Here is a 72,089-nt window from a genome sequence, read left to right on the forward strand (position 1 = left end):
CACCTGTTGTCTTCAATTGGCATTACAGTGTGAAATTTATTTTGCCTGGAAGTAACTAAAACTTTCAACACAATATAGTGGTTATGTATGCTTGATTCTGGAATATTTGACTTCAGAACGTCATTTTTAAAAGCCCAATACTTACCTCAAAGCCAAAAGCCCCTATTAGTTTGTAGGATATAGCAGTCATTAAAACCTAACACCTCATTTAATGATAGCTAGATGTTACATGGGCCACAAGATTTGATAAACTTCAATGACTTGTTTTGAATGTAACAGAAGAGCTTTTAAAAGGCTCTAGAATGAATATCATGAGAACTTCTATGTCCCAAATAAGCTGGATTAATTTGAATGAAAGTAAAGTTTCACCTTCTTTTGCAAATCATCTTTACTAGAATGGAATAAATTTAAAGCTTATGTTCATTTATTTTTTCATGTACTTTCTTAAATTTCTTTGGGTTTTTTTTTCTGATGAAAGTTAATCACTTACTAAAGGAGTAACTTGATCTATCAGAAAGACTGTCTGAAACTTCACTTCCTTTAAAGTTCATTACAAAAACTTCAGTGAAAGAAGCATTTACCTCAGTAGGTCCATAAACCACTTCTAAACTTATAACTTCAAGCAGGGAAGAAGTCTGGATTTTTAAGTGTGTAACAGGTAGAAGACAAAATCTTGTTCTTTTGAAAAACTTCATTGTCTGTCAGCTGTGAAATTTCACTTATTATATACTAAGTGAATAACAGGTGAAAAAAACCCAACCCACCACAAATCCCAACATACCCCCCAAAAATAATATGAGAATTGTTAGTGTTTAAACTTTATCAGGTGATGGGTTGGTAGGTCTTTACCAGGATAGGAGATAAAGGAGCATTATATTCCTTTTAGTCAGTCTTCCTCAAGTATAGACCAAAGCAACAGGGAACTGACCACCCTTTCCTGTAGCAGGATAAGGAAATAAATGACTGTTTATCAGGATCAATTAGGAAACTGCATTTAGCATCCATGAAGAAGGAGAGACAAGACAGAATAGGTTCAGGAGTTTTTTGAGCACTTGTGTGTTTTGTTTGTAACCAATGTCAGCTGGCAACGGAAAAGAACGACCAAGCTCAGGGCCCTGCTCTGTCGAAATACTCCTCACGCTTAGAACAGGCAAGAGTTTTAGATTCCTGCAGGACTACCGGCTTGTGCCTCGTAACCCTTTCACTCCTGGCAACGTGCATTTCAACACAGGAACGGCCGCGGGCGCGGCTGGCGGCAAGCACAGGAGAGGCCCGCCACATCCCGATACGAGAGGACAGCAGTGCGGTGTACCTGTGCCGCGCCCATGGACGCAGAACACCTTCCCGCCCCTACTCCCCTGGGCGGGCCCGGCGGTGCCTCCCGCGGCCTGGCCGCTGCGGCCGGGCTGATTGGTGGAGGGCGGCCCCAGTCCCACCCGCCAGAGGCGGGCACAGGGGACCTGCCCCACCGAGTGTTCCCCGCTGTCCTGGGAGCAGGGCCAGTGTCGGGGGTGGGAGAGCTGTCTAGGGTTCCGACGGCAGCTCTTCGCGCTCTTAGAGGGGGACGGGCTGAGGTGAGCCTTCCCTCATCTAGCTGGGAGACCCTGTGGCAGCACCCCCGCGGCGGAGGTCGACGGCACCGGCGGTGTATGCATCCGGCGGGCCGTGGGGTGCTGGGGCGGCAGCGCGGATCGGGGGCGGAGGAAAGTGATGAGAAGTTGAGGGAGGACGGAGCGAGGGTGCCCTCTCTTCTTCTCGGCCCGCGCCGCAGCGGTTGCCTAGCCCTGAAGCAGGTGCAGCAGAGCCTGAACAGAGGATACAGGCGGGCCCGGCGCCACAGCGGAGGGGCTCCGGCGGGAGCAGGGCCTCAGGCCGGGCCGGACGGAGCCGCGCAGCCTCCGCGCCCGCTCAACTGAAGGAAAAGAGCGGCGAGGGGAAGCTCCGAGCAACGGCGGGCAGCTCGTTCCGGTCTTCAGCTTGTTACCAGAGGCAGCGGCGCGAAGAAACGGCCTTGAAGAGAGAGCGGTGAGGGACCTTGGGGAATAAAGCCCGGGATCAGCGGGAGGGGGTCGGGCAGGAGGGCGAGGCGGTCCTGGCTCCTGCACCCTTCTCTGAGGCGGCGACGCGGATGGGGGCCGGTGGGGAGATGGATATGGAGAAGGGAGGCTCTCATTTCACCTTGTTGTTTTTGGTGTGTCCCTCCTCAACCCCCCTTTCAGTTCTCCCCTCTTTCTCCTGTCTTTTTTTTTCTTCCTCTTTTCCTCCCTCCCGTAACGCATGAGGAAGCGCTGGGCACTTTGCATCACCTCGCAACGGAGGGACTGGAGGAGGGGGTGCGGTGGGGCGAGAGGTGGGAGAGTCATTGTGAGGGAGAGCCGTGGACCGATTGGAAAGAAGCCGCAGGGGAACGGGTGTCTGTGGCGATGCGGTGTCCCTGAGCAAGGGGAACGGCGCGGAAGGGACAGTGTGACCTGAGGCGGGGGAAGGAGGGAGAGCGCCTTATCCTTGCCGGGGTGCTGGGGGGCGTCACTTCTGGGCGAAAAAAGGACACTTCCCTACCCGCCCTTACCCTAAGGTGAGCTTGAGCTGCTGGTGTAGGATTTGGAGGTGGCATGGAGGGCGGCCGTCGCTCGGAGAGGGATTTCTGCGCACACCTGTGTGGCACCGTGTCGGGCGTGCCGGAGCCGGGCGGTCGCCCTGGCCACTCTCCTTCCCTCAGGCGCCGCAGCGGGGAGAGGCACCGGGCGGGCGGGAGCGACTCGCGCCAGCGCCCGAGGCCCGGCAGGTGCCCGCGCGGCGCCTTGAGGAAGTTGAGCACCGTGAGTAGTGCGAGGAGGGGGGGAAAGCGGACGGGGTCGCGTCGTGCACTTTAGAGGAGTTAAAGGGGTGAAGCGAGCGCGCACAGTTCGTGCCAGGAGAAGAGTGCCTGTGTTACCTGGTGATCGGCAGCCGGGGCAAGAGGGTGTGGGGTGCTCGGGCAGGCACTGCCGCAGGCCTGGGCGGGGGGTGGGGCGCTGCGTTTCAGACACCGACTTGGGCTTAGTACAGCTTTGCATTGCGCTTTGCGCCTTCTATGCTCGCTAACCCGAGCGGTCATTCGGCCCCTAGTACCACCGGTACCACCAGCCCTACCAAAGTTATGCAAGTCGGGTAGCCACGTTTACTGAGGGATGCCCAGTCAGTACGTTATTACCTGTCTGCAAACTTGAAGATGTAATGTGAGGTACTTCTGCCCGAGTTTGTAGCCTGGGACGCATCTCGAGTATGCTATGCTTTCAGTGAATGTTAATGGAGTTTAGATCAAAACTGCCTTGCCTTTGGAGGAAAAGCATTGCATAATTGCTGCTGCACTTCCCCTGTGGACCTAAAAAGAAGGAAGATGGTTAAGCATAAACTTTTAAGGGAATATATCAATAAAGTTGCAGTGTTGAAATAGATATTAAATGATATTTTGTATTTTATGATGTATTAACTCATTTTAGTACTGAATGTGGAACACTAGGAAATTGTTAAAAAATACGCATCTCGTTTTGCATGCTTATCAAAGTTTCCTGTAGAGAAACAATAATGGATAACTTCAATAGTAGAGATCCTTGCAGGTCTTCTCAAAGTAAACACCTTGAAAGTAGTATTTTTATCTTTTATGCTAATGACTAGATGACTTATTTTTGGGAATACGCCATCTAATATCATTGGTTTCTGAACATTTATTCTAAAAATTGTCTTAGTTACATTTCCTATCTGAAGCTGCCTGCCTGCTTTTCCAGGCAATTGTCACACAAGGTCGCTTACATATTTATGCTGAGCTAGTTTTATAGCACCAACAGAACAGATTATGCAGTTCACCTTTACTTTGCATTTCCTTGTTTTTGTTCTTTGTTTTGGTCATTGATCCAGGCTGAACGCTGGATTCCACAGAGGCTATTTATTTCAAAGCTACTAACCAATTTCTGTTAGGATCTTAGATTTTCAGGAAGCAACAAAAGAAAATAACTTCAATTGCCATCTGTGTCTATTAAATACATAGACTCTAAAGCGAGAATCACATTAGAGTACTTTGTAAATGCCCCTTATAGTTTATATTCTCAGAGTGTTCTAAAGCAGGATCTAGATGGAGAAACCTATGGGGCTAACCAGGGCTTGAGGAGAAGGTGTCTGAGACAATCCCCACATCCCCATTCAGTGCAGGGTGGCAGAGTTCTGTGGGAATCTTCTTGTCTGAAAGGTGGGAGGGAAGGGCAGCTCATTCAGTAAGAAAGTGGTAATGAAGGAGTAGATTGGTTTTATACACTGGTGATCACTTCAACTTAGTGAATGGCTACTAGCTGTTGTAGTTCGTTGGCAGGCCAGTGCAGCTTAGGGTTTGGGCTTGGCCTGTGGACAGGACAGGTCTCTGTTGTAACTCCAGATTGATACCTTGTGATAAACAAGTATTTTAGTTATTGTTTTGAGAAATTGAAAGTAGTCAGATCTACTATGTTTGTGGAATTTTAATGCCATGTTTATCACATCTAAAACACTTCAGAGGTTGTTACTGAAATCACCTGTTTGGAATGATAACTGTTAGTTGGCTCACTTGGAAGGAACAGTGTTGGGTTAGTAAATGAATGCCAGTCCCATGGATTGTGACAACATAGGCTTCTTAGTTTGTACAGAAAAAGTAAGAGAACCTGTCATAAATCTCTGACCTATGTAATTTGCTACAGATTTCCTTGATTGATTTCTAGCAATATGTTTGATTTCCAGGAATGGAGAAAAAACAAATGTATCCAAGTCTTCTCCATGTGATAGGTGTGGTGTGTTAGTGCGTACGCAGATGCTTCATCATCTGCAAAACAATACCACTGAGCATAGCTTTGTGTATGGCCTTTCTCTACCTGTTGAGACTTGTATGGAGTGATGTGTTTTCTTGGAACACTGCTCCAAACCACTTCAAAAGTGTTCTGCAATCAATTATACTAATAACTGTAACACTGATGCTTAGCGACTTGATTATTTCTTATTTGACCTTCCAGAGTGTGAACTACATTATTTCTGACTTTAACTGCCACGTATTTTATTACCCACACCTACTTTCCTTTGCAAGTGCTTCTTTCACCATCACTGGTTTAGGTTGCTTCCTTTAGAATAGTACCAATAATTCATTTCTGTTCACTCCATCTTGAGTCCTTTGTCAATTACGTCCGAGAATAATCAAACTACAGTATCAGAAGCTATTGAGATGTTTACTTTAAGATTGTATTAAAGAGATGCCTAATAAATGAAATACTTTTTCTCTTCAGATTCTAACTTGTAACAGAAAGGCTTTTATTTGTTTCAATATTATAGAGTGATATTTAAGAAAAGGATTGTGTTTAAGACATGCTGATACATTTGACATGTTTGAAATAATTTACCTCTTGTTGTTTTTTTTAGTGTTTGAAAAATCAACTTCGATTTATCTTTTGTGCTGATGTTGTTTCAGAAAGTATCTTTGGGTTGAAAACTGATGTTCTGATACAGCTTAAAGTGTGTGTGAATAAGCACTGTAGAGGGCTCTTCTTCCTGTTTTCCAGGAAGTAAACCACAATAGAACCATTTAATAAAATTCTCTGTCCTCATATGTGTGGTGATTTTTCTTTTCTTTTTTTTTTTTTTTCTCTCCAGGACAACTGTACTTGGAGCGAATTTCCAAGACTTGATATTTTATGATCCAATAGGAGAAATGTTTTCAGCTCTCCCTTTTGCTGTTATGTAATCACACCATGCTAGTTTTGTAAGTTTTGGTGCTTCACTTCTTGACTTGGAGCCAATGTATTGGAGTAGTAGGGACTTATGTCTTTCAGAAACTTTTGAAATTTTTGTTTTTTAACACAGAATTATGTGTGTGTTCTTAATCCTTAAATATGATAAGAGTTGGTGATGCTATCTCCTGTTTTATGGAATAACTTAATTCTTTAGCTGTTAGAAATATTTTACCTAATCAGCTATACCTGGGGCCAAGGGACATATTAAATCCTTACAAGTCTTGAACTTTTTGATCAGTAGATCCTTTTTAGAAAAGGATAGCTACTAGCCCAGTTCAAGAAGGTGTTTTTTTTTTTTATATATATATATATATATAGAAAGAAGTTATGGAAAATGTAAAAAATACCACTAAATTGTGCTTTTACAAACTATAAGTGTAACAGGTATGACTTAAGGAGTTTGAAAGACACTGTAGATAAGTGTTTGGTTCTACATTACTCAGTTCAGAGCTGCAGAAAGTAGTTATAACCTGATTTATTATGACAGTTTCTTTTAAGTAGCATAGTTGCCATGCACATAATTTGTGTAGGAGAACAAGTATAGCTTTTTTCTTTGCTCTGTGCTGTTCTTTCATCCTATGAATGGATAAGACATAAGTGACCTAAGAGTATTTTCTCTTCCTATTCAGTGACTAAAGGGAGAATTAATGGGAAATCTTGGGACAGCCTCAGATTCTGAATTGAGCTGGAAATAAGCCTTGATGAAACATTGTGCTTTTGAAAAATCAAACAGAAAATTATGAAGGTTGCTTTCAAGTGTACTTAAGGGAAGGTAGTAGTGTGAACATAAAAAGTGGAGGACTGTATTCAATTAGAGAAATTGTTTAATTGTTTTCACTGATACATCAACACCAGTCTTTAAAAGCTTATTTCATATGTTTGTTACACATGAGGATTGAGTGCATAGCTGTACCATGACTTTCAGACATTAAATTCTGAAATTCAAGTTGTGAAGATTTTGATTAAAATGCTGTTATATGTGTGGAATTAGACATATTTTTTTCACTTTGCTCCAACATGGAAGTTGGAAATAATTTGACTTCAGTCAAGCAAATAAGGCATTTTAATTTAATGACAAGAATACCAATTCATAAAATAAAGATATTTTAAAAATTAATTGTAAAAAATGTCAACAAAAATACCAATGTTAATAAAACCAAAAACCATGGCCAATACTTATGCATTGTTACTTACTTGCCCTCAACTTTTTTTTCAGGATTTTTTTTCCTCCCAGTTTAAAATGAGAAATTCTTCAGTTCAGGGTGAAGTCAGGAATTTCCTAGCTTACAATATGAATGGCATCAAAGTAGCATGTTTTCCTGAATGAAATCTGGGTTAGGAAAAGGAATTTTAACCAGAACACGGCTTTACACATTAGAATACTTTAAATGACATGTAGATCAGAGCTTGCTTTTGAGGTGAAGTGATATGTGTGGCTGACGAGCCCACTGTAGCTGCCAAACCCTGCAGCATAGTTGGATGTGCTTTGTGCCTGGAGAGGGAATCTACTCTTCTGAATGCAGTTGTATGTCTCTCCTCTTGGCTACGTCTGTCCTTGAACTGATTGAGAATGCAGATGTAGTTACTAACTTGAATCTCTTTTTTTTCATGGAAAATAATGTTTTTCCCTCCCCACCACCACAGTTTGAGTAAATATTTTTGTCTAAGCTGAAACAGTGGAAATAGACATAGGAGTAAGAATACAAACATAAGAGAGGTTGTGCCAAATAAATAAATACTAGATACTGCTGGAAATTCCATAATGAAATAGTCTTTCAGGTGTGCACTTAATTTGAATCCTCCCTTCTCACTTGAAAAGCAGTTACTGCTGTGGTAGTAGTTTATGTTGTATCTTTCAGGTTAATAAAACTTACTGCTTTTTTAAAAAATGGGACAGTTGGAGAATGTAGATGCTGTATGCAAGTAGTTCAGTATTTATTTTGTAAGTTTGCTTGAGAAACCAGTTTTGCCAATTTACTATAATGCAAACAGGGGCTGAAAACTACTTTTTTATAGCATATGTGTTCTGAAACTATAAACTTAGACATTAGTAGCAGTATCTTTCTCAAGAGCATTCTGGACTAGAAAGTTTTTGCCAGTGAGGAGATTGCTGATGAGGTTTGATGTTGGTAGTACTCTGGATAGTTTGTATGCTGCTGGCAGCACTGTGTCTGCAGGAATTACCCTTTGGGAAGTGAAAGAGTTAACCAGCTCTGATGCCTACAGCATCGGTAGATCAGAAATGTTGGCCAGAAGGGTATCCAGAAGGTCTTGTACAAATTTGTACTCAACATGTAGAATTGTTGGCAATATAAGATCAGATTGTCCATGACTGTCTTTTGTCCAAGTCCTGAATAGCTGCAAGGGTGGAGGTTCCCCACCACCTCTGGTAGCCTTTTCTTAGTGCCACATCACTACTCCAAAGGGGAAAAAAAAAAAAATCTAGTGCCAGTCTGAACCGTTTATCTGTGGTTATTGTTCCCTTCCATGACGGCAAACTGGTAGTCAAGGAATTTGGTGATGAAGCTAAATGGGAAGATTTGCCAACGTGGATTGTCTAGGCTGGGAACAAATGCATGCTCTGATTGCTCCCGGTTCTTTTGGAAGACCGTTGTTTCTGTCAAGTTGCTGCCTGACTGCCAAGTCAGGCTTGTCTTTGTGATGATCCACGGGGCACCAGCTGAAATTTTGTTTACAGCTTGTAGGCGGTAGGTAGTGCTGGCTGCAAATGTTTTTGTGATGCCAGAGGTGGATAGCTTTTCCATACAGGAGGCCTGGTGTGTTGTTAGGCTGTGAAGTGAGCTACAGGCTGTGGGGAACCTTGTTGCTGCTCCATACCTTGCTGGCAAAAAAGCTCTCAATCTTTTCTACTTTCTTCTAGGACTCTCTTACACTAAACCTCTTATGCCTGAGTGAACTTGAAAGAGACTGTCATGGTAGTCTAAATAAAACGTGTACACCAGTGTACTGTAAGTACTGAGTAGGATTTGTTTGAGAATTATACCCTGCATCAAGTCTTGTTGGTCCTTGGAAGAATGTTAGTTCCCATCACTGGATTCAAAGAAACAGAACTTTGAGAGGTCTATGTTTTATCTGTATAGGATTTTGTCCCTGTGTACAGAAATCTCTTTCAAGAATCAAGTATAAAGTGCTTGTGGGAGGTTTTATTTACACACATTTTTATTCCCAGCACTCTAAAGTGGAAAATGTGTGGTGGTTTTTACTAATATGACTAGATATGCCAATTTACTGTTTGGGATATCCATTATGTGTGGGGCCTGAGTGTGTAAAATATGAGGTATTGGTGTATACTTTGTGAGGACTTGTATGGAAACTTGCCTGAGGACAGTTGATGACGACCCAAATTTTTATATCAAAGCAGAGACTTTTGTGAAATGGGTGAATCTGAGTCTGGTGCACAGTGTCAAATTTAAGAGTGTAACCTAAAGCTACTGTCTTTATCTTGGCCCTCTGCAACCTTTGGATCTAGGTCTCTCTTTATTTCATGACTATTTAAAAAATAACAGATTGTACTTAAATTTCAGATTGTCTTTGAAAATCCACAGACCTCAGTTTTGACCCTTTTCTGTTTTGAAGTTTATAATCCAGTCCCAGTCAACTACTGGCACTAGAAATTGCTAGGAAGTTTCAATGTGTTCTAAAAAAAAATCTTTATACAGCTACTGCAATAGACCACCAAGACTTTTCTTATCCCTTGCTGGAGTATAATCTGTATCTTTTGGAAGGTTCCAGAGTGATTTTCTGCCCCCTTTTGCTTCAATAAGTAATCTTGTTTTGCTCTTAAAGTCAGATTCTGGGAATGAAATCACATAGAGATAAAAGTTGTTCCATGCAGTGTTTTTATCCGTACTGTAACAAGTGAGTACTGGTAGAAGATAGTTCAAAGGAGATACTACAAAAGGCAAACCTGAAAGTAAAAGACAATTTGCTTTAAAAAGATCTACCTTTAGATTTCAAAGCAAAGTCTAATAATGAAAAAACCGAAGAAGCTGAATGTTGTTGGAGTGTATGTGTTGCTGCATACAGTCATGAGCCATTTGGATGTTTTAATTGAAATGAATAAGAGCAAAACATTATTAAAACAAGTATTTCAACTTTATTCAGAATTGTCTTTCCCATTGCAGAAACAAACCTGCTATAGTTTTGTTTGTGATTTTGTTTGTGTGGTTTGTGGAAATGTAGTTATTTGCTATAGGATGAAGTCAGAAACCAAACAAAGAAATTCATTCAGTGTGTCTAGGTGTCATGTGATGGCGTGATCAGGGAGTGGTTGTACCAAGCTGAAGCTAATGGTAGTAAAAAGTGAAAGCTCCCCATTAATAAAGTTAAAATAAAATCCCAGTAAAAGGTGTTCAAGTTTAAGTTGGTTCAGATCCTGAGGTCTGTTCACGAGGCAAATGGCATGCTTGCATGATGGTACAGTATAACAATAAGTTGCATTTGTTGCATGGTGAAATTAAGCTTACTACAAAGTTGTGTTCTGCAATTTCTGCCAGTATCTTCTTCAGAAATTTGTTTTATCAGAGGAAAATCTATCACTGATGAAAGTGTTTAAAATCAGGGTTATTTTTTCTTTCTGATACTTCATTCAGCCAGTATCTCAACCTGTCTTTTGATGCTGATGTGAAAGAAAAGGCTTCCTGTGTAGCTTTGACCCCCTCAGTTAAGGCATCTTTGTCTGTATCAACTGCTGTGGCACTCATGCCCCATGCTCTCTGCAGGTAGAAGATTTTATTCTTGTGACATGTAACCCCTTACTGTGCAGTATGAAACACATTGTGATAAATTATTCTGTTCCTAGACACTTCTTCACAGCAGGAGCAAGGCCAGCAGCTTGTGAGCCAGTAAATAACATCTTAAACAGCACTAGTGTCTCTAGGAAATGTGGAATAGGCTGTTGACTTCTCTGTCTTAATACCCCTCACCCCTTGATGTCACATTATTTCCTGGTTGCTTGCTTTCTAGTGCAAAATGGCAGCAGCAGGTTGAGAAATTCCATTCCAATGTCAGTGCTTGGAAGAAAGGTAGCAAGAAGTTGAGGAGACTCTGTCAAGGGACTTCTGTTTTGGTGCTAATATACTGTATCTTCTGTGAATTCACAGTAGCTGTGAGGAAAGATGCATAATTTGTCAGGAAAGAGTATCAGTTATTTTGAATGAAGTAGACAAATGTCTTCAGCAGGAATATACGTGTCTCACTTTCAAATAGAAGGTATTTTTGCTATACATACTTGGCATTTATCTTTTCAAGGTGGAGTAACCATGGACAGCAAGGAAAAAGCCTGCATAATAGAGAGTGTCAATGCAGAGAAATCTGAGTTGCTTGCACACAGTCTCAGGTTGCATTCAGTTGAAGGTGCATAGGTTTTGGAGCAGGCTTTTTGATTCTCGGGTTTCTGCACAGTGCTTCCTTTGCGTGCTGAGGTCTAGGGTGGCACATAAGCTCAGTTGCCACACTGCACGTGGACATGGTTGGCTGTGCTCTGGCACAGGGCCCAAGGTAATAAGAACAACTCAACCTGAGCTCTCATACTGAGGTGTCTAATGCACCATCTTTCCCCTCTGCTCCCAATTCACTGCTGCTCCTGGAGTCAGGAGTCTGTTCTGGTCATGCTTTACAGCTTTGGACCTAGACCAAGTGCAGAAAGGGAAGGGTTTTTCTTCTAGCAGCACTTCTAGGCCTGGCGAAGCCTTAAGGGAGAATTTCCAATAGCACTCCGGTTTAACAAAACACTGATGGTTAGGCTGGTATTTGCAAATGTTAATCCCCATCATTTCAGACTTGGAGACTACAAGTTCTTAAAAAAAAAAAACAAACCAAAAAACCAAAACGACAAACCAAAACTGGTTTGATTTGCCTTGTGCACAGCAGGGCAAAGAGTTCTTGCTTTGCTTGCTCTTTTTACATTCATTCGGGTTATTAAAAGTAATTCTTCAGGTGTATTGAATTGCTTTAGCTTTTCTGGTATGGATGTGAACATTTAGTGTTTCAGAAAGTATAAAATCTTCATGAAAGTAACTTTCATGTGGCTAGTTGCACTGTATCTTGAAAATGGGTACTACTACAACAATCCAATAAAATGGATATTTTTTAACTGAATACTGTTTGCTCAGTTCCAGTGCATAGAACATAGTGTTAAGAAATGTAGGTCGTGTGAAGGGGAATATGCCTTTGCCCTGTTGTAACATACTTCATGTTACGAAAACATTTAATTAGTGTTTAATCCTTTATTCTCAGGTAAATTGCTTCTCGACTGATGATATCAGTACTGCAGTATTATAATCTCCAAATGTACAGGCCTCACTATGGTTTATAAGTGACTTGGTTTAAAAGATTCAGTATCTTAACTTTAGAAATCTTTTATAAGTTCAGAATCTACTCATAGAATAATAAAAATTATCTGTGTAGTTGTTTAGTCTTTCTGGATACGATTAATGTTTTCAAAAGTTTAGGATTTTTTTCATAACCATGAAGACTCATTTAAAGCTGTTCTTTCAGAAAGCCAGTGGCAAAGTTCTGCTAAGAATGTTATACCTTGGTCACTTGCTCAATTCATCTTAACAGGACATTATGCTTTGCATTAGAGTTTTTTTCCCGTGTAGCTTCTCAGTGATCTGTCTTCTGGCTTGTATACTGGAAATGCGTTGTGTACTAACTGTGAACCTCTGTTTTGAAAGAGAAGTACCACTTCTGCTTTACTGCCTTTTAAGAAAAGGATTTTAAAAGTAATTTTTCCACAACTCTCAAGTACGAAAGCTTAAGTTGAGGTCCTTCAGTATTTGATAAAACCTGTTGCACAAATAAGAAATTGTTGCTAAAAAGAGATTTGTAAGTTGCATATCCTTTTGACTCCCTTGTAACAACTCTTTTGCTGTTTGCATAACTGACACAGTAAGTTTCTGTCAGATGATTACAGCAACATCACACTGTCTATAAATCTTTCCCTTATTTATCTGTAGGTGTGACATTGTCATAGTCATTGAAATGCTTCAGTCATGGACTAGGAGAATGTAGGTGTTCAAGAAACAGTTCAAAGTAAAAGCAAAAGCCTGTCCTTGTTTGTGTGCACATGATTTCTTGCTATTAATTTCCACTAATTTCTCCATTTGGTTGAAGTAGGAGTCTGTAGTTACAAGCCAAATCTTACCACTTTTCTAAAATATTGCAACACAAAATAACAGTCACAGCATGTGCTACCACAGCAATTAATAACAAGATGGGTGATATGAGAAACGTAAGAATATAAATCCAAATGTTGTGCAATGCTTGTTATCAAAATCTCTTCCCATAAAGTACAATGGTTTGCTACTCCCTGGCTTTGTGCAATCACACATTTCTGATGATTTTATCTTTTTTACAACACCCGAGTAGCTTAGTAGTAACCACTTGCTAATCTTAAACTATGCTGCCTGAAGTCAGCTTCTGGGTCTGATTTAATGCTCCTGAAGGATTATGGAGTAGTATTTCCTATTACAGAATATGTGCAGTACAGTAAGCAGTATTATGGGTTAAGAACAAATTTTACAATTTCAAGTTTAAAGGATTTAGGAGTCAGGTTGTACTTCTAGCCTGAAGAACGTGGTCTTTCTTACTGTTGTCTGTTATGCCACTAATTAAAATCTTCGGTGTCTGATAATTTGATTGTCTTCTGAGATTTGCAGTTATACATCTTTAGGTCGGTGCATTTCCTCACATAGGTAGGATTTCCTCTGGTGCATAGTAAAAAATACCGATGTGGACTGGTATTAAATATTAAAGAAAATATTTTGAAGAGGATGTGAAAAATTACTTGTGTTGTTTCAAGAGATGTCACAAATAAAAAGAAAGGTTTCTCTGTTCATTCTTTCCAAATTTTGAATCAATGCACTATGTTCATGTTTGCATATGTATGTATTTTTGTCTTTAATAGCTTCTTGCACATAGCTGATACATGCCCACAAACCAAATCTTAGCTGGATTTTTGTCACTGAATCATCTTGTAAACTGTGTTAGAAAACCTTTTATTTGTTTTGGAATATTTTCTTCCTTGTTCTGCTTTGTACTTAACCGTAAGTGCTTTTTGTTAGCTGTTCCTAACTGTGGTAGACTTGATAAAGTGCTCTGCTTGCAGGGCCTTTTGTCATGCAACTAGCATTGTGGGGTTTGGTTCTGCGTTTGTTTAACTGAAATGTTTACAAGCCTGTGAAGGTTGGATACCATGCTTTATCTGTAAAACTGTATTTAATAACAGCTAAAGCAAACAGATTTGCACATAAGTTAATGCTAGTAGAATTATGAGTAGGCAGGGCAGAGCCAGAGCTTTAGTAAATCAAGTAACACAGGTAACAAATGCATTGGGTAACAATCTGAAATCTGTGGTCATTTTGTTCTCCTCCTTTAATGCTTCCTTTTTATTAATAACAGTAGTAAATCAGAGCCAGTAGCTGCTTACGTGACTTTCAGAGGGAGTCTGTAGTGCTTTTGGTAACCAGTTGTCTTCAGTCATAGCTTATAGATCAGCATTTTTCTTACTATGCATTTGACCATGTCTCTTTTTACAGCTACAATACATACCTAAAAGAAATGAATGCATATATATATATATATGTTTACTCGTGGTAGGTGCTTCTGTTAGGCATGTTAAGATGTTATTGGCTGCTGAGGTGACACTGCTGCTTATGGTTCTAATTTTTCACCTTGGATAGAGATATAAGCAGATGAGATAACTGATGTCAAGTTTGACATGGTGAGAGAAGAGCAACTGACTCTGCAGCAGCCTGGCCTGGAGCACACTGTGGTTCCACTCTCCCTGTGTGGAAACTACTTGAGATTTGCAACTTTTATTAAAATTTTAGTTGCTAATAAAATACGCCTCTCTTTTTTTCAACGTCCAAAGAAGTTTTCTGCTTTTCTGTCTTTTCCATTTGACCCAGATGTGAAATTTTGGAGAGTTTGCATCTTTAAAAGCGGGGTTTATATTTTCCCTTCTAAAATACTGAGTTTTGTTTAATGAACTGATAGTAAGACGAGAAGACAATACTTGTGAGCAAGAATAAAAAAATGCACATGTTGCTAGAACTGTGGTGTCAGTTTGCAGTGTACAGTTTGAAGTGCATGCATATAATTTTTTCCTCCATCTTGATAACTATACTCCTGTGATGCACATCATTAGCTTTTCCAATAGGCATAATAATTTCAGAGCTAATTAACATCTGCAGTTGGGTTTGCAGAGGTGCAGGTCCTGTTGGTATGCCTGCTCTTTTGAATATGTACTGGTGTCTGTTTGATTGTAAGGAGTAATTGGAGCTCTTTAGGTAAGGTGAGAGTCATCAAACGATTGATTGCTCCTTTACTGTCAGTGCACTGCAGAGGTCCCAATCTTCTGACCAGACAGCCCAGGTAAACTTACCAAAATGTTAGCAAATCTAAAGAAAGGCAAGAACTTGGAAAAGGTAATAGGATTACTGAAGTCAGTCTCTGTAAAACCTCATTTACAGCTTTAGAAGTCAGGAGTGTTACATGTTACTAGTTAAGAAAAAGGACTCTGTATCGTTACAGTATGTGTAAGTGGATAAGAACAGTTTACTTTTTTGAGTAGTGATAAATATTAGTGCAGTTTGTATTCAAGCTGTGCTGCATACTGTTTTGCTTCTACATCTCACAACAGTGGAGGAAAACACTGACAATGGATTGAAAGTTGGTATTTCTGTGAGATTCAGAAATAGTAGGTAGGCAGCCAGTGGTATAAAGCAGAAAAAACCCCAAAGGAGCGTGTAAGTTTTAACTAGAGTGATTAGCATGTTATTAAGAATATACAGTAAATCTAACCTTGGGTATGTATTCCAGTACTGTAAATGACTGTTACATAAATTATTAATTGGTATAATTTAAAAATAATTTTTAAGATTGAAAAATAACAGTAGTATTAGTTCAGTTTTATCACATTCGTTTAAACATTAAGAGTTTTTAATATAATTTATATAAACACAAATGTAATTCAGTTTCTTTCCATGTGTCCTTGTTTTCAGTTATCAGGCCTTTGTGAACAATGGGGAAGGAAGGATCTTCCTCATTATTTTCTCCTCTGAAAGTCGCCACTTGTTTTCGATTGATTTTTCTGTGTGAATGCAAAAAAATACTTTAACAAAAATTAAAAAAAATCAGAATTTGTAACTATTTTGGTCAGCAGAAAACATCCCTCCAGCAGTCTTCTGTGGATGTGCTTGGTTTTCTGTAACACTTCAAAAATCATACATTCTATTTCATTTGAAAAAAACACTCACATGTAGGTCACTAATTTTATGTGAAGCTGTTGAGATAGGTTTAATGTTTAACATCTTGGTATTTCTTTAACCTTTTCCTACTGCATTCCAGTAGGTAAACACTTTAGAGTTGGAAGTTGATTTTAGTTATATGAAGGTACTCTGCATCTTTTTTTTCCCCCCCTTGTATCTTTGTTTTTAGGGCTTTTTGACTCAAAAAAGTAAGGACACCAATTCAGTGACAATTTTGTGGAGTATTTTTTGTTTGGTTTGTGATTGTTTTTTAGAAATTTTAGAAAATATTCACTCTGTTATAAGAGTATGTTATGTACCAGTTCAGATGGTACCATCTTGCTTAAGCAGAGGACTTTAGAATAGAGGTAGAAAATGTTTTTATATTATTAACCATCTTTGAGAAAGTCATCACTGTCTGGCTTTGTGTTTTCTTTCTTTTTTTTCTGCCAGGACATTTGACAGTTCTTTTTCATGCTCCTGGTACTCAGAAATAGGAAGCAGTTGCCTTAGGTGTTGATACTTCTTATTTATTTTGGCAAGTAATTTATTCTGGACATCATTGATGAAATATTACTGGATTAATGGGAAGAGTCATTGTGCTCTGGATTTGATGAGCTGACTTCCATCTTCCCTTGTAACTTTTCTCACCCATGTAAAGCCCTCTCTGTCTAGGTGATTCTCACTGTATTTGGAGATGAGCTGAATCAGAAGTTCCATTGGAATAGGCAGTCCTCTGCAGCTCTCCCTGTCTTTGTGGAGATGCTTGACATGCTGGAGTAGTTCATTGCTGAGAGTGGTTGGATTGAAGAGGATCTGGGTCTGAGTCTGTAGATGAGCTTGTGTAGTCCTGTGTTGTTGCACTGCTGATGACTCCACATACATACCTCTTACCTCCTCCGAGTCTGCCACATGGGAATTACGCTTATGATTAATGGACTTAGAAAGCGCTGTTAGATATTGCCTACCTTCCTGCTGAATACAAACCTCCAAGCTTCCTGCTTCTGTCAGGTCAGGGAATTGAATGGTGAAGCTTCATCTTGCAGGTTCCTGCCAAAAGTTCAGTATAAGATCAATGCCATTTTTCCCAGTAAAAATGTCACTTAATTGGCATTTCTCTAACACAGCATCATGTGTTTAGTATCTCTATGGCTTGGCAGGTGCTATAGATATATTTTTCCTGTCCCCATGGAAGATGCCTGCATTGAAAAGGGGAGTTGCATAATATGTTTTTGAGAAGTGACTTTTTTTTTTTTACTCAGTTCTGAAGGCACTGTGAGCTCCAGACTGCTGGGGAAGTGTGTTATGTTCTCTCTTGATGTTGATACACCTCAAGGAGAAAAACTACCGTTTGGTAAATTGCTTGTAGTTATATTCATGAGAAGTATAAGTAGTGCTTTATAATACCTTCATAAAGAGTAATGTATCCAACTTGATTACCATTTATAACCTTGCTGCTCACTGAGGGTGAGGATAGGAAGCGGTATGGTGGTACTTTCATCGTCTCATGCAAGCACAGCTATAGTTCCCATGGCTTTTGGTGGCATGTGCATAACTGGCTGTAGAAAATACATCTCAGGGGTAAGGATTGTATCTTCCTGTGCTACGCTCCAGGCCTGCACTGGGTCAGGAGATCAAAGCACAGCTGGCATGCGCATGCATGTGGCAACCTGTATGATCATGACTAGCCTTTAGGCACCTGGGACTGTTGATTTGTACTGCTGATAGAAATGTTAACTGTTTCTGAATTTCTCAATCCTACATCTCCATTGATGGTTTTGTAATATTGCTGTTAGTGATGGGAGCAGTAACTTAATATCGTGGGAATGCTTACAGCACGGTGAGATGTAATCGATAATGGTTTCTTTCCAAGTTTGAGTAATACTTTTTCTTGGATATTTCACTGACAAATCATTATTTATGTGGTTTTTCTTTTTAAAACCACATTTACCCGTTGAGTGTTATACTCCAGCAGGGCCCCGTTTAAAATAGCTGAGCATGGCTTGTTGGTACCAATATTGAATGCCACATCAAGCCTATGTAGTTCTACACTTGTGCAGTCTTCTGCTGCAGCTTGAAACCTGTGAGTTTTATGGGCAGGAGCAAAGTGGAATGGTGAATGGGGCTTGGTGCTGGCATGCCCTTTGAATGGGAGCTTCTAGGAGAGCGCTGTGGGGTACTATGGTTTTCCAGGAAGCCTCCCCTGAAACTAAAGGCCTAAAATAAAAAGACAGGTCTTCATACTAGGAGATAGGCGATGTTAGGAGTAAAAATATTTTTTTCAGCTTTATTGGAGAGTGAGTAGCATTGCTGATTTAACTATTTTTTTTTTTTTGGATTGTTGAAGTTATGTTTTAGGGTAATTTCCAACACCCTAATTGAAGCAGCTTAAAAAGTAAATCTCTCTCTTTTGATGTCAATGGTAATGATTCAGTATTGTCAAGATCTTACATGCTACTGGTAATATTTGCAGCAAGTAATTTCCTCCCTCTCCCCCCATGTGTTATGTCTACAAAACTGAACTTTGTGTGTACAAATAGGGAAGCCTCTGAATACTGCCCAGAAACCTGTCAGCCTGTGAATGTGATGTGGAGACTTCAGTAATTTCTCTGTTTCAAGTCCTTGCTACTTGCCCATCTGTACTATAACGTTTTGCTCTGATCTTTGTGCTGTGGACTTTTTTTTTTTTAGTTTTTTGTGCGTCCGTGTGTGCACACACTACTGCTGATAATGACTTTAAAATTGGTGGAGTTCTCAAAGTGATGGTTGGTAATTTCTTAGGCAGTGGCTAGCACTGTCTGAAAACAAGTGTAGAGAATGCTTAAAATCCAGTAAGAAAACTTTTTGTGTGAGAAATTTGATGTAGTCAATCTACCTTGTGATTTTTCAGCTTTACTGTGGACTAGGTGCTTATAAATGTTTCAGTATGAAGTCACTTGCAGAGTGTAGGAGTAAGTGAAAATTTGGGCATCTTTCACAAAGCTCAGTATTATATAGTAACAATACAAATATGAGACAATTTGTTGGTGAGCTGGTAACCCATGTAACATTAAAAAACCCAAAATAACAGAGTACTGAGTCATCTGTTATAGGAAGGTTGTGAGACTATGCTCTAGGGAGATAAAAAGGACTGTGAGTAGCAGCATTATCTTTTTGCTGTGCTTGCTTATAACGGACACTGCAGCAGACTTGGATTTCTGTGTGGATTGGTTTGGCACAAGAAAAGAGCAGATTGATAGGTTGGTTTGCACTTGTTTCTCTGCCCTAGGAGGGTTAAAGGGACTGAGGAGCTTTCTGACATGCCCTCTCCGTGCTTCTAGTGCACTTTGCTTTCATATGGTGTATGCATACAGCGTTTTATAGGCTTTACTCGCCAGAACATGGAGGGGAGGAACTATTTTTTGCTTTCACCAGCAGCCTTCAGGAGCTGTGTGTTTAGGATAGCAGTTGGCTTTTCAGCATAGGTTAGAGTTTGTGCTTGAGTGCATTATCAAGTGCTGATTTAAATGGGTTCAGAATCAAGTACTTCTAGAAATACCCCACTGGAAATTGTAATATTTATGTGTGTAATACTAACTGCCATTATTTCACTTGTTCTCATACACAGAATGTAATTTTGGAAGCTCAAATTGGGTAAGCTGGTTCATACTCAATGGTTACATCTTCCTGCTAGATTTTCTTTCCACCCTGATGTGTCTGATAATTGTTTATACTAAAGAAAATCAATGCATGAATTTGCATCTCCTTTTAGGTTTAAAAAAAACCTTAAGTCTTTATCATCTCTATTCCCATTGGCTTAAATAAAACCAAAACAGCTAAAAATGTTGTATCAGGAGAGAGTTGAAACTTGGAGGACAGCTTGAAAGCCATGGATGACTATCGGACAAGACCTTGCAGTAGAAATGCTCATAACCATGTTAACAGTATTGTGATGCATGGCTTACTCAAACTCCCAAATGGAAATGGACATTAGAAGTTCCATTTGAGGGAGTGAAACTGAATTGTTTTTTTTTTTTTTACAAGAAAGTCATCTTATAGTCTATGCACTGAAAAACAACCAATGCATTCTCTGGGTCTTGTGTGAATAAATACAGGATTTTAGCTTTTAGGTCTTTGAACTTAGCATCTTTCTTATTCACTGAAGGTATTATAAAGACAATAATGCAGTTGTGCTTTTAGATATAGTCCCACGTGTAGCAGGATCTAGCTTTCAGAGCTGACCTCAAGATCTTACAGCTGTTGGATGCCATATGGAAATTGAAAGTGGTGCACCAGTGAAGGATACCAACTTCACTGTGTCAGTTTTATTGCCATTTGTTGTAGGTGCCACACTGGTATATGTATTAGTAGAATTTTCTTGTCTACCAACAATCCCAGGTGGAAGAGAGGGAAAAGACAGATCTTGCTGGAAACAGAGCACTGCCAAATGCACTCTTAAGCTGAGTGGTGCTCTTGTTCTCCATGACCACTGCAAAGACGTCTTTGAAATACGGGGATGCGTTCATGGGACAGCCACCTAATAACTTTTTTTAAATTCCCAGGTAGCATACAAACCTGTTTTCTGTTGATGTAATGCTTTTATTTCTCGTTTCAGCTATGAAGCCGTACACTCCAGCTTTCATTCTCCTGTGGAGTGCTGTTGGGATAGCGAGGGCTGCCAAAATTGTTGTTGTGCCGCCAATTATGTTTGAAAGCCATCTTTATATTTTCAAGACTCTGGCCTCAGCCTTGCATGAACAAGGTCACCAGACAGTGTTTCTCCTTTCTGAGGGCAGAGAGATTCCTCCATCTAATCACTATAGACTTCAGCGCTACCCAGGGATCTTTAACAGCAGCACCTCAGATGATTTTCTCCAGTCCAAGATGAGGAGTATCTTTTCTGGGAGACTGACAGCCCTCGAACTGTTTGATATCCTGGACCACTATTCCAAGAACTGTGACATGATCGTTGGCAACCAAAACCTCATGCGTGCTCTGAAACAGGAAAAATTTGACCTGCTCCTGGTAGATCCCAATGAGATGTGTGGATTTGTTATAGCTCATCTTTTAGGTGTTAAGTACGCCGTGTTCTCCACTGGCCTCTGGTATCCAGCAGAAGTAGGTGCTCCAGCTCCCCTGTCTTACGTTCCAGAATTTAACTCGCTGCTCACAGATCACATGAACCTATTCGAGAGGATTAAAAATACTGTTGTTTATCTTATTTCAAGATTTGGAGTCAGTTTTTTGGTTCTGCCAAAATATGAAAGGATAATGCAGAAATACAAGGTTCTGCCAGAACGGTCCATGTATGACTTGGTTCATGGATCCAGCCTGTGGATGCTTTGTACTGACATAGCACTGGAGTTTCCAAGACCTACGCTACCCAACGTCGTTTATGTAGGAGGAATCCTAACCAAACCAGCCAGCCCTTTGCCAGAAGTAAGGTTTGCTGAACTTGACAGTAATTTCCGTGGTATCTGATTGATATGGATAACTCATATGATGAATGGCAGTTTTTAGTCATAGAATTTGTGATCTAGCATCTTTTATTGCTTGGTGAAATATACCCTTGAAGTCACAGGAAGTAGCTTGGGGTGGTGTTGTGGGAAAGTGTCAGACACAAAATCATTCTTGTGTGGTTGCAGGAAGTATTTTATTTTTGAGGAAGGTACTTAATAGTACAGTAGAGGAAAAATGGTGCATACTATCTTGGAAATCACATCTGCAGCTTCTAACCAAGTGTGGGTTCAGATGGGAAGGAGGGAGAATGGATGAACGCTTCTTACAGTTAAAGAAGCCTGCTGATAGGTTTTGCTATCTAATTTCATCAATTTAGTGTTTTTATGGAGAATTTGCTTTTCTTGGATTAGTAGGTAAAAATCTTTAAAACTAGGTGTATATAAGCATGAAGGAACCGTGTATAGGTGAGGAAATGGAGATGATATGAGTTGATCTAAATGACACAGTACTGTACTCGGATATGAAATTTTACTGTGCACTTACTGACCATCAGGTACTGAACTTCAGACTGAAATAGTGGCTGGACTTAGAAATCTTGGCTGCACAGATTAATAGTTAAGTTTGATTACTTCAGAGTACCATGCGCTCTTTGATACCTGATATCAAAGAATGCCTCTGTCCAGCAATACAATGGTGAGTGACAGACTGGACAAATTTCAGGGAAAACCATATAATTTACAGTCTATTTGTGTTTACATAAGCACATAGATCTTGGAAATGATTATTAGTGGACTCTTTGGGTGATGAATAGGTAGGTGGACTTTAAGTGCTCAACAATTTGCTTCTGAAAAATGTGTTTTTCAGCCTTTGTTTCTTATATGAAGACTGCAAGGCCCACTTTTCCCACTGTTTTACCCTGAAAATTGATTGTGGGAGTCTAGGTTCTGTGTATTCAGGGTGGGGTTTTTAAATTATTTCGTTTATTCTTTGTACTACTAGTAGTGTCTTGACTTATCAGTACCTTTTTTCACGAACTCAAAAACCATCAGACAATTCTCTGATTTGGGCTGCAGAATGTGGAGTGCTGAGCCAATTCCCTCATCTTTTTTTTTTTTTTCCTCTCCTTTTCAACTTCAAATGTATCAGTGCTGAATGAGAGCAAACATTTATGCTTCCCAAGTGGTTTTATCCCAACATGTGCTACTATCTGTTCTCCATGGTGTCGTCACAGATGTGCTGCTTCTAACTGGTTCTTCCTGGCCGTACATTAATGTGTATGTGTAGAGATACATGCTTGTATACACATATGTAAATATATAAATGGACCATTTTGAGAATATGTTTGTGTACTTTTCTAAACCATGGAAAGTGGAATAGTAAGTAAAAAGTTTAATATAACTAGACTGACAGTGACTTTGAAATAGACCTGTAGGTAGAATACATGTTGGCAAATATTTATTCCAATGGGGAGACAAAACCCTGTAATTATTTGTCAACTGAGACATTATTTACCGTTGCTTCAATTTTATTGGGCGATTCATTCTCACAGTATTCTAAGCACTGGATTTGATTGAACACAAGAGACACAAAGTGAATGTGTTCACATTTTATCATATAATTTGTCTGTGTCTAAGCTGTTACATGTAATCTACTGTGATATGTATTATAGGTAAATTATTGGGAAATTGCTTTGGTTTTACTGAATAGTTAGATCCATAATTATCACGTTGTTCTGGAAGTTTAAAGTTGAAGAGCTAGTGCAGTGACTGTTTTCAGCTGTTGCTGCATCTTTAAGGCAAGAGCCTTGGCTAATTTATTTTCTTCAGCTTTTAGCCTGGTGCATTAAGGTAAGCCAGAGGCAGAGCTGGTTTATATTTCTGTACTGGCTAAAAGTGGCAATGCTTCAGGAGCTATCTCATAAACAAAAGCTGTGTTCCTGCCCAGAGATTTTAATCAGAAAAGAAGGGTATGTGGCTGCAGATAACAATTCTAGCAGGAAAATTTAAGCTACAATTACAAGCCATTCAGGTCTCTTATGTTCTCTAAAACTGCTTATAAGTAACTTAGTCCACTTTTTATGGTAGACAAGTAGTAGGAAAAAAAGTGTTGTTTTTTTCAAGTCTAAAAACCTGCGCAACACAAATCACCTAGGCACTTCAGCAGTGATGAGGCTGTCTTCTCAACAGGAGGGAGAGTTTGGTTATTTCAGAGAAGGGGGATGTGTGGTAAGGTGGAAAAGGAGAAAAGTACTTTATTAAATCAGAATTCCTAGATGTAACTGAAAAGCTCTAGTTTTCTCCTACTAAGTAACATCTTAAAGAGAAAAGGCAAAGAGTAATTATTAAACAATCGGGAGACAAAGGTCAAGGCTTCTTTAACTGTTATGATATGGCTGTTGTTTAGTTCTAGGGGATGTGGTAGCTCTGTTTTATGGTTACTCAATCTGCACCTGTGTTTTTCTTAAGCTTTCTTTAAAAAGAAGTTACTAAAACATAGCTTCAAAGGTAGCATGCAGTAAGGAATGCTGAATATCCATGTGATATAACAGAGTGTGCGTTAGGAAGCAAACCTGACTTGCTTTCTTCTGTCCTAATCAGACCAACATTAATCTGAAGGGTTTTGTGAATCCCCCCAGTCATCCTAACTTAGTGCATATGAATTATCTTTGTAGAGTATTTTTGTTGCAGGTAAACTAGACATATTTTGGAGGATAGAAGCTTTCATTTCACCTGCAAACCAAATGCTTCTTGGTGTCTGATAGGAGCCTTAAGGGTCTGTAGCAGTCTTTGGCCTTTTGGATGGCTTTAAGTGCTGTTCTTTATGGAAGAATGCTCAAACTAGGGATCACAGTACAGGTAGCCAAAGTCAAGCTGCTGGAGCATGCAGAGCCTCTCCTGTGTTGGCATGGTGTTCAGGTAAGGGCAGGCTGCAGTCCCTGCAGGGACCTTATGTTAGCTGTGAATCTCACATGTCACCTGTGGAGGGATCCAGCCTTATTGGAATTATCTTTACCACTTTGTACAGGCTATCATGCAGTTAGCTTGCATAGCAGGCATGATTTTTAGCTGCTGCTGAGCTTTATAGCATTGATAGCTGCAGTGCGCGGCACCTGCTGTGATATGCAAACTGTAAACGTGTCCTCGAATTGCAGCCTGCCCAGACACCTTGGGAAGCCTTCTCCAGGCTTTCATCCTCCTTTTTGCTCTCCCTCTTAAGGCAAGCACCCTGAAGTCAGCCTGCGCTTGGCGCAGTGTCCCTCGGCACAGTGGCAGTGATCAGCATGCTGAGAAGTGGAAGCCAAGAGCCAGTGAGGAGAGCAACGGCTCCTTTGGAGGTCATGGCTCTGCCTGGCTCCCTGCAGCACCTTGCAGCATGGCACTGTGCAGGTAATGAGAGTGTTTGTTTTCCTTGGCATTATTCTTGCCTTTTACTCAGAAAGGCAGTATGTCAGTCAGTGACCAAAATTCACAATGATGGCACTTTTCTCCTGTTCTTGCCTGATCTGTGCTGCAACTGGATGAAGCTGAGCAGATTCTGTGTCAGTCTGTTTCATTGTGGTGGGAGGGCTGATCGTTACTTCACAAATTTCACTGAAAGACAGATGTGACACAGTCATCTTCTGTAGTAGTTAGTGACATATTCACTGCTTAAAGTGTGTGAATTTACAAGATGTTTCTTGCATGAGTAGTGTGCTTCATAAAAGACGAGGAGATGGTTAACGTTGCTGTGCTTATTACAAAATTTTTACATGCACATGGAAAAGATTCCAGGAAGTCTGTAGTTGACCTGAAGAGTGTATTTTGAATTGCAGGAGAAAAGCCTTAAAAAGAGACAGACTGAATGTCAAGCGTCTAAGATCATTGCTGACTTAAACTATTAATTGCATGGTGTTACCTAGTAGTATTTTCCAGATAACTGGCAGAGGTCATTAGGAAAGTAAAAGACTCTGCTGCATCTTTCTTATTACAGTTATTACTTGAAAAAGCCACTCTGATTCAGCTTTGCAAGGTCTCTTTAGATAAATTAAATGAAACTGGCTTTTTGAAGTAACACATTGTTTGAGAAACAATGGGAAGCCTCTCCGATGGTGTTTTTGACCTAGTCACAAGATATAATGTGGTTAGGTGTTAATCAGCCTGGTAAGGTACATCTTTGAATTTGGGTAGAAACCTAAGGGGTGGTACAAACAACTGCCTTGGGGAAATACCTGGTCCCTGGTGAGGAGGAGGGGACAGAAGGCATTGGAAATGAGCAGGCATTTTCACTGCAATGAAAGTAGTGTTTTAGAAGGTCTTCTCACCATCAACTAGTTGATAAAGGTGTATTTGGACCTAGATTGGATTCTGCAGTTTGGATACAGTTGTGCTTGAGGCAATCCATGTCAGTGGTTAAAAAAAACAGTTGGTAAATTTGGGTGTTTCTTTTTCACATCTGCACATGCGAGTTTTTGGTTTTTTTAAGTTTTGTAACTGCCTCTGTATAACACTGCTTTTTTTTTTTCAATGCTGACCTTGAAGTGGTACTTTGGACTGAATGCCATTTGTTATTGATAGGAAAAGAGAAAAAAATGACAGTTCTTTCTTTTTTTTAAAAAAAAGTCTTCCATACCTGTGTAAGCTAAATATATGCTGCAAAAGAGTGTTCATGATTCAGAATTAGAAGCTGTTCTGCTGTTTTCAGTAGTAGCTGTCAACAAATAGTAATTATAGTAACTTATTCGCTCCTCCCTGTAGATCTCTTATCTGATCTTGTTATTACATAGATCTAGATATATGTAGCAAATTGGTGGCTTTGAAATATCTTCATTAAAAAGTTTTTCTGTTTTTTTTTTCTTACTGACAGTTGTATGTATACTGGCCATGTGTTAGCTGTTACTGTTATTAATCTTTAAATTAGGTGGCAGAATAAAGAAGTATTTACTCCTTAGATCAGACTTGTCTTCAAATTCAAGGAGAGCGTCTAAAAGATATTGCAGACATGCACCATCAAATATTTTTATAAATTCTGGACAATAGTTCTAAAGAGCTACTTTTGACAGTAAATTTCCAGTGATGTAAATCAGTTCTAGAACTGTTTTAAAATGCATGTAAATGACAGCTGAGGAAGTAAAAAGTCTTTTAAGGATGATAGAGATTATGAGGCACTGTGTAAATTCTGTGGTGAACCATATGATCATGTATTTTGACTCTGAAATGTGTTTCCTTGTAAAGCTGCTTTCCCCTCCAACAATTGACCTTTTCCTCCACAAGTAAATGTTGCCTGAGCTTTTCAGGTACCCACAGTCAGAAAACTGCCATAGTCTCCAGCCTAGTATTGCCAAGTTGGTTAAGCATGCCCATTCTTGATATCCTGATAGATTTTAAATTGGGGAAGGTTTGTGACTGGGCATCTACCTGTACAGTGTAAGGTACAGGGAAAATGATGCAGGGCTGATTTCGGAAGGCAGATAAGTATCTTGAGTAAAACTTAGTCAGGAAGGCAGTTCTTCCAAGTACATATGCCAAATATAAGCTGACATCCAGTGATCTGATGAGTGAACAGCAAAGCTCATCAGCAAGCCTATGTTGTCTGTCAAAAAGCAAGGTTCCCTGATTCATTGATAGTAGTATGAGATGATTATTTCTCCAACTCAAAAAATGGGGTGTATTGGAAATGGAAAATGCAAGGTTCAGACCTTAGATGTTGCATAAGTCAAATTCTGAAAATTAAAAGCAACAGAAGTTATTTTACCATGTTTATTTACAAGAAATCAAATGGATCAGTATAACCTATTATTTCAAACAGATTTTCCGGTTTTAAATATTCTAATTAATCATTTTTGTATTGGAATGCACAAATCAACAAGATATATTCACTTTTGTAATGTGCGAGTGTCACATGCAAGTTAAGAATGACCTGTGTATAGGACAAATAATGTATGTATATGTATTTATAAATATTTTTAAAATGAGGAAGCAACCTCCAGGGAGAAAGAAAAGCTGTTTAATTTGAAACAGAAATGAAGAACAACTTGCCATTATTAAATCAAAGCTACAGGTTAGAATTACGTCTCCTACCATCCATAGAGCACAAGTGTCAACTCGGAACAATGAAAGGTAAAATTGCCCACCTAAATTAGTTTATAATGTGGATTTATGGATGGGACTGTACGTCCGCATGTCATGCAGAGGTCTGGATTGGAAAGAGGTTGTAAAGAAGCTGAATTTCGGGCAGAGAGGAATCTCATGAGGTTCAACAAGGACAAGTGCAGAGTCCTGCATCTGGGAAGGAACAACCCCATACACCAGTACAAGCCGGGGGTCAAACTGCTGAAGAGCAGCCCTGCAGAGTGAAACCTGGGAGTGCTGGTTGGTAATAAACTAACCACGAGCCAGCAATGTGCCCTTGTGGCTAAGAAGGCCAATGGCATCCTGGGATGCATCAAGAAGAGTGTGGCCAGCAGGTCAAGGGAGGTGATTGTCCCCCTCTACTCTGCCCTGATGAGGCCTCATCTGGAGTCCTGTGTCCAGTTCTGGGCTCCTCAGCTCAAGAGGGACAGAGAAGTTCTGGAGAGAGTCCAGTGCAGGGCCACCAAGATGATCAGGGCACTGGAACATCTTTCATTTGAGGAAAGACTGTGGGAGCTGGGGCTGTTTAGTATGGAGAAGAGGAGATTGAGGGGAGATCTTATTAACATTTATATTAACATTCATCTCTTAAGGGTGGATGTTGGGAGATTGGGACATCCCTTTTTCTATAGTAGCTAGCAACAGGACAAGGGGTGATGGGATGAAGCTGGAACACAAAAAGTTCCACTTAAATATAAGAAAAAACTATTTCACTGTTCAGGTGAGGGAGCCCTGGCACAGGCTGCCCAGAGGGGTTGTGGAGTCTCCTTCCTTGGAGGTCTTTAAGACCTGCCTGGACATGTTCCTATGTGACCTGATCTAGGTTGACCTGCCTTCTGCAGGGTGGTTGGACTAGATGATCTCTAAAGGTCCCTTCCAACCCCTACCATTCTATGATTCTATGAATTTTAAATTTCTTCTTACTGTATTTACTGTGATTTAGTTAGACCTGATATTCTGTAGACAGGGTGAAAACAGTCTCTGTACTTGAAACAGTCTTTTAACTTGTGCAGCTTTTCTATTATGTGTGCAGCTACTTCAACTGTAGGAAGATTGGCAAAATTTGTGTTTAATAGTCACAAATTTTTCTCTGTATGTTTTGAAGTTATACGTTGTGGCTTCGTACTCAGGCAAAAAAAAAAATCTTTTTTCAGTAATTTTAAGTGGAATATTGCTTTGTGGTTATATCAAGGTTTTTAGTTTGAGTCCTTAATTTGAGGAGACCTCCGCTACACCTGCTACTCTATGCAGTGATTTTAATAACCTCTCTTGAAGGGCAAGCTACTTATTTTTGACTACCTTCCATTCACCTGGAAGACAAGATTGCTTTCTGAGGGTGCTTGCCAAAGGTCTAGTGAGTAATGGATTTTTGACAGAGTGTTGCATGAGGGAAGCACTTGCGTGGCAGTTTTCTGGTTGACCTCTAGTTTTAGGTAGCCCGTGTTCCCAGAGGCTTCATTGATATGGCTGTAACTCTAGAGAAGGCTGAGATACGGGAGAAAAGACAAAGGCTTGCGGTACTGTGGTGCTTGCCTGTGTGTTTTGAGTCTGAATTTAATTCTTCTTTAGAGTTAAGTGGATTTAAACGCTCTGTCAGTATTGGATGTTAAATGGAAAGAGGTAGTAGAGGTCAGGACAAGAAAATGCAACTTTTAGACACTGAAAAGCTTAATAAGGGTTTAAAGATGTCTTTTTTTTCCCCCCAGTGCACCCTGATAAGCAAAATATGCAGTACGTGTATATGTTAAAAAAGGCGGAGGGAGCCTTGGCACATAGAAACACATCGAGGCAGGAGGGTGGACTAGATATCTCTAAAGGTCCCTTCCAACCCCTACCATTCTGAGATTCTAAGTAGTAACATTTATAGAAATATATAAAAATAGTGACAAATGTAAAAGAAAATAGTCTATCTTTCAACATCTGTGTCTAATATTATTGAGGAAGCACTTCTATCAACAGCTTTGGTAGATTAGTATGTAATGACAGTGCACTGTGTAGTGCTTGGGTTCCTTACAGAAAACAGTTTAGATCTTACAGTTCATTCCCCAGCAGCGTAGCTTTAACCAGAAATAAAATAGGGGTGTTTAGTCTAATGCCATAATTTGAGTATTCTGCTTTTAATGACTACAAGATATTGGTTTGGGAATTCTATTCCATCCTAATATAAACTACAAAATATGAAAAATTACAGTGGAAAACTGTTTGATTTAGTTAGTGGAAAAATAACCTTGAGAGTGCAACACGCGCAGTAGCCAATGCGGAGATGTTCAGCTGAGCCAGCACAAGGCAGCTGGATGCGTTGAGTCAGAGAGGTACGGGCCATCCGCTGCTTGGTGCAGTCGGATGTTTGCTGTGCTATCCCATGTCCTTTGCTCCTTATATGAAATAAAAACCTCCTGTTTTTGGTGGTAAAGCAATTTTATGAAATCATGGCAAGTAAATACAAATAGCATACTTTACCTGAAGTGGTGGCTTTTCTCTGGGTTTGCTGTAGGCTGATGTGTTATAAATAACTTTCAGATTGTGTGATAGGGCTCTAGTTGTTCAGTGATAGTAAGAGTCATATAATGTTATCTATATGACCTTTAACCACGTGCTGAAACATCGTTTTTGGTGAAATTTGAAAGGCGGTTAAAAATGTAACATTTAAGTATTTCACATGAGAGAAGTACTATTTAGAAGATGCCAAGAAAGTTAGGATATTAATAAAAATGGTCTGTGTACCTTTCTGTTTATTTATCAGGGAGTATCTTCTTTCTAAAGATAGCTTCATATGGCTTCTTATTTATTTATTTTGAAATAGATCTGATTTTGTCAACTCTAAGCAGCATTTTGTAGTAGAAATTGCATAGTATGCCTGTGGCTTCCATTGGGGAATGGTGGTTTGCAACCATATTCAAAGAACAGGCATTTGTGCTATTACACATTTGAATCGAGCAGCTGAACAGGGAAAGCTTCAGATATTAAACCCGGTTATGTTTGTATTTGTGTACTTTGTTTATCGGAAACAAAGCTCAGTATTAGGCACCACTGGTTACTGCCAGCTGGGTCCTCACTCTATAGTCACAGATGTGCATTTAGCATCTAAGCCTGCTAAGAATAGCTAATTAGAAAATCAAACTGAACAAAGCTCACATAGTAGGGTTGGCACAATAGCATTCCTATCTGAGAATGGTAAAAAGATTTATTTTATTTTATTTTTTATCCTTCCCCTCCTCGCACCTATAGTACAGCATAGCTCAATAAGTGCTTATTCTCTCTATGCAAGCACAGGGAGAATCTAATAAAAGACCAGTACATACTCAAACCCCTTCACTCTTCAGTAGCATAGTGTCACACAAATCATTGCACATAACACAACCAAACTAGGAGAAGGGAAAGAGAAGTCATAGTGTCTGTTCCCGTGTGAAGCTCTGACTGCAATAAATATTACCCACGTTGAAAAAGGAGAAACCACTTAAGCAGCCTATGAACAGCAAATATGTCAAACTGAACATAGTATTTTAAAAGCTAGCATACAAGTTCTGAGAGGCAAGATAGCCACAAGGCCAGTCTGCTACCATGTTAAAGCTCCCTGCCTAGGGAAGGAAGGGAATAGTAGCTGTCTGACTGCCTTTGCCTGGTCTATGCAAGTGCCGTGCCTCTGTGAGACCTGTAAGTGTGTTTGAGTATCACTTATTAAAGAGGCTTAGAAAGCACATCTGATGTAGAATATGGTTGAAGGTGAGTCTGTACCTCCTTCGGGACTCGGTGTGCCAGGATCAGTCACTCAACATAATTGAAACTAGATACTTGAATGAATGGCTAGGGATCTGTAAAAGAAAGTTTATCATTTCAATCTCTTCTACTGTTTTGCTCAAAGAACACTGAAGTTAACATGAAAACAGAGACCTGTCAGGATCTGGCAGTATTGTAATCAGGACTCCCTTAAGCATTTGATAACTTATCATGCATTGAGTTTGGTTTTTTTTAAAACCACTTAACTCAAGTGAAATGGTAATTAATTCATGTATGTATTAGATGATATTTTGTTGGGAATGTATATAAAGCTCTAACTGGATGAGAAAAAGCAAAATTAAATTCAGTTCAGAAATGGAACACGTCCTATAATGAAACTGACAGATTTTTTCTTTCTCTTGGGATAACATCATCTGAGATCATACTCTGCCTAATGACGGTGTGGTAGTGGGCAAGAAGAGATGTGATGTATATAGCTGTAGGTGTTCACGTTTATTCTTTGGGTGAGTCTCTCCACTGACTGTTGAGATAAACATCACTGGGATTGGAGAGGCTTGAGTGAGGGAGGCTAAGTGCCTTAAAATTTCTGGAAAATCCCAGTAGGCATCTATGTATTCAACTTCATTCATGTCCACTTGTTTCCAATGTGAACATACAAAGAAGAATAATTACACTTTGAATGCTTTTTCAGCTACGAGTTGTGAGTGCCTGATCTTTTTTTTTTTTTTTTTTTTTTTAGAATTTCTGTGAAAATTTTGCTTTCAAGTTGATCAAGGTTTGGGGTTTGTAGTGGTTGGAGGTGTTTGATTCCTGGTTTGGAAGGGGAAAGCCAGCTCTCTGTTTGAAAGCTACTGGTCAGTTTGTTAGCTTTGCAGGGTGGCCTCAGCAAAGCAGTGTTGCCTGCTGGCTATGCTAGGACCTCGAGTAATTGAGGTAAGAGTGTTTCCTCTTCAAATACACACACAAAACCCCACCTTATTTGTAAAAAGAAATTACCAGGTGCTGTGTTATAGTCACTGAAAGAGGGAACCATTTAATGAAGTACTTGTCTTTATGATGTAAAGTTTAAATTAACTGCAGAAGTAAAAGATGTTTCCTTCTCACTTCTGTGTTTGGTTGAAGTTTGAGGAAGACTCAATATTGCACCTTGTCATGTAATAACCCCCCTCCCTAGACATCTTCTGTAGATTTAGACCTCAAAAGTTGTAATTTCAAATATTAAGTGTCCTTTCCTTACATAAAAAAAAAAGTGCACTGATTTTACATTAACCCAAACATCATGTAAACTGGGCAAAAGAAGGTCACTTTAGTGTTGCAAGAAAGGAGCTGTAAAATGCTGCCCAAGCAAGGAATGCCACTTTTAATGAAAGCAGCTCTAATGACTCATCCTGACTGTGTTTTCATACTGTGTGTAATTAGATCGGGAAGACAGAATGTGCTGGAGGTCAGAAGTGTAAGTGGATTTCAGAAAAAAGGGTGAATTCATAAGGGATAAGCCTAGATATCTGTGAAACTTGCTAGTATACAGTGTTGGAGTGATGGTTTCATTATGGTGTTAGGGCTAATAAGACCTTAATGAATAGTGAAGTAGGAAGATGAGTAAAAGCTCTAGTAGCTAGATATGCTGAAATGTTTGTAGCAAACAAAATTGTCCTATGGCATCAGTGTGTTCTCTTCCGTGATTCAGGTTTTGTGACAATCGCTCAAAGCTTGTGTTTTGGACTGCTCGTCCTGCCTTACAGTCACTGCAGTGTGCTTTCTAAAGTAAATGTTAGGAGTGTATATATGTAACATACATAGCTGTAGTAATAATGCTGATGAAGTATATAGTCTCTTTCATGTGCCAAGATGCTTTTTATCTACTGTATCACTTTTATACCTTATATGCCCCATAAAGAACAGGGAAAGTTCAGGAAAATAGTGAGCCTTTTTGCCACGGCCTAGCTAATTTTACCAGGACATTCAGATCTGTCCTGCAGCTGAAGACCTATGAATGCCACTCACTTGGGTTCAGTTTCACTCAATATTCAGTTTAGGAAGTCTGTAGTGGACTGAAAAGCTGACAGGAGAAAAAAAAAAATCTTAGAAGTTACCTGAGAATAATGGACTCCTCCAGGTCATGAACCTGAGGAGCTCTACAAGGAGGCAGTGTAAAGCTTAAGTAAAATTAGGACAAATTTGAGTTGTTGTCAAAATATGTCAATTTGAGTTGAAACTCTTCTGGATCTTCTCAAGGCTGTTGGGACAGTTTTGACCCTGACTCTGAGGAATCAAAGTCTTACTCTTTCCTAGTTTAGCATCTTGAAAAGAGCCCAAAGGTCAAGTTCAAGTTTCTTTGCTTCTCATTTTGGCTAACCATATGTGATCCAGCTCTGGTCTGGTAGCCTGTGGTAGCTGTGTAGGCTGTTCTGACTTTGCCAAGTCCCACTTGTGTTAATTGTTATGTACCTGTTTGATCAGAGTTGATTTGCACTTGACCAACATGGAACATGGCAAACCTCATTTAACTTCTCTTCCTCATGTGAACCTGTCTCTAGGACAAGCATACCTGATTTCTGAAGGTAATGAAAATCTTTCCCTGCAAACTTATGTGGTTTGGGTCCCAGTTTGGTAGCTTGAGTGTGTATTTGTGTGTTGTTACACTTAGGAAATGGGTCAGGAGAGGAAACACAAGGATAATAAGCTTCAATTTATACAAAATAAACCAATTTGTATTCCATTATTTTGTTAGTGGGTTTTTTTTTATGTAATCCTGTTTAATATGTCAAGGAAATTCTGTCTTTTAAAACTGATTATAAGATCTTGTCTTGCCTGTCAAGATTTTAAGTTCCTCTTTGTACATGTGATATTCCACTGCAGCAGTGGGATTACCTTCAAAGGGAAGGATTACCCAGCTTTGGCTATGAAATCAGTCATAATAACATGAAGGAGGTTGCTTTGCTATTGCACAACAATAAAATGCAAAACCTTATTTGTAGGATGACTCTAATCCTATAGTATAATGTCAAGTTCTTTTCTCTTTTTACTGTATACATATAATTTGAATTACTTAATAGCCACTTGTAATGATTCATTAGGATATTTGAATGCTATTTTAGAAATTCCATTGTATGGAAACATTTTATACTTCCTCTGTTTACATAATTATATACAATTCTTATTATGTGAATACATCAGAGTTATGAGGTGTCACGGAATTTCTAATTAAGCACAGAGGAGCAGTAGCCTTGGGAGCTGTTCCTCACCTCGAACAGACTGATTTCTACCAACAGAAATCACGTGTCTGACTAAAGCATAAGTGGTCACATGTAGGACTTCCCAATGCTGGATGAGAAAGATTTGAGCGGTAGTGCCATCTAACCAGTTTTCATCCTTATTAAAAAGCAAACATTCCCTCAGCTGGACTTTGTGCCACTGATCACAACCATTTGGGTCTATAGTTTAATCAGTGTTCAATCTCACTTCGCAATGCATTTGTGTAGTGATACCTTGTCAGTTTGTGAAGCTGTAGTGGGAGGCAGGGCTGAAAGCCTTACTTGGGTCAGGGTAAATAAGTCCTTCATTCACTAAGCCAGTTTGTTCACTGTAGAAGGCTACTGGGTTGATCAAGCTGATTTTTTTCCCCTCTATAAATCCGTGCTGACTGCTCCGTTCATCTTATCCTTAATAATGTTTGGATGTGACCTCCCAGATGATTTGCTCCATTACCTTCCAGGGATCAAGGTAAGGCTGAGTATCCCATTCCCTGGCTCCTCCTTAATGAAAATGCAAGTGACAGGAGGAGGTGATGATTGAATATCAGCCAGCTCTCCTGAAGCTCTCTTTTCTCCAAGGCTGTACCCCATAGGATTCTTCCAAGCATGCACCTCTGAAGAGGCTGGAGTTGGTTCTCTGGAAGTGCAGGAAATGCTGCTGTTGCTCTCTCGGTATCCTGAGCACGTCCATCTCATGGTTGCTGCAGTCAAAGCTTCCCTGACCTTTGCATCCCAGACAAAGTCTTTCTTGTTTGTATGAAATCTGGCAGAGTGTGTCCTCTTGCTGAAATCTCGAACACTTGTGTCATCAAGAAGACACTCCAGAAACCTCCAGATTTCTGCCCCTCCAGCAGGTATCAGAATGGATGGATGCCCTGTGAAGACCAGAGTCTGTGAAGACCAGAGTCTGTGAAGACCAGAGTCTGTGAAGACCAGAGTCTGTGAAGACCAGAGTCTGTGAAGACCAGAGTCTGTGAAGACCAGAGTCTGTGAAGACCAGAGTCTGTGAAGACCAGAGTCTGTGAATGTCAGCCTTCTTCCAGTTGTCAGAATAAAACCACCTTGAAGTCACCTTGAAAGTGACTTCATCTCTCAGAATGTAACTTGATCAAATGGCACAAATGAGCAGGGAGCTTTATTTTACGGCATGGTACTTGATTTCAGAGTGGCTTGTCCTAGAGCCCACAGAAGTTTATTTTATATTTAGCTTTAAACAACAGACAGGAAATAGTTCAAGATGCAAGTAGCTGAACCCGGGTTGTTCTTATATTGGAGGGCCCAGAGCTGGATGCAGTACTCTGTGGGGAGGTTTCTGGAGAGCCAAGTAGAGGAGAATCCCGTCCCTCAACCTGCTGGCCACACTGCTTGGAATGCAGCCCCCAGGATACAATTGGCTTTCTGGGCTGCAAGTGCACATTGCTAGGTCACGTTTAGCATCTTGTCAACCAACAACCTCAGGTCCTTCTCTGTAGGGCTGCTCTCAATCCACTCATAGCCCAATCTGTGTGTGTGCATTTGCGTTTGCAAATTTGTGCATATGCATTTGCAGCATGCCTTAGGTCCCTAAGTAAAATTCAAGGGCAAACTTTAAATAAATCACAAAACCACTTGGAAACTTCCATTTCAGAAGTTGAGCCTATAATAAATGTTTCAGCTTTGAGGCAGGTTGCAGAGTTCTCCTCCTTTCCCTTCTTCCTCCTCCCTCCACAGATCTAGAAAAAAAAAAAAAGAAAAAGTACACTAGGAAAAGGTGAAGAAAAAATGAAAAAGTATGGATTCAAGAGAAAATGCAAGACCTTTTTTCACTGGGTAACAGAAGCTAGTGTACACTCCCAGTGGAAAGTGCAGATCTGTTAGGCCTGCTGGGTTTTATGGTAGCTTTTGTGGTTTTGTGCTCAGATAGGATAGCACAGCATTACTCTTATTACTGTCTGTCCTGCTATTTATTATCAGGACAAGAGGCTCATTGTGAACAAGGCTCTTAATTTTCTTTTTACTCATTTCCTATTGCTGTACTGATGTTGAGCAGAATTTAGTGAGACCAGAATTAAACCATATCCTGGGAAATATATTCTTTAGCAGACTGACATACCTGTACATCAGTGGTATAATTTTTTAGTTCCACTGCCAACAATTGCATTGGGGAAAAATAGAACTTAAATCTATGTTTCCAAGAGGAAAGGATACAACTGGGTTTCTACCTTTTTACTGTCATTCCCCCCCAAAGTCTAATGATGTTGTTCTTGTGTCTGATAGCTGCCAGCTCTGTGCCCTTTTGCATGCTAGCATGGTTTTTCCTCTGACCCTGCTGAGCGCTATTATGCTGGCAGTGGTTGGTAGTGGAGTCTTCTTGCTTGCCCTGCCATCAGTGACATATGCTCCATTTCTACTGAATCATCCCCACCATTCAGATGTTGCGGTCTGCTTTTCAGCTTAACTGTGGCTTACTTAGAGCATCAGGTGGGAAGGAGTTGCCTGTGGTGGGACCCAAGGTACTGAGGTATTCAGTGCAATGAAACCCTGGACCAGCCATGGCTGTGTATAGCTTACTCCCACCAGTGGCCACATGTGGGTTGAGCATCTCTTGGTGAGAGCCCCAAAAGCAGCATTGCAAGGTGCCCTGCTGTAAAAGCTGCTACCCCAAAGTTAAATCTCATGGTTTGGCCATCAGTTTACCTCCAGGAGACTGATGGCTGGCTCTACTTTCAGAATGCTTCTGAGCAGTGTAGCACAACAGACCTCTGCTTTCATCATTCTTGCCCTGCTTGCAAGAGTTGAGGCAACCCTTGAATCAAGAGGGTCAGTAAAAATTGCATTGCACAAGACTATTTCAGAGTATTTACAGGAGGAAGATGATCTTTAAGATGTAAAGGGTTTTGACCTTTGTTACACTTGGGGATATTTAATATAATACGAGTAACTTTTTGTGGAGGAGGCACACAGATAGGTCTCAGTAAGATAAAGTATGTAGACCCACAAAAGAGGGCCTTCCACCCTACAGATGTGCTATTGTTCCTTGCTCTTTGAAATATTGGAAACTGAAGATGTGTTTGAAGCTCTGGCTTCTTTCAAGTTGTGTTTATTATTTTTATATAAATGAAAGAAAACCAACCCTTTTTAAGTGCTGTCACATTCTTTAAGGCTAGAAGTTAAGTCCCAGGCTTTATTCATATATTTCCTGTGCTGTACTTACAGGCTGATAATATGAGAGAGATCTGTTTGTGTTTTGCAGAGTTAAAATGTAATGTGTTAACTTGTGGATGTGTGTCAACTGATCAGTTGAGAAAAGACAATTTGTCTTATGAAACTGGTGATTAATATGGAAGCTAAACCCAACCTATAAGAATTTTGGTATTTATAGCCTGTACTGGGGATTCTGATTCCGCTCATTGTACTCTGATTTCTAAAATGTTTGACATTTGAAACTTGACTTGTGAAGTAATATGGGGACCAACAACTGTTCTTCTTAAAAAATGTTTGTTTACTCTGTTTCTCTGCTTTACCTATGCTTCGACAGTGCTTAGTGTAAATTTTCTCTTTAACAGGATCTCCAAACATGGGTGAATGGTGCTAGCGAAAGTGGCTTTGTCCTCGTGTCATTTGGAGCTGGAGTGAAATATCTGTCGGAAGATATAGCGAATAAGTTGGCACATGCTCTGGCAAGACTGCCTCAGAGAGTTATCTGGAGGTAAGTGCAATAATAGATGTACTTGGGGTGATTTGGAGGATACTTATTTCCTGTTGTGCCATCTTGATCAAGAGTTGCAGATGCTGAAGTTGAGACAGTCTGGGTGGCACAGAGGACGTGACTCTTGAAAGACGTTCTTTGTGGAAGTGTTGTAATTCCCTGGTAATGCAGAGGAGCAATGATTTTGTGGCGGAATAAGGCATAGGTTATGTTCCTATGCTGAGTCCCTATCCTAGAAGGACTGGGGACAATGAAAAGAGTCTGGGGTTATAATGTTTGTGATATACTGCCATCATCTGATAAAGAAGCCATCCAGGGAGCAAGAATGACATCCTACTCATTTATTCCTCTTTCTTCTTTCCATAGTTTTTCAGGTCCCTACTCCTCTTTCATCTGTAAATGTAGAATTTCATAATTGCTTATCTCACTTTTTTTTTTTTTTTTGTTTTGTTTTTTTTTCCTGTGAGAAGTTGGAGGAAGAAAAATCTGCAGGAGTAAAAATCAGTAATAAGCTTTCTCGGCTCTAAAAACATCTTGAGTGGCACTCTCAGTTTACTGTAAAAATACCGGAACTGTTTAGTCAGCTCTGCTTCACATGGAGTGTTACTCCAGAATATATCTCAGAGGAGTTTGTGTGAACCATTGGTTTCCAAATAATCAGTGTCTTGTGACTACTGTCCTTGACGCACTTTGCAAGTGGTGTTAACAGTCTATTTAGTGGCCTGTTCCCTGCTATCTCTTAGGGACTGTTTTCACTGCTGTATGTAATTGAAATAGTGAACCTCACTGATGAACAGGAAAATGGAAATTCTTCAGACTGTGATATAGAACTAGTGATAGCTGTACTGAAGATCTCATCAGGCTTTGTAGCAAAGCTGCTGTATGTTTGTTTCTTATTGTACCTGCAACGTTGCTTAGCTCATAATTAATTATTGTTTCCAGTTGATTTTACTGCTTTTCTTCTTCTGTTTTCTCTTATCGTGTTTTTCCTAGAATTATTTTTCTGTACGCTTTCTGTAGTAAATAAATTTTAATGGATTTTTCTTGGGAATCTCTTTTTTTAATGCAAAAGCAACAATTTCAGTTGAAACCTTCTGTTAAATTTTTTCCTTGCTAGTATTTACTTACCAATGGGTTTTGGGTATGTTTTTGTTTTGCCCTTTTTATCTGCAACTGATTATCTTGTGAATGGCTTTTTGGATAAGGGAACCCACCTGTTTCCATCTTGCTTTGAGGAATGGGAAGATGTCTGTGGGACTAGGTGTAAGTCATGCTCTTTGGGAGAGCTGAGCAAGTGTCTTACAGCCACTCTGGTGGGAATTTGAGATCAGTAGTTAAATACCCAAACCTGAAATTATGAGTCCAACTTTGATTTTAATTTTTTTAAAATTTTAGTAGTTGTTGTTGTTCTTTAGATCACTGACCTATGATCTGTTTGCCACAGCTGATTTTTATACTAGATACTTCTCAAAATAAGAATACTAGTAGTGCTGCTCGACAACCCTATGTCATGATACCAAATCAAGGAAATCTTTGTAATTCTTCATACTCTAATACTCCATGATCAGAGGTTAAAGGCAAAAGCAGTAACATAGGTTGTTTGTTTTTATATAACCTAGTGTAAACAACATAGGCTTTTATTCAATATACAGAATGTCTGAGACAGGTGTAAAGATGTATGGCTTGCTTAATTGATAATGTATGGGGGATTCTTTATGAAGTTACAGTTCTAATACTCTTTAATAATCAGAATATTTTAAAGTTTTTCTATGATGCTGTCACAAACCAACTCTGTCCTCTAGTAATCCCTGATATTTTTTTCCCCCTCTGTCTTTGTTTAGAATATATTTAACTTTCTATATTAACTGTAAAGAACATTATTATGTAAATCAGTTTGTACTTCTAGCCTATATTTTGTGGGCTGAACTTTTACACCAGACTCAGATGAGCATAATGTTACCATTGGATTTCAGACAGTTGAGCAAGTAGGAAAAATACCTTGGTGTCTCAGTCTGATCCTAAACTTTTCATCAATAGTTTCTTACCTCAGAAGGCGAGCTGTCAGCCTTTCCCTTCTTGGTATTAGTAACTCCTTTTAAAATAAGGTGGTGTCTATCATCAAGAGCTACAGGAAACTGGCCAACTGAAAGGGAATGCCTCATGTTGATGGTAGGGATTGTCATTTGTGTGCTGACAGGATATTCCTGGTGGGGTTAAATTCCCAGAGATATCAGTAAAGCAATGGACTTAGAACCACTGAGAGGTTATAAAACCTTCTGCCAGTCACAGTAGAGTAAGATTTATATGTGCTTTCAGAAGGAACTACATTGCTATGATGTTAACAGGAAACACTGGATTTCAAGCTAGATTGCAAGGAAACTGAATTATGAAAACATGAAGTTGGATGTTATTAGCTATTTGACTATTTTCTTTTCTTGTAATGTTAAGTAAACAGTATCCCCATGTAACTGGAAATCTTCTTTGGGCTCATGGGTCATCTGGTTTGATTATCTGGTTTGAGTTTTATCAGTTTTTGGAGGTCTTCATAACTTGACTTCCATTGGATGTCTTTGTTACAGGTTTTCAGGAACGAAACCAAGGAATTTAGGCAACAATACGAAGCTCATAGAGTGGTTACCGCAAAATGACCTCCTTGGTGAGTATCTGTTTTGATCATATATTGCTCATTCACACACAAGTTCAGGTTACTGTTCCAACAGTATCCTGCTGAATTAGCAGTCATTATAAAGCTAGAATAATTTCTGTAAAGAGAGTCATAGAACAAGAATATGGAATCTGTCAGAATTTCAAGCTGATGAAATAAAATGCTTTTCTAGTGTTAATTGGTACTAACTCCACTTTTTCCTTAAAATAATAGGTTTGAAGGACAGTTATTCCAAAGACTATTTGGCCTAATAAATGAGAATTTTTTTTTTTTTACAACTGCATTCTATACTGTGGAAGGTATGCAGTTTGAAGAAAAAAAATAATATAAATAAGTAGGAATTTTCTTGAATCTGCTGTTGTAGGGAAGTGATGAGTCTTACTGATAATTTCCGTTATGAAAAAGCATGCTATGGTATTCACTGGTCTCTCCATGGAAGAGTCATAAAACTGAACGTGTAAAATATGTTTACATTGCATAACAAGTAGTATTAGGGGTCTGTGCATACTGCTACACATATACACGTTTAACTATTTTTCTTTGAAGAAAACTCTAAGGGAACTTGCATTGTTGCAAGCTAAACCTTTTATTTAATGTGACATACTACTGGGTCTCAGGTGCAGAGATGAAACAATGTTCTTCCATGTTTTGGTGAAGACTATGTTAGAGTCTTTCTGTATTTTATTTTCCCCTTCTTTCCCTGTGGAAGGGTAGCTGAATACATTGTAGATCTGAGGCCACAGAATATTTACGAATACCTGGATGTCTGTATGTTTGCAGAACAGTTCCAGTGCTACAGGGGATGCTGATGAATATGTTAAGTGTGCATCTGCATCAGTGTTTATGCATGTCAGCTGAACTATTTATCATAATGTAGTGATTAGGCAGATGACTTGTAAAGCAGATAGATTTGCTTTGGTTACTAGATTGCTCAGAGGCAGTCTCATTTTTCCATTACCTAGGGTTGTTATCACTATTGTCACTTCTTGCTAACTTAAAGTAAGGCATACGAAGCTTTAGAGGGAATGTAACATCAATTGTTCTGTTGTTACATAGCTTGTATTTTATATGAATAATGAGGAAAAAGGCATGCTCCTTGGCACTGCTAAACTGGTTGTATCACCACCTCCAGCTAGTTAGTAGTAAACAGTGAATGTTAATCACTCCATTAATAATTTTACTTGTACTTGTGAGAATTTTCTTTACGTTGGTCACGTGTCTCATAGTCTTTCAGGAAGTCATCTAATGCATGTGGAATTTCAGCACAGTGGGATTAAGGAGGATAACTTCAGAACAAGTTAACATTCATTTTTGCCTTTGTGAGTTGCAGCCATAGAACCATGGTGACAAATGTACCCAGTTGCTTCAGTAGCTTTGCTAAGAATATGTAAATGTTATTTTTATCTTTGTGCCTCTTTTTTTTTTTTCAGGTCACTCTAACATTAAAGCTTTTCTTAGTCATGGGGGTTTGAACAGCATTTTTGAAACCATGTACCATGGGGTCCCAGTGGTGGGGATTCCCCTCTTTGGAGACCATTATGATACCATGACTCGTGTGCAGGCCAAAGGCATGGGAATATTATTGAACTGGAAGACCGTCACTGAGAGTGAATTGTATGAAGCCTTAGTAAAAGTTATTAATGATCCCAGGTATGGAATGAACTGTTATTTCTTGCTTTTGTTCGAAGTTATACTTATGGGCTAAGTATGCATAAACAGAACCTTTGTGCAAGGACAAAAAATGCACGTTGGGATTTATTTGTGTATGGTTGAGGCAAGACTTTTGGTGGTTGTCTCATTTCACAAGATGACTCAATTGACAAAGTTTCGATGTAGGTGTGAAGTTAGTTACTCAGTGTACACTCAATTGTCTTGCTTTTTATGATAGTTGCCATGTTAAGGGCATAAAGGTTATAGGAACAAAACTGTCCTGATTTATTACTTATTGCAGACCAACATCTCTTTGTCTTGATTACTTCATATTTAGCAGTTTGTCTGTTGGTCTGCCTAAGAGGCTTGGAGCAAAATAAAATTGTAGGGTGACATACTTCGATTGTAGCTAAAGGTATTAAAAGACAATGACTCATTTCTAAAGCTTTGTGATCCAATTGAAAAAAATCCCCAAACAATAAATTTCCTGTTCTGGCCTGTAATACCTCTTTTAAGGTCAGGGAGCTCATTTGTGTTTGTCACAATGACAATGGCCTTAAAGCGTTACGAATATGTTTCTTTTGTAAATTCTTTTTGTTACTCAAGGCAAATAAGTAAAATCCTATGAACTGTGTTTCATAACTCTTTTGAATTCCAGCAAACTAACTTGCTTAAGGATATTAAAGTTTGAGGAGAGTGATTTTTTTTTTTTTTTTTTTTAAATTTGTTCCAAACCTGTTTTCAACATCTGTGATGTTCAGATCATCTCCAAATAAAAATTGAAAGATGTGTTAGCTGGTGGCTTATCATATCCAGCTAAGCGTAGTTTTGGAGTGTGGTGCTGACAGTGCTGCTTGCTTTCATGGGACCAAAATCTTGAAGCTGAACTTGCCTTGAGAAAGGAGACATTTGGAAGGGAGTGAGCAGCAGAACCTCAGTGAAGCGGAACATTGCTAAAGAAAGCTTCATAAAATCAGTTGCATCACTTTTCCCTTGTGTAATTATCCTTAGGACAAAGGCAAGTCCTACATAAATAATTTGCCAACCTGCAACTGTGGTGAGCGGGTGGGGGAGGGGGGTGAGAAGAAATTTGACATGATCATCTGCTGGGCATGACCTGTTGAGAAAAATAAGAAGTTTTAGGCTGAACTCTGCACCCAAAGAGAAATAGTCTTCTGTACAATAAAAAACTAGTTTCTTGCTTGTGTTTCTCTAGTAATTCAGTTGCGCAGCAACATCAGTGAGTGATGTCTTAGGATATGTTGTAACTTTACAGTGGGATTGGCAAATGTCTCACATGATAGGATTTATTTTGGATTAAGTAAGATTACCCTCTGGCAGCAGGTTAGTTTGTCTTGTCATCCCATTGCTGGAGGGTGGGTTTCTGCCTTTAGTCACCCAGGAGTCTGCTTGTCTGGTCATTCTTCATCAATGAGCTGTAAGGACTGATTTAAAGGGAGATGATCTACTCTGTGTAGTGCTCTGTATGCTGGTGATTCTGAGAGCCCTGTGGTAATATGCTGTTTGATTTGCAGAGGCGCAAATCTGTTTACATGTTTGCAGGCTTGCCTTGCTCAGAGAGATGATGACCGTTTTCCCTTTCTTCCCTCATCTTTCTTTTTCTTCCTGGCAGTTACCGGCAGAGGGCCCAGAGGCTGTCCGAGATTCACAAAGACCAACCTGGTCATCCTGTTAACCGGACTGTGTACTGGATTAATTACATCCTCCGTCACAATGGAGCCCAACATCTACGTGCCGCTGTTTACAACATCTCTTTCTATCAGTATTTCTTACTGGATATTGCCTTTGTTGTACTAGTGGGTGCTGCCTTACTTTATTATCTTTTGGCCAGGATAACAAAATTTATCCGCAAACAAAGCAAACATCTTTGGTCAAATGATGAACATAGTGCTGTTAATGGACATTATCAGAATGGGATACCAAATGGCAAATATAGAAGAAATGGCCACATTAGGCATGAAAAAAAGGTGAAATGAGCCAACAGCCCCGTGTAAAGTAGTAATGAATCAGATCAGTAATCGAATCTTATCGCTGTAACTTAGTCTAACAACTACTTAAAACCTCAGTAAGCGGTTCTAACACTCCCCTTCAGTATGTAATATTATGTGACAAAATTCTATGGAACTAAGTCTTGAAAAGAAAAAAGAAAAAAGGCAAGCACAACCTAAAATGGAAAGTATTTTATTCTTAATACTGATGCAGAGAGGTTATTTTGGCACTGAAGTTTTTAGAAGCCTTAATTCTCTAAAGTAAAACAATGACTGTATTTATGAATTTTCAGTTTTTAAAAGCTAAATGTGTGTGTCCCAAATGAGGAGAGATTTCTTTTTATTTGCAGAAGATTTTTCCTTTTTATTTTTTTTTATTATTTTAATATATCCATCTTTTAGCTGAGAACTTTAGTGCTAGTTCTGTGTTTTCGTTTGAAGGTTCTACATGTTGTGTAAAAATGCTGTTTAGAAAAAAAATAATTCCCAGTCTTTTTGCAAGAAATAGCAAGTTTAGGACTGAGAACACAGACATTAAAAAACAGATCATCTTGAAATGAGCACTGAAGAAAAATGGTAAAAATATGTACTTGTTTTAGTGATGGGCTGCATGACTCTTCAGCTCACTATCAGTACCTTGGAGAAAAAGGTCCTGAGCAAGTCTATAATAAGTCCTAATTTCTAATTTGTACAAAATTTTTATTTGTAGCCTTTCTCTGCAGATATGTTATGCCATGAAAATATTAGGGAATTTTATTTCCATTTAAAATACGGCTGTGTGGGAAGTAGGTTTGCACAATTAAGAAAAAAATAAATGAAACAGACAACAACAACAAAAAGAAAAAACCCTCTACCCTTGTGCTCAGTGCAGAAGGTTTTGTAATGGCCCGGAGCTGTGCAGAGTCAAACCACCATTTGAGGTTTGTTTATTTAAAAAAAAAAAAAAAAACAAAAAAACAAACAACAACAAGCACCCCTCCCACCCCAAAGCTGAATGTCTTTCCTATTAATTCTCATTATTATGAAGTTCTTTCTAAATCGCAATGTTATAGATGTTCTCTTTCAATGGTTGTATCTGGAAAAATATTACCTTTTATTAGTCTGGGCCACGCAATCCATGTTTCGCATAGTTGCCAATATGAATTCTCTGACGTGGAAGGGGAGGCTGCTCTCTGGGTGGGTGACCAGCCTTCCTTCCGAGGGCTGATGGCACCTGTGGGGTGAAGCCTGGCCACCTCAGCATGATGTTGGCAGAGGTGGTCATCTCCCCCTTTCCCTGCAACAATCTCTTTCAATCATTGTCGCCGACATGGGATGCTGGCGGTGGTGTGCACCGAGGATGGGGAGGCAGGGTGCTGGGCATAAAATCATACCTGCCCTGCTGAACCAAAGTTGGCAACTATGAGTTTATTTCCATGTCATTCTGTTTACTTGGAATTTGCACTACACATGTTGTGAGTGTATGCTTTATTTATTTGTAGTTTGAAATCCCATGCCTGAAAGAGAAAGGAAAGAAACCCAATTACCTAGTGTTGTTCACTAACATGGGAAGAGTTGTGATGATTACAGGATGCTGAGATCATCTTCGTACACAGTGATGCAATATTTCACTATCATTCCATCAGGAGCCTCTATCCTATAGCAATAAATAACAGTACAGATATGTTTCTAATATACAGTACAGCTACTTGTACTGCTTTCTGAATACTTGAAGATGATGTTATTATAAGTAAGCATATTAGCTATACCTTTTTACAATCTTGCAGTTTGTGGCAACTAAAGGAGCACATGGAGGCGATGAATGGTGGGATGGTAGTAAGACTTCGAGTGTATGAATGACTTGGTTTAAATGGGGTTTTTTTGGCATTCAAGAAGGTACAAAAGCACTGACCGGATGATTAAGCATAATTTAATCTCCACTGTGATAAAACTTAAGCAATAAACATGGATTTAATAGAGAAATGCTCTTGTTGCAAGTATATTTTTATTGAAATGGATGCTGTTTATTTTGAAGTACTCGGTGCATTGAGTGCATATAAATGTGGATGCTTATTAGGATACATGAGTTCTTTCTTCCCACTATATACCATGGTGCATGATACATATTTGAAATTAAAAATTACTAAATTTCATTGATCTCTTTTCTATAGGAGCAATTAAATCAATTGGAAGACAGAATGCTTAACCAGATTTGTTCTTTAAGGCATGCAGAATTTTTTAAAGTTCATGTGAACATTCCTAGTGAAGTGTGTTTTTTTTCTGTATGTCTTGAGTCAGACTCATTTCTTAGCAAAACTGAAAGATTTCTCATAGTGATATTATATGAGATTATTGATTTCTGAGTAGTCTCTGTAGATGGAAACATACTGCAGCTCAGTTGCAGAAAGAATAAGTTGCTGCATTATTAATTGTATTACCAAAGCTCTAGATGGATCTGATCCACCTAATCTATAGAAGTAGCTGTATTGTTCAAAGTTGCTGTCTTGTGAGTTCACTACGGTCTGTTGTTGTAGTTATTTTTCTTTTAAACCCCCACAGTCATAGAGGAACCTGTTTTAGATGAAGTGGTTGGATAATGGTGTGGGGGTAACATTTCCTCAAAACATGTCTGATAGGAGGAGAGTAAAACTGTTGCAAAATTAGTCGCTTCTTAGCTGTTCCTGGGCCAAGGGTGCACAAGTCCCAAGGTAGCACAGCAGCTTTCTAAATGTGCTTCACTGCTCTCTGCATGTAAAAAGAAAGGTCACTGTAGCAACTGAGAGAAGATATTCTGTTGTCAGAACTAGCAGACAAGAAATAACCACAATAAGAAGTATAGGAGACATGTGCCACTTGAATAAAGAATTTCAGAAGCTTAAGACATTTGGGTGCTCACTATAGGTTTTGTTATTCTGCATTCTGATTTCCTTTGAGTAGCTCAACCATTCCAGAAGAAAGCAGCCATAAAAAGAACACAGTCTAATTATCACCTGGAGAAGTCGGTTCTGGAGGTGATTATCAAGTATTCAGAGTCTTAAATCAATGAATGTGCTAGCAGTTTTTTCCTTCTTTCCAGATTGCTTGTAAAATCAGGTTTTTAATACTTCTCTGTGTTAATTTCTGTGTTCTTCAAAGATACCATTTGTCATGAAGTTGGTTCTGTCCTGATTTTATTCTATGGCATGGTAAGTATGTAGCATTTGCTGTAGTTGATCTGATCTATATATCTGTACTGAAGAGACACAAAATACTACTGTATGCATGAATACAATTATGGAAAGTTTTAGCCCTGTTATTTTCAGGGTGCTAAATTTTCCCTCTTAATTTGTATGGGTACCTATAGGTGGGTTTATTTGTGTATGAGATCTACTGCATGTGTGCATTGTATTCCCTCAGAGACTGAACCATGTTTCATTGGCTTTTGGTGGGGTGGGTTTTTTTTGTTAGTTTTTTTTGTTGTTGTTGTTTTTCAGAAGACATCAGTACTTTTAACAAACTTTTAGGGGTTTCTGCTGCTTGGCAAATGACTCCTATCTTCCTTGCTGTATAACTCTAAAGATGGCTGGTGCCAACGAGAGGTGTGATTCTTTCAAGTGACATAATTTTTTACATGAATATACTGTAAATTTTCCTGCAATGAGGTTATGTAGCTTTTTTTTTCCTTTGAGATATATTTCTATTTTATGGCATGGGAAGAATGTGTGTTTAAAGACAGATAAATATAATATTATACAAGAAATTGCCTGGATTGGTTCAGCTTATGTGTTGGGATTAATGGTGCACATATGTGCACAAAGAGATGACTGTAAGACTGTCAGACACCTTGATTTGTGGTTCGTGGGAATGGTGCTGATCTCAGATTTTCAAGAAAAGGCAACACCTTTAAGAAAAACGTTCAGTTACATATGTGAGAGAAGAGTATCTGAGGTCATATTGCCACTCCTTTATGTGGAAGATCTTAGATGTGTTACAGAAGAAAGGTGGAAGCCATCCTACTGCATTTGCATTTTGAAGAACAGTGTTCAGTTTTTTTGACAGTTCACAAGATGAAGGATCAGGATAAATGTCGTGTTAGTAGAAGAGGAGGAGGAGGAATTGTCCTGTTTACCTTCCATGAATTGCTTTATTACAGAGCTGTTTTTAGGTTTTTTTTTTTTTTCCCTGATCTGCCAGTACTGGTAGGAGAGAGGTAGCTGTAGCTCCTTCATTTCATTTTGGATAATTGTAAAATTTGGATAATTATAACACTTTATTAAGGAAATGCAGGAAAAAACACGTCTGACAAAGCCAACAACAACACCCCTCAACTGCAAAATATATCTGCTGGATGTATTTCGGTACATATTCCAAATCTGCGCTGTGGATAACAGTGGGAGAACTTTCCTCTTTGGTATAGCAAGCAAATGTTACTGTGTCTCCAGACAAAGAATCTGGCAGGGATTTACATTGGTGCTCAGCCAATATGGAAATCAGACAGATTGTTGAACGAATGTTAAAAAGGCATGTTTAAAAATACATGTGTAACTACAGACTGTGTACGGAATCACGATACCAACCAAGTCTGAGGTTTTAATCACCTGTTTGATCAATACTGTTTATTATGCATTGAAGAGAGGAAACAGTCTTAAACTGAATTAATCTTCCAAGACAGCCTTCTGACATTGTTTGGACCAGTTGAAGCTTATTTATCCTAACGAAAATTATACCTTTTAGTAGTACAAAGCTGATTTGCTTAGAGCCATGGGTGGGTCCAACCCTGATGGAGTAACAGTATTAAATACCAGCCAGGCAAGCTGTGGCAGCAAACCAAAAGCAAACAATGCTAAATTTCAGGTTTTTTTTGTGAAAAAACAAAAATCAGAGCATATCGTTATCTTGGTCTTCTCATTACTCTGTAATGAAACAATAATCGGTTAGAACAGATTGTATGTCACATATGTTGAGAGGATGGAAGTTCTAACAATAGTTAGGGAGATCTCGTGTTTGCTCAAAGTTAACTCTTTGTGTTCCTTGTGGCTTAAAGGACACATTAAGTGTATATTATTTAGGTATTAAATGTGAGTTAAAAGAATGGTGAGACGAGACACACCAAAACTTTCTTGAAGTGTCATTGTGAGCTGATTCAGAAATAGCTCCTTAGAAGAACAGCATTGGACATTTCAGCAAGAATTGAGGAAGTTTGAAGTATCTCGTGATTCAAGTGTGTTAAATGGTGTTTGAAGCACAAACAGCTTTCAGTGGGATAAGTGCTGTTGTGAAAATATTGGTATGTGAAATTTACAGATAAAAGCATCATCTTAGAGCATGATTGCACCATAAAAAGCATTAATTGGCTTTTTAATGTTATGATTATATGTCAATTAAGTAATTATATGTCTAGGTATAAGAACTGAGGCTGGAGAGGAATGATTACTAAAGCAAGAAACAACATAGACTAACTTTTTGCAGATGAGTGTGAAGGTTTGTGGGAGTCAAATCATCTAGTGCACACTTGGTGGTGTTTTTAAACCAGGTGTTTTTCATACATTTACCTTGGATGCTCAGGGTCCTCTGCTCTGTAAAAATTCTGCTTAAGACACCATAGTCAACTCATTGTAAAAACAGTGTTCACGTAGTGTCTGCATCTCTCTGTTTAATATCTCTCTGATTCTTTCATTGAATATATCTTGGCATCTATTCAGTCTGCTGTCTAAACACCACCTTCAATTTTATGATTTACCTCAAACTTTACGTTGGATATCTCTCATTTATATGGTATATGGTTAACATTCAGCAGTCCAAAACTCACTCCTTGTTCCCAGTACTGGGCCATCTTACTATATTGCAGAAACAACTGAAAAGAACCTCTTACCCAAGTTCTGCCTTCTTCAGGGTATTTCTCTAGAGCAGATTTGCAGACTTTCCACTAAAAGTGTGCTTGATAAAGAAAAAAAAAATTGAATGCTAGTCTATTAATGTTTTTTGCATAAATGTACTCACATCAATTAACATGTGGAGGTGCTTGATCAAGCTTAGATTCTCTTGCACATATAAAACTAATTTAAACTGCATTATGTTGCTTCATATTTTTTTCTGTGAATGCTACTAGAACGGTTTTAAATGCTAAGATACATGTACAGGCAAAGGCTTGGGAGCAAATGTCCCAGCTACATTGCAGTTCAAGTCACAAACTTGGGATTCCTGTCACCTTTCTTTTTCCCTTTTCTGGATGAGGAGAGAGAACTGTCAGAATTTGTCAGAATTCGTTATAAATTAAGATGATCTCAAAACAAATCTGCATTTAGCCACTTCTGTTCCAGACTAAGAGACTGAAATACATCTTAATTGGTACATCTCTACCAACAGTGATGACACAGGAGATGGAAAGAGAATTACTCTGATGTGTTTCAGTTTGTCTTGTTTTGTTTGTGACTACTGCATGACAAAACCAAATTTGACCAGAATTTTGTATAATTCATTATATGTGTTTCATGGAAATATTTTACTGCGTTCCTGCATATTTAAGAATCATCTAAGGCAAACTAAAGGTCAGAATTTTAATTTATTATTTATGTTTCTAGTCTCTTATGAAAAAATCTTGACAGATCTCATGAAACTAGAAGGTTGCTTATAAAAACTATGAGATACTTTAGTTAAATTCATAGGTATAGATAGTTTCCTCCTTTGTAGAAAAATGTTTCACCATGAAGGATACATCAGTGAAGATGAGCTTACAGAAACATAGAGGGATGGGGGTGAAAATGAAATCTTTCTTTGGGAATCATTAAGAATTCCGTGTCCCACTTTGCCTGGCACAGCATTGTACTAACTGAGTTGTGCAGTGTAATAATTAACTTAGGAGAGATATAAGTAGCATCTTACGTGCTTATCTGTGCTTGTGTTATAAGAAAATGCAGATTACATCAGTTGTTCAAAACCAGAAGGGGCAAAGGTCATGTAGAAACTGCTGACGCTGCTCAGTAATTTGGGCATGAAAGTGAGGTAGGAGAGGTGAAATTTGGAGTAAATATTCAGCATCCTTTTGAATCTTAACATATATGTCAGCCCAGTGCTCAGGGATAAATCAACACAAGTAAACCAATGTTTCTATTATTCCTTGGGTTTTGGACACTCTCAACAGATAACACTGACAAAAGATAGTTCCAAAAATGGAGAGGAAAAGCAAGAGGGTGAAAAAAATGTGTATTACATCAGCATGAGGCTCGAGTAACCTCTGCCTCAACAGGACTGTAACACAATAAACCTGATATAATGAAAGGATCTAAAATAGTAGTACATGAAAGCAAAATTTAGCTCACCCAAGTGTCTTTCCCAGTGAAGAGGAACTTAAGAAAATTAAAGAGCAGCACGTGTAAAACTGAGTCACGTAAATAAAATTGTATGTTGCATGGTATGCAGCTTTTCTGAGCTGTTGCCATTTAATACAAGGCTTTAGCAATAACCAAGAATCCCAGAATTATTTGAGTTGGAAGGGACTTCTAAGAGCCTCTGTTCTGACCCCACTGCTGCCATGGGCTGGGACATCTTCAACTAGATGGGGTTGCTCAAAGCCCAGTCTGGTCTAGCCTTGAACACTTAGAGTGGATTTTGTTGGAAGGGACAACCCTTTGTTGTTGTAGATGCCCAAGTGTTGCAGACACATTAAAAATATGCAAAATAATCTGGCTGAGGTTAAAAGGCTGCAGACTTTCCAGTCTGCTCAAGACAGAAGAAAAGTAGTACCTAACCAGAACTGGGAGACAAGTTTCCCTTTTATTTATGTAAAGCTTTACACTCTGCCCTGTTATCGTGGGTATCAATTGCTTGGAAATTGCTAGGCTTGTTTTTTATTTCAATTGTGGCTGAATCTGCCGTGGTATTGTCAGGCTTTACACATCACTAACCAGATTTCATGGGGCAAGTTGGGACTAAATATTAAACCCCCATAAAGTAACAGAAGGGGTGTTATATGTCCATTTGGGGTGCTTCTGTAATTTTTTTTTTTCCTGTTACTTGTATGGTGGCTAAAGTTTCTTCTGTCGTTTTCAAAGTTCAGTGTGGAAAGATGCACTGAATTCCTCTGGGAGCTTCATAGGAAGAAAATGTTCTTATTCAAAACACAACTTGTTTACTTTTTGAAACTAAGCAGCAGATACGTGATCATCTTAGATACAGGCTTTGAATAAATTCCCTTCTTTGACCCCTGTGAGATTTAGAGCAAGAAGATTTTTCAGGTCCAGGACACACCACTGTTTATAAAGATGACAAGTGCATCTAGAAGAAATGGAACTCTATAAGGAGTTAAAGCATATGGCTGTATTTGTAAGTGGTTCTTCTCTCTTGTGCCCTGTTTTTCTAGTCTTAACCTTTATACCTATTTTTCTATATTTCTTTATCTTCTCTTTTTAGTGCAGTAACCTTTCTCACTAGTGTTCTAGAATGTATAGTTTTTGTGCATGTCAAGTGTTTATTTGCCATTTTGCCATAGCCCCTTGACATTTTGCAGTCCTGCTGGTGCTTTTTTCCTGGATAGCAGTCTTAGGAATAACATGACTGCCAGAAGCTGTCTTTATAGCTCGACTCTAATTCTGCTTGTATGCAAAGTTTAAGTAGCTCATGTGTACCCTTTATGTCCTGACTGGGCACTGTTGTCTTTCTGGTGTTGAAGAACTGTTGCCCAAGGGAATGTTTCCAAGATTGGATCTAAGACAGTAAGCTGAGTTATTTGTAATGCCTTTCAAAGCTGCCAGCCTCATCTATGAGCTTCCTGATGAAAGAACTGGTGTTTTGCTTTTCCTTTCTGCTGTTTTCTGCTCTGCAGCTTCTGACTGATGGTCAAGAAGGTGTGATGTTGGGTCTTTTGGTGATGCTGAAAAAAAGGCACAACACCAGGGAAAACATATACAAATTTAAAATCTGCATTACTTCACTGGAAAGACAAATGTTTGCGGTGGATTTTTTTTTTTTTAGATAAAATCATGTGGAATTTATAGTGATATCACAGGATACATCAAAGGCATCTTTTTTTCAGCTGTATCTCATCACTCATTACTTTGGTGCAAGAGGTTTTTGTGTTAGTTTTTTTTTTTTTAAGGACTCCTTGCTACTGGCCACTCATGCTATAAATGCAGGAGTCTTGCTGCCTCCTCGTTTGTGCAGACACATTTTTTGTGTGTGTCTTGTGTGTGGAGCTGCACCCTAAACAAACCCAGTGAGAAGATCCAGGTTAAAAATAACATGGTGGAAATAAAACCTAGGTTATTCCCTCTTTGTTTCTTCTTCAGAGCAGCCTTACAAAAGCAGGTAGAACAGTGAAGAAAGCAGTGGGTAAGAAATGGTATGTAATGAGAGTCAGTGACCCTGTGACTCCATGCTTTTGCCAAAAGGCAAATGAGTTCACATGTGTGTGGCACTTAGGATTCCTGAAAAGACTCATCAGCTTCCATATTTTTTTCTTTTTGTATTTATGTATTTAGTGGACATAAAGGGAATAGCACCTCAGCCAACAACAGCCTATCTGTGGGAGCACTGATGGTATTGCTGTAGAAAGCTTTTAAGTGAATTAAAAAAAGCTTTTAGTTAATGAAGTTAAAGTAACATTATGGGTAAGACAGACAACTTCAAGTCATAAGCAAATTGTTATCACCTATCAGATCATATCAAAGCAAATTCCTTAAGAAGTTATTCACAGACCTCTGACCAACTTCGTTGCTGCCAACTTCTTTCATCATTACCTTATCTTCATGAAATATTCCATTCTTGGCTTACAGGGTCCTGAGAAAACTTGGCGTCTGTTTAGATGAGAGAATCAAGATGACTCTTCATCCACCATATGCTGGGGTCCTTTGGGTGGAGAAGGGCCACAGGTGGCTCCTGGTGGCAGACCTTAGGAAACCCTGGCCTCCTCAGATCACACCAACGGAGTCTGGGAGATGCCTTCTGCTTTGTTGGGTGTATTTTGGCAGAGCTGACAGCCCACTGGTGACCTCTGGGTGATTCTGGGGCGGAAAGTAACTATTTAGCCATGGCTGGTGCTGCTTTTCCTCTTGCATGTAATCTTTGTACCCAGTCAGGCCAGGATGGACATTTGTCAAAGTTTTGTGAATGAATAGGTCAAGTAACTACCAGTTTTTTCCCACCTGTTAATTGACCTTCTCCCTGGTTTCTTCCATCTTGTGTTTTAAGGGTGAAAATGGAAGAATGTACAACCCCAGGCCTTTCTTGTGCTGAGAAACGTCAGTGACAACTGCTGGAAGGTAGCTCCAGGGAGACTATTTAGTCCCAGCACACTGGGCTTGGCCACAATCCCTCCTCAGAAATACTATTCTTTGGTCAGCATGGAGACCAAAGGACCCTCATGGGGAAGATGTGCTCAAGGGTTGTAATCCAGAGAAGAGAACGATCCACCAGGATCTCAATCATACTTCACTCTCTCTACCTTTTCCCACCAGGAAGGTTATTTAGGTGGATGTAGCCTGTAAAACTTGCTGTTCTGGAAGCTATCTTGAAGGGATTTCAGAGCTAGGACAGCTGACGTAAGGGAGAAGTGGTGGCAAAAGGAAGCTGAGGCTCCCTACCAAGCATGTCCTCTTAGGAGTAAAAAGGGAAGACAGAGGCTTACTGCTGGATCTTTTGGAGAAAAACCTGTCTCTCTGCTTTGGGTATAGACCCAAACAATTTCACCAGGTCTGTTCTTACAGATGGCTTCTGGGCAGTCCTGCTTTCCTGGGTGTGGGAGGAAAGGACTGTGTTGTGAAAGCTTGATGATTAGAGTTGTGTAATATAAGCCAACACACGTCCAGCTGTGTGTGGCTTCCTGTGTTGAGGGCACACCTTGATATATGTGCAATGCTGCTGTTGCTGTAAGAAAGCCAGAGATAATTCTTGAGGGATGAGAGAGGAAGAATAAGTGATGCAGCTTTCTCCTCCTTTTTGTGGTTTCCATCATACAACATAAGGAGCATTTTTGAGAAAGCTCATGGGACTTAAGGTCTAGATCTGTCTCACTGTGGCACAAGGTGACTTTCTCCTTAGCCTCATGCTTCCCCTATGTCCTTGAATCCTTTTTAAGATCTTTGTTCTCTGCAGAAAGTGCACCCTGTGGCCTTCTTCCAGCCAAGTTATTTCAGGATGCAGTCTTTAGCAGTGTGCAGAATTTTTCCCCTTCAGCTCCAGTACAGGAGGGACTGTTTTCATCACATGCTGGTGTATCTTCTGGAAAGTTATCTTCTGTGTAGGAAGTCGTTGTGGATCCTTCTCATGGCCTTCCCTATCTCACCCACATCATTCCCTTGTACTCTTGGTTATGATCAAATCATGTTTTGGATCTTCCTGTTGCTTTTGAGCTATTTAGTGAGTTTAGTGCAACATCTTTTTTTATGTTACTCCAACTTAGTAGCTTTCTGTCCCATCTCTAATACATGATCTTTCAGTGCAATGGATATTTCTGGGAGTTCGAAGTTTCCTGGACAGGGACCTTCTGGAGAGATTCCAGCACAGGGCCACCAAGATGATCAGGGGACTGGAGCATCTTCCTTAAGAAGAAAGGCTGTGGGAACTGGGGCTATTCAGTCTGGAGAAGAGGAGACTGAAGGGGAATCTCTTTCGTAAGTGTATAAATGATGGGTGTCAGGAGATTGGGGCATCCCTTTTTTCTATTGTAGCTAGCAACAGGACCAAAGGGTAATGGGATGAAGCTGCAACACAAAAAGTTCCATTTAAACATAAGAAAAAACTATTTCACTGTGAGGGTGAGGGAGCCCTGGCACAGGCTGCCCAGGGAGGGTGTGGAGTCTCCTTCCTTGGAGGCCTTCAAGATCCACCTGGACGTGTTCCTGTATGACCTGATCTAGGTGGACCTGCAGGGCGGTTGAACTAGATGATCTCTAAAGGTCCCTTCCTAGCATTCTATCATTCTATGATCTTAGTTCTTTATGTTACAAAACAATGTGCTAAAGATACCACCATATTGCTCTGTCTTTCCCCCAGTGTTGTTAGCAGCCAGGTCTCTTGTTGAGAGTGATTCTGGAGGAGGCAGGTGCCCTGTGCTGTACGGGGCACCTTAAGGATAGGGTGCTGGGACAGCTGTGCTGCTAATGCCTGCTGGGAGGAAACCCTTGTTTTCTTATGCTGATGGTTGGGAACATTGACTAAATCTCAGTATAGGACTGAGGAATAAAGGAGCTATGAGTGTTAGTGGCGTGTGAGTGTGACCAGAGACTCTACGCAGCTGTTCAGATCAAGGTAAAATGAAAATATTATTGTTCAGGCTGAAGGGCTTCAGGAGAGTGCTTATTTAAACAATGTTATAATTTCTGCAACTCTCTTTTAAGATTCATTTCCCAAGCATTTAGCCTTATGACTGTAAACTATGAGTTTCAGATGTCTTAGAAGATGTCATGTTACTTCAATCACCACAATCTTGATAAAGTAAAGGCATGGTTGTAGGTCCAGTTTCAGTTGGAGATCTGTGCAGCAAGAGATAGGTCTTAAAGCCTCCCATGTCCGCCGAGTTCAGAAATTTCTCAGTATAGAACAATTAGTTCTTAGCTGGGATATCTGAAAGAACAACGTGCCCAGTCCCTACCAATACTGGACCACAAACAGATATGGTGTAAGATACCAGTCATGCAAAGCAAGTCAGTCCACTTATTATTTACAGCTTTTTCATGTGTCAGCTGTGTTCAATTCCATTGAGCTGAATACCAATCTTCTTACAAGTACTGAAGTGTTGCTGCCCTCTTCCTCTCCTTGCTTGCCTCTATTTGTGTTTTTCTCCTCATGCTTGGCCAGACTCCATACGAAATCTGGAAACACAACTGCCCAGAAAAGTCCCTGCTCAATGGGAGTTCACCTTCACCTGCCCAGCAGCAATACTGTGAAAGGCTATTGTGGAAGAAAGCACGTGGAGAGGTTACACCTGTGGGAAAGAAGGGGAAAGGGTGCTGCTGCCTTCATCTGTTAGGTTGTGAAGTGAGGTGCAGAATACTGGGTATGCCTTTTGTGATGCTTGGGTTCAGGGGTTAGGTTGCTACAGCATACATTTGGCTCTGTGTTTAACAAATGAGACCAGATCAGTAGCTGGGGAAATTCTTAGTGAATATCTCGCTCTCCAAGGCCTAATAACAGAAACACATGAGAAAGTATTTGAATTTACTGGAATTACAGGAAGGAGACATCAGGAAACACCCTGAAATCCTCAGTAAACAGTGGTAGAGGGGGCTGTGTGTTCCAGGATCAATGCCTGGGGAGTTGCAGTATCTAAGGTATTTGTGGGAGTTGAGGTGGCTGAGGTCTCAAGAAAGCTCTTCCACAGAGATCAAATGGGCTGCAAGAAAGTCACTTTCAAAGTTGAAGAGCTCGTGTCTCACAGGTCATTTGGGGTCAAGGTTGCTTTGTTTTGCACAACTGCTGCATATGGTCCATGCAGTGTTTGAAAACTTCTCTTTGCTGTTGGAATGGACAAGACCCTTGGATTGGGCTGTGGTGATGCTCATGGGTCTGTCCTGTTCCTCTGTGCAGCTTGAGCAGGGCTAGGAGAAGCTGCAGGAGAAGTTGATATCCCCAGCTGTGGGAGCATTTGAGGCAGAAGCTGGCTGAGGGCTTGCAGCTGAACATTTTGTGAAAGGGAAAAAACAAATTTGTTGACACCGAAAGTAACAGTTTAAGGAAAGGAGAGGTTAATTCTCAGCTTGTTGGGCCTAGCTGAAAGACAAAGGCTGGGAGGAGCTACGATTATGCAACAGTGTAACAGAAAGCAAGCACTGGGGAAGTTATTTTAGCTAAAGAATGATGTTGAGACAAACACAGGTGGGGAGCAGTTAGGGAGGAGAATATTTATGTTAGTAACTTTCTGATCATATCATGGGGGACCAAGACAGTCTTTTAAGTGGAGTTATGGGAAGAAAATACTGCTCGGTTTCACCCTGAAGCTGGATAAACTTGCAGCCTGCACCTCACGCCACACACAGATTGAAAAAACCCTTTCCACATCTGGATTTCTAGGCATTTCGGGTTTGGGAAATATCTCGGCAACAAGTTTTCAGTGCTGAGTCAGTCTGTTCCTGTATTTCCTAGCATAACCTCTGCTTCTCTCTGATATCTCTTTCAAAGGATAGCTTTCCTCAGAAAAGTACTCTTTAAAAAGACATTTTAAAAGGCTTCAGCCTAAACAAAACATGCTGATCACCTGAAGCCCATATTTTATTTTTTTTTTAACTCCCAGTGTAATATTCTGTTTCTGGTTAGAAATAAAAAGCTTTTTGGGAGAGTATGAAGTGGAACAACTGTTTGCATCCACATCCATGGGCCCGCATCCTTGTGCATGTCTGTGTATCTGCATGCATGTCCCTGTTCGTGCATCACTCTCCCTCTGTGGCAGCTTCTCCCTCTGCAGGACCTCTGCGTTTCAGGCTTTGGAAACGCCAGCATCGAACTGAGGGCTTTTCCCACAGCAGAGCTGCTTTCCCTGCAGGCAGCCTGTCAGAAATGCGCTGATTGTTTGGTTTGTTGGGTTTTTTTTTCCTCTCCATCTTTCTCCCACCCTCCTCTCCCTCCTTTCCCCCACGCTGCCGGCCTTGGCCGGGGCTGCGCTGCCACCTGGCGTCGCAGCCGCGGGTGGAAGCCGGGAAGGGACATCCTGCCTTTCCGGGCTCTCACTAGGAAAAGGAGCTTCTAGTTCTCAGAGCAATATTACCTTCAAAAAAAAACCCCCAAAACAAACCCTCAAACAAACAACCCCCAGTGACAAAGAGATAACCCTCCCAAAACAAAACAAAAAAATCTTGAAGCTGAATGACATTGAGTGCCATCTCCCAGAGAGCTGGACTCCCCTCATTCGGAGAAGGTTTTGATTAGATGTCATTAAGTATTCTTTATTGTGTATTCTTATTAGATGGTTTGGTTGAGATTCAAGGCCTTCTGCAGTATGCCATCCCTTTCCCCATCCCTCTCCCTGCAGTTTGCCAGATGTCCTACACTCTGCCGACGCCACACCTCCCTCCCTGCATTCCCCAGTTGGTACCAGCCCCCCTATAGAACAAAGCACTTGTGGGTTTTAGAAGGAGTCTAAACTTAGGATCTGTGGGGTGTGCTGCAGGCAAGTTTAATGCCCTTGTGGTCAGTGTAAGGGTCAGTGCTTTGTCCTTCTTCTTTGTGCCAGGGGTATTTTCTAAAAAGTTGACACACTTTGGAGATGTGTATAAAATTAAATACTGATAATGTGAATCATATCTGTAATCAGGAAAGTGGATTCCTCCGTCTCCATGTGCTGCAGTTCTATCACAGGATGACTGTGGTACAGAGGATTTGCTTTCTCACTAATTTCACATATTTATGTCAACTGGATTGTGCAAGTCTCTGAATGCAGAATTCAGCTTTTGCTGGCCAGAGGCAAAATTCATAGCCCATACTGTGCCCTACTTTGGAGTTGATGAAAGGTATGGATAAATTTTTGTTTTTCCCTAGCAGAATATGAAATGACTCTCTTTTAAAAGAAATCTACCTGGCAAATGCTAGCTCCTGTTTTCAGCTCTTACTGTTTCCTGGGATGATGTTACATCTGCAAAGAGTGAATGAGTCTTTTCCCTCATAAAGTCCTGGCAGAGCCTTGTTCCTCAGTAATTGATTCTCAGGGTGAACTTCCAAGATGGAGGGATGAATCACATTGGTCTTTTTGAAGCATAAACTAACAGAATCACTCCTGTTTCCAGTCTCCTTCATCCTAAATAATCAGCCTGCGTTAGCCCCTGGCACTTTGTGAGAGCCACCGTTGACCTATGATGTGCCTGGTTGTAGTTTTGAACGAGTGCTACCACTCCTGAAGTGGAAGTTTGGGAACTAAATAACACTGAGTCCAGCTCTACAAAAAAAACCCCAAACCATGACAACATTGGCTTTCCTTCCAGCCTGATCCAAGCTTTTCTTCCCAGTGCACTGGTGATATATTTGGAGACGGCATTTTGCAAAAAGCTGGATAACACTTAGTGCCGCCTGTAACCGAATACAGGGTGACAATTCAGTGAGATGTTTCTGTTGATGCCATAAAAACACAAAAGCACAATTCAAGTCAAGCAGCCGAATCTCAGGGATGAAATTGCAGCCTGTGTGTTGTGCCAAGGATGGAGCCTTGTTTTGCTAATCTACTGCAGTGTTTTCAATTTTAAGTCTGAAGAAAAGAAAATCCAGATGTAAATGCAGCTATGAAAAGAATTAATGATGGCAAAGAAATGTGATGTAAAAATATAGCCAGGGTGTGCAGGCAGAGGTTTTTATTTGGGATGGGGGGATCACATCCATGTATGCAAGCACGAACCAAAGTTCCCAGTTTTTCAAATCTACCAGGGAAGGCAGCCTTAAGAAATAAGGGTGAGGTGTGGTGCTGTCTCCTTTGTCAAAGTTGATTTTAAGATACGCAGGGTTGTGTCTTACCCCTTAATTACATTGCATCTTTGCTCAAAGAAGATGTACGTGTTTTCAAACTCTATTGCCGCTTTTTTTGTAATAGAATTCCTTACCTTCCTAGGTGACAAATGAGCACATTTTGCTCAATGTATTTTCCATTGCTGTTGGATGCAAAAATAGTATAGCAAGTAGATTTTAGAATCAGACACTAAGTAGTAAAGGACAGCTGCCATTTCAAGATTTTAGTGTATTAGTTTCTTCTGTCCTTACTTAGTAAGATGCAAATCAGTCATGGAGTGGAAGTCACCTAATATTGCAACTAATATTTTGTTCCTTATAAGTTAATACCCTAACTTCCTCAAGGTGACTGGGAAGGTTGCTGAAAGCATCAGTGGCATTGTTGAATTGCTTTTCTGTGACGTTCATGTTCAACCCAAAGGGATTCTGCAATAGTTTTGGTTTGATTTGTGGTTTTTTTTGTTTTTTATTTTTTAATAAAGAGTGAGTTAATACTTTAAAAGCTCAAGAAGAAATCTGCTTGGCTGGACCTTACTTATTGCAAAGTCCCTAGGTGTGTTTTGTTTCTTAGAGATACCCTCTTAAAGAACTGTTATTTTACATCAAGACAGCTGCAATAGTTTAGTCAATCTAGTGGAAAACCAAATGAATCTGGTAATGTGCAATCAGAGTCTGCTCCTTCTCTAAGGGCTGTTCCTGAATGCTTCAGCAGAGCTTGACAGAAGGAGAAGCGGGGCTGCAGAGATAGGGTGCTCCTTGTGGGGTTCAGGACCTCAGCATGTGCTCCAGAATTGGATCTCAACAGCCAGGATTTTGTGAGATCCTCTTTTTGAGGTAGAACAAGGAAAATCTTCCACGATTAACCACTCTTCTGAGATTTTGGATGCATTTAAAGATTTTATAGCTTAAGCAGCACATCAGGTCTTTTATTAGCAGAGATGAATCTGACCATCACAGAAGAGAAGGGTTTTAATTCCAACGTCTTTTGATTTAGCCTACATACAAACCAGTGTGCCCTGTCAGTGCAGTTGATTGTGAGATGATTTGTGTGGCAGCTAGAATTCCCTCCAGGACATGTTTCTTCCCAGTTTTGTTTGTAAACATGTAGTTTTGTTCTAGCAGTGCTTTTTGCTTCAAGCTTCATTAATACAGTTGGATGTTTACCCCTACCAAACTGTGCTACTTGACTGCTTATATATAGGGGAAAATATTGCAAAGAGGATGAAAACACGTTCAAGGTGTAGTCTTAAGATCCAGGAGCTTGCTTCTACTTAAGAAAAAAAAAAAAATTAGCCTATTAGAAAAGCTGCAGTGCAAAGGCAAAAACTGCAAACATGCCAATCCATTGCTGCCCTAGGAGAGGATAGAAAGGTTTCAAAAAACACAAGGCTTAGTTCTTCTGCCGCAGCATTGTTCTGCTGACTTTGGCGGAGGTCTTCCTGGAAGACACAAGTGAAATTTTGCCCTTATGCAGTGAATTCAAACTTCAAAAGTTTTTAGGTGCAGGTGCTATCTGTGTATACTATAAATGTTTGTTACCTGCAGTGAAACTACACAGGGACATGTAATTGATGATACAGGTTTTTAAACACTTTTAATAGATTTTAGATTGTCAATTGGCATTTTAATAGGTTCTGGACTGAAAGTTTAATCCGTGAAAATGTGTGTCAAGTGGTTGATGAGTATAAATTGCTGAACAATATAGGCCTGTGAAGCTAGAGGATGCAGAAGAGAGACATTTCTGTCTTCCATATTGAGGAACTGGACTGTGAAATTAAGCACATGGCTTTGCAACCTTGTTATTTTGCCTTTTATTTCGTAGAGTTCCCTCGTGCAGACATATTCAATTTATGAAGAAACCCAAAGAGATAAAAAAATCCCCTGTGACAAATACAAAAAACAAGCAAGTAAACAGAAAAGCTGTAGGAAGGAGGTAAAAGAGTGCAGGAGTCTGGTATGGCTTTAGAAAAGTCCTTGATAAATCCAGCTGTTATCCAAATGACATTTAGGATACTTCATCTTCTTCATCTTCAGGAAAGATAAATGTATGAAGTATCTTGCTCTTCAATACCAGGCAGAAAACATTCCTCAGCACATACCCTCTCTCTATTTTGCCCAGCCCACTGGAAGTGGTCTTGGGGATACTCTCCAGAGCAAATTGTGTGGGTCAGGCAAGAATTAATGGGCTTAACTTGCAACAAGAAAAGTTCTTGCTTTAGGTGTGACGAAAACCATGTCTAGACCAGCAAGGTATTGCAAGAGCTTGCAAGAAGGGCTCTGGTGTCAGGCATCATATTTGATTATTCAAGACAGATGGGTCAGGCACTTTTCTGTAATGTTGTAAGTGTGTCTGAATATGATTTGGGGCTAAAAGTTGGATTAAGTGACCTCTCATGGTTCATTTCTTTCTCCACTTCCTTGACAAGAGAGGCACTTTCCTGGCCTACAGGCTATTACTCGTCAACTTGTACTTGGCGCTGCTGAGGCCACACCACAAGTGATGTGTTCAGTTTTGGGCCACTTGCTCCAAGACGGACATTGAGGTGCTGAAGCATGTCCAAAGACAGACATTGGAGCTGGGAAAGGGTCTGGAGAGCAAGTCTAATGAGTAGCAACTGAGGAAGCTGGGAGTGTTTAGTCTGAAGAAGAGGAGGCTGAGGGGAGACATCATCACCCTCTGCAACTCCCTGACAAGCAGCTGTAGTGAGATGGGCATTGGTCTTCTCTCCCAAGTAATGAATGATAAGACAAAAAGAAATGGGCTCAAGTTGTGCCTGGTGATGTTTAGGTTGGACAAGCTTTTTCACTGAGAGGGTTGTTAGATAGTGGTACAGGCTGGCCAGGGGAGTGGTGGAATCCCCATCCCTGGGGATACTGAAAAGCTGTGCAGCTGGTTTGCTGAGTGACATGGTTTAATAATGGTGGACTTGACAGTGTGGGGTTAGTGACTGGATTTGATAATCTTAAAGATCTTTTCTGTCTGAAAAGATTCTATGATCCCCACATGAAATCTAGAGATCAGCTCTGCAGAGAGAGACCTGGGTGTCCTGGTTGATAATAAACTAACCACAAGCCAGCAATGTGCCCTCATGGCCAAGAAGGCCAATGGCATCCTGGGATGCATCAAGAATAGTGTAGCCAGCATGTTGAGGGAGGTTCTGCTCTCCCTCTACTCTGCCCTGGTGAGGCCTCATCTGGAGTCCTGTGTCCAGTTCTGCGCTCCTCAACTCAAGAGGGACAGAGAACTTCTGGAGAGAGTCTAGTGCAGGGCCACCAAGATGATCAGGGGACTGGAGCATCTTCCTTATGAGGAAAGGCTGCGGGAACTGGGACTGTTTAGTCTAGAAAAGAGGAGACTGAGGGGGGATCTCATTAATATTTACAAATATCTAAATGGTGGACATCCCTTTTTTTCTATAGTAGCTAGCAACAGGACAAGGGGTAATGGGATGAAGCTCAAACACAGAAAGTTCCACTTAAACATAAGAAAAAACTATTTTACTATGAGGGAGCCCTGGCACAGGCTGCCCAGGGAGGGTGTGGAGTCTCCTTCCTTGGAGATCTTCAAGACTTGCCTGGACACATTCCTGTGTCGTCTGATCTAGGTGAACCTGCTTCTGCAGGGGGCTTGGACTAGATCTCTAGAGCTCCTTGCTGACCCCTACCATTCTATGAAATAATGTCACTGAGTCTTTTGTCTGTAAGAGGCTGCATATTTGTGGGTTTTTTACACACAGATTAGTTTCAAGTCTTTTCATTGTTAGAATCATAGAATTATTTCAGTTAGAAAAGACCTTTAAGATCATCAAGTCCAACCACTAACCAAACACAAATGCTCAGGAGGCTCAAGAGTGGCTGAGAAGTACCTGAGCACATGTGGGAGGACAGAAACTATCCTGAGTCTATTCTTGCTAGAATGATGTTGTACCTTCTCAGGTGCTTCAGATGTGCAAAACTTGCTTTCCCTGTGTAGGAAAACGTGACTTTCATGGGCTTTGAACTTTGGTTTAGTATTTACATTATATCAAAGTAAATAAGGTGTATAATAAATAGCAATGCATAGAGGCTTTTCTGGTCTAAGCTAGGAAAATTGCCTTTCTTATACCGGTTGACTGAAGTCTTGATACCTAAAAAATTTTACTTGGTCAAAGACTTGGAGAAAAATATTTTGTCAAATTCCTGATTATAACGAACAACAGACAACACTCCTCAATTACAGAAGTAATTTCAATCACTCTTCTCCTATAGGAGTACTTGGAGAGACAGTTGACATGTAACTAACAACCCAAATGTAAACCAGAGATTTTGAAATGAAATGCTTATGAAATGGAAGCCTGTGGTGTGTATGGCTGAAGTACACAAGGGATTACAAAAGTTTTGACATGGAAGATGTTTTCAGTAACATCTCCATTTACAAAGTGTTTTGACACATTTTGGAGATGGACCAAATAGGTTATAAAGAAAAGGTTCATTTACTCTGGATGGATGGCACTTTCTAAAACAAAGTGTCATCGGATAGATTTTTATCTGACACAGAAGCTACTTTGTAGACAAGGTCTTCACGATGCATGAATTCAGAGCTCTGAGCCTGAGTAATTTGGCAGGTCTCCCAAGATGACCAGAATTTCACATATTGTAACTATTTTTCTTGGTGCTTTAGCACATTCTTCAGCTGCTGTGTGAATACCTGTGCCACACAGGTGTGCTCCAGAGGTCTGATGGCCTCGCAGTCTGTTTGGGGCAGTTTGCTTAATGCTTTTACTGAAGATAGATAAAAACATGCAGAGGTACATATTCCTCTCCTCTGCCGTCTTCTCCTTCATATTCCTGACATCACTAGTAAAGGATGATGGAGCTCAAGAACAGTTAGAAAAGAGTCTAGAAAATGTTTTACTGACTCTTCCTCAGGTTTCTCTGCATTTAAAGCCTTAGTAGAAGTTGTTCAGCCTCCCCAGGCTTGTGCTGCATGTTTTTGCTGTCAGTCACAAAATGAAAATAAACTACTTTTTTTTTGTTTGTTTTTCACCTTTCCAGTGATACTTCCTTAATAATCACATCTTAGTTATGTTTTGGAGGAAAACATGGGGAAAGCACAAAAGATGTGGATGCCATTCAGCCTGTTAGGCATGTGGGGATCAAATGGCGAGGGAAGATAGGATGGAAATAAGTAGGGAGTTGAATGTAGTGGTGAAGAGTAAACTTGAGCATGGCAGGGAGGGAGAAAGCTTCCATAACACTAAGATTTCTGAGAGTTCTTAAATTTCTTTTCTCAAAAGCATGTAACATTGGCCACTGCTGGGATTTATATTGTGGAGTCACTGATTGACAGCAGGGATTGACATCTGGTGAGTGAGTTCAGTCAGGGGCTTTATTTGCAGAGAAATTAAGTGTACAAAACCAGGAATCTAAATTCATATATAAATGAGGACAAACATACTAAGTCCATTGACCTGTGCTTCACAGCACATTCTCCAGCCTTCCACCATCTTTTGGAGTGTCATTGCACATATCTTGCTCCCCTGAATCATTGCCTGCAAAATGGAGACACTTCTGATATGGACGATAAACCCATATGGAAGATCTGGGGATTTCCTGTCAGATAGAAAAAGAGCAATGCCAATACTGACTAGTGAAAGCTCTACTTTTCATCTGATTCTTGATTCCTCAGTGGCAGGTGACAGAACAGTGATAGAAAGACGACAGTCTTTGTTATTGCAAAAGACTACCACTACGCAGCCTGCCAGGAAAATGCAAAATGAACAAGAGATACAGGACTCTTCCTACCATTTTCATTTTATAGTATGTTTACTTGTCAAGAGCCCCAAGGGTGGTATAATGTAATCCTGTCAAATTATTCTGCAATAAACCAGGGTCATGGAAGCAAGACTGCCCTAATTGCAAAAATCACTTATTGTAGCAGAAAACCTGCCTAATACCTGCAGTAGCGCTCGGAGTAGCTCTGTGAACACCAAGCACCCACAGGGCTACCCCATCTCCTGCACTGAATCCTTGATGACAGCTGAAGAGCATATTGCTTTACTGGAAATGTGGGATGCTTATTAACCAGGGGTCTTCCATCTGATCTAGATAAATACGTTTGCCACCATCTCACAGTCTAAATTCTTGATGTCTTTCTTGGAGCTACCAGTAAGAGAACAAATAACTCCTAAAAGCAAATGTTAGGCTTTATACTTCTTCCATATTTCTGAGAGAAGCGAGAACAGTTTGGTGAACCTATGAATTTACCAACTGGAGGGTGCCATCCCATCTGAACTGAGCATATGAGATATGTCCTGACCAGACCAGGGCTGAGACTTCTGACAAAGAAGGGGAAGCAGCTGCCTCTGATATTCCAGCTTTGAAAAGAGAAAACATTTTTTTAAAGTGTGGCTGCACAAATGGAAAAAAGTAGCTTTTTTTGCTAAGGGATAGCCAAATTAATTGCTGTTGGTTCCCGGTGAAGGAGATGCAAAAATTTCTATTAAAATGTTCCTTCCTTGCTCACCAAATATATAAAGAACATATTGAAATCTAGTGATTATAAGAGCTTAACATAGGTTGCTCTTCTCTTTGCTTTGCCTGTGTGTTGTGAAGATTAAATCCGAATCAATCTTTACAATTGGAGTACAATTCCAAAGCAGCATAATACCAAGTAGGCTTAGGTTTGCACTTCAGAAAATATAGAATCATAGAATGATAGAATGGTAGGGGTTGGAAGGGACCTTTAGAGATCATCTAGTCCAACCCCCCTGCAGAAGCAGGTTCACCTAGATCAGGTTGCATAGGAACATGTCCAGGCGGGTCTTGAAGACCTCCAAGGAAGGAAACTCCACACCCTCCCTGGGCAGCCTGTGCCAGGGCTCCCTCACCTGAACACTGAAATAGTTTTTTCTTATATTTAAGTGGAACTTATTGTGTTCCAGCTTCATCCCATTACCCCTTGTCCTGTTGCTAGCTACTATAGAAAAAAGGGACACTCCAACCTCCTGACATCCACCTTTTAGATATTTATAAATATTAATAAGATCTCCCTTCAATCTCCTCTTCTCCAGACTAAACAGCCCCAGTTCCCACAGCCTTTCCTCATATGAAAGATGCTCCAGTCCCCTGATCATCTTGGTGGCCCTGCACTGGACTCTCTCCAGCACTTCCCTGTCCCTCTTGAGCTGAGGAGCCCAGACCTGGACACAGGACTCCAGATGAGGCCTCACCAGGGCAGAGTAGAGGGGGACAATCACCTCCCTTGACCTGCTGGCCACAAAGTTACATTAGTTTCTCTTGACAATCTTTGAATCATCCTCTAGAAAATGACAGAGCCAGGCACGAGCAATCATGTGGTGTGAGCTGAAATGGGCAGCAGCACTCATAGTTGTGGCAGATATCTCTCAGTCAATAGAAAACAGACATGCTCAGGAAAACAAATCCCCTTGTTGTTGAGTAGTTTGTGGAAATTAGGTAATTAAACCCTTTTATAAAAAAACAAACAAACAAACAAACCCAAACTGAAACACAAACCCACAACCTTAAATAAGATAAGGAAATCACTGGCCAAAAGCCTGATTCACCTCGTTCTGACCTAGACACACTTGCCAGTGGAGGCCTGAATTTGTTTTATGAGGAGTTTGACCTTGCTTCATAATTGACAGAAAACCTGTGAATTTACAGAGAGAAATCTACTAAGCAATAGTGAATGGCTCCTGCCTTGCTAGCAGAGGCAAAGTGGGCAGGCCTGGACATCAAAAGTCCTTGATGTTTTTAATTCTCCAGGGTTTGCAAGACCCCTGTGGGCTGTGTGTACCTTTAGATATCTCAACTAGAGTTGTTTTGACTGCCATGGCACAAAAGAGCCACAGCTTTTCAAACTATTGCTTGTTTTCTACTATTGTTGGACCCTTTGTTCTGAAAATGGCCCATGGTGGATGGACCGTGCAGAACCTTTGGGGCCCCTTGACAGGGTTAAGTGAAGTTGTTGTGAGCTATTGAAATCTCAGTAGGTTTATTTTGTTGGAGGTAATTTCATCATTCTGTGTAAAAAGCATTGATATAACTTCTTCAGTGTTTTTGGAAATGGTCATCTATATAGTACAGTAAGATTTAGTACAGTAAGAAGTACTACAGTAAGAAAAAGAGTGAAAAGACCTTAGGGTGCCTAAATCTAGGAAGATTTTCTATGGTCCTTTAGGACCAGATCACCTATTGTAGCAGTAACTTATTTCAGATATTAATCTTCTTCAGGAAAACCAACCATTATTTCTCCTAGATAGCTGTGAAGTGCAATACATGAGAATAAACCCCACACTCTGCCTTTCTACATAGCCCAGAGTCCCCCATGGGAACAGTTCCCTGGGAGAACTCTCCATGAGGACCCTAACCCCTGGCAGAGCAGAGATGTGGCTCTGCTGACTTGTCTGAAAGCACTGGCTAAAAGAGGGTTGTAGGCAGCAATAAATCCTTTCTCCTCTTGCAGGAGACAACCTGAGTCCTCTTGTGGCTGTTATTTGGGCAGTGCTCTGTGGCCCCAGGGGGAGCATGTAAGTGCTATATTAGTCCCCAGTTTGCAAGGAATGACTTTCAAGGAAAGAATAGGTGTTTGCTCAGTATTTATTGACCTTGATAGGCCTTTAAGAAAAAACAGTCAAGTCCTCTCAAGTGAGTCTCAAAATTACTGTCCTCCATGGGGCTGTTTTTCTCCCGCTGCTGGAGCTCCTTCCCCTGTCAAACCCATCAGCCCTGAGATCCTGCACATGCTGTGGCAGAGAGGAACAGTACTGGTGCACCAGTCTGGCAGCAACAATATTTCCCAGTTGTTATTTCCCTTGTTTCAAAACAGCACAGCTGGTGTATCCTTTCAGAATTTAGTCTTGTATTTCCATCCCACCACATGATCAGGTAGTGAGGTGGATTGTTAACTGGTTGAAGGGAAGAAGGCAGAGAGTTGTGATCAATGGGGCAGGGTCTAGTTGGAGGCCTGTATGTAGTGGAGTCCCTCAGGGGTTGGTGCTGGGACCAGTACTGTTCAATGTATTCATTAATGACCTCGATGAGGGAACAGAGGGCACTGTCAGCAAGTTTGCTGAGGATACTAAACTGGGGGGAGTGGCTGACACACCAGAAGGCTGTGCTGCCATCCAGTGAGACCTGGACAGGCTGGAGAGTTGGGCAGGGAGAAATCTAATGAAATTCAACAAGGGCAAGTGTAGAGTCTTGCATCTGGGAAAGAATAACTCCATGCACCAGTACAGGTTGGGGAATGAACTCTTAGAGAGTAGTGTAGGGGAAAGAGACCTGGGTGTCCTGGTGGGCAGCAGGATGAGCATGAGCCAGCAATGTGCCCTCATGGCCAAGAAAGCCAATGGCATCCTGGGGTTTAGTAGAAGTGAGGTGGGCAGTAGGTCAAGAGAGGTTCTCCTCCCCTTCTGCTCTGCCCTCGTGAGACCACATCTGGAACATTGTGTCCAGTTCTGGGCCCCTTAGTTCAAGAAGGACAGGGAGCTGCTGGAGAGAGTTCAGTGCAGGGCCACCAAGATGATGGAATGGAGCATCTCCCTTATGATGAAGGACTGAGGGAGCTGGGGCTCTTCAGCTTGGAGAAGAGGAGACTGAGGGGTGACTTCATAAATGTTTACAAATATGTAAAGGGTGAGTGTCAGGAGGATGGGGCCGGCCTGTTCTCAGTGATGTCCAATGATAGGACAAGGGGTAACAGGTACAAGCTGGAACATAAAAGGTTCCAAAGAAACATAAGGAAGAATTTCTTCACTGTGAGGGTGATGAAGCACTGGAACAGGCTGCCCAGCTGGATTATGGAGTCTGCGTCTCTCGAGACATTCAAAACCCACCTGGATGAGTTCCTGTGTGACCTACTCTAGGAGGTCTTGCTCTGGCAGAGGTGTTGTTCTAGTTGATCTTTCAAGGTCCCTTCCAGCCCTTAAGATTCTGTGATTCTGTGACTTCTTTTCCCATGGACACAGGAGAAGTCCTGTCTTTCTGAGATAATAGGATTGAAATTGCATCTCTGCTAGTGACTAAAACGGAAAACTGCTTTGTCTGCTCAGGGGACTCTCCTGCTTTGTTCTAGCTGAAGCTTATACAGTCCTCAGAGTGACTGGGACCTGACAAGGCCACAGGTTTTGCACCTACAGGGATTTTCTCTATAAAAGTAGTGAAGTAGCAAAGCATGTTAAATCTGCCGGCCTGTAACTCTGAACGCCTGCTGCTGCTCCTCTTTGGATTTCATGGCTTGATAAATTCTTCAGTTATCCTGCAGATAGCCTCAGTTTAGTCCCAGTTCATCCCTTGCTGTGAATCATCCTAATGAAGATGAAAAACAAAAGCTACAGGAGCAAAGGAAGCAAAGGACAGTGCACTTCTCAAAAAGTTCAAGACATACCTTTAATGGAGAAGTTCAAACAGGGATTGTGTGTCTCATCTCATCACCCAGCCAATCATACCAATCAAACTCATACCAGTGATGTGCCCCAGTGTAAGACCACTTTCTATTTCGATGGTAGTTTTATCAGTGTGGTCACTAAACCCCTTACATAAAATAAAAACTGCTTTTGTATTTCTCACGTGCTTGTATCTGTTGCAGAAGTCTTCATTCTAAAGAAAAAAATGTCGCGTGCAAAACTCATATCTTCATCTCCACCAGCTGAATGAAGTTTGCAAATTTGACTCCCTCACTTGCTATTTATTTTCATGGCCTCCTGGAGGGGCTGTTCTATCTGCAAAGGGAAAAATACTCAAAATGTTTCAAATAACCTCCATCAAATCACAAACTGAGAGAGAAATGTTCCCACAAACATTTCTTGGAATTCATAAAAGCTGGGCATCAAAAATTAAGAAATTATTTAAGGTTTTATTTTCAGCAGCTAGAACAGCATAAGATAAATCAGAGAAACAACTTAATGGCTTCCAAGTGTGTGGATCCAAAGCTTTTGCAATTTTGCGTGCATCTGTATGCCAGAGACTGTCTCTTTTTGCCTTTCATTCATGTGCAGATTTCTGTTGCAATATGCTGGGAAACTAGCATGTCTGATATTTAGTGAGTAAACATTTACAGAACAAAGTATTATAGTTCCCAAAATAATTTTTAAAATTGG

The 72,089-nt window shown here is 40.2% G+C and overlaps 1 protein-coding gene across 1 annotated transcript; it reads left to right on the forward strand.

Moving 5' to 3' along the window:
- The first annotated feature begins 1,483 nt into the window (after positions 1-1,483).
- On the forward strand, positions 1,484-45,013 carry UGT8 (UDP glycosyltransferase 8). Its single transcript, XM_061992954.1, has 6 exons — positions 1,484-2,025; positions 20,655-21,478; positions 38,144-38,286; positions 40,866-40,942; positions 42,382-42,601; positions 44,235-45,013. The coding sequence occupies exons 2-6, from the start codon at positions 20,657-20,659 to the stop codon at positions 44,596-44,598; spliced, it is 1,626 nt and encodes a 541-aa protein (XP_061848938.1). The 5' UTR covers positions 1,484-2,025; positions 20,655-20,656; the 3' UTR covers positions 44,599-45,013.
- The last annotated feature ends 27,076 nt before the right edge of the window (positions 45,014-72,089 follow it).

Source organism: Colius striatus, chromosome 3, assembly GCF_028858725.1.
Source record: "Colius striatus isolate bColStr4 chromosome 3, bColStr4.1.hap1, whole genome shotgun sequence".
In the NCBI taxonomy this organism is placed as follows: domain Eukaryota; kingdom Metazoa; phylum Chordata; class Aves; order Coliiformes; family Coliidae; genus Colius; species Colius striatus.

Bases quoted from the DNA above. Each gene is read 5' to 3' on its own strand.
- UGT8 (XM_061992954.1), top strand. From the start codon at position 20,657: ATGAAGCCGTACACTCCAGCTTTCATTCTCCTGTGGAGTGCTGTTGGG. The intron at 38,287-40,865 runs GTAAGTGCAATA...TCTTTGTTACAG, and splicing joins CCTCAGAGAGTTATCTGGAG to GTTTTCAGGAACGAAACCAA. The intron at 42,602-44,234 runs GTATGGAATGAA...TCTTCCTGGCAG, and splicing joins AAAGTTATTAATGATCCCAG to TTACCGGCAGAGGGCCCAGA.